This window comes from Oncorhynchus mykiss, chromosome 24, assembly GCF_057628025.1.
Source record: "Oncorhynchus mykiss isolate SJ-2025 chromosome 24, ASM5762802v1, whole genome shotgun sequence".
Lineage (NCBI taxonomy): Eukaryota > Metazoa > Chordata > Actinopteri > Salmoniformes > Salmonidae > Oncorhynchus > Oncorhynchus mykiss.
This window is the reverse complement of record NC_143045.1, coordinates 16,160,159-16,232,247: the sequence shown is the minus strand read 5'-3', so window position 1 is coordinate 16,232,247 and position 72,089 is coordinate 16,160,159. Positions and strand designations below refer to the sequence as shown.

At 43.2% G+C, this 72,089-nt stretch overlaps 1 protein-coding gene and 1 long non-coding RNA gene across 2 annotated transcripts; both read right to left on the bottom strand.

Annotated features, from left to right (window-relative positions):
• Positions 1 to 18,772: 18,772 nt before the first annotated feature.
• On the bottom strand, positions 18,773 to 34,537 carry LOC110503455 (uncharacterized). The gene is made up of 4 exons (XR_002470469.3): positions 34,446 to 34,537; positions 32,712 to 32,948; positions 31,710 to 31,848; positions 18,773 to 22,115 (listed from the first exon to the last, which is right to left on the bottom strand). It is a non-coding gene; the product is annotated as an uncharacterized LOC110503455 (long non-coding RNA).
• A 1,544-nt stretch (positions 34,538 to 36,081) lies between these two features.
• Positions 36,082 to 59,129, bottom strand: LOC110503350 (Fanconi anemia group J protein homolog). The gene is given in 22 exon segments (XM_090218069.1): positions 36,082 to 37,011; positions 37,014 to 37,141; positions 37,144 to 37,204; positions 37,206 to 37,341; positions 37,343 to 37,476; positions 37,478 to 37,664; positions 37,666 to 37,753; positions 39,068 to 39,221; positions 39,224 to 39,320; positions 39,322 to 39,469; positions 39,717 to 39,799; positions 39,972 to 40,084; positions 47,439 to 47,614; positions 47,768 to 47,897; positions 57,061 to 57,186; positions 57,392 to 57,470; positions 57,664 to 57,784; positions 57,787 to 57,814; positions 58,003 to 58,049; positions 58,052 to 58,128; positions 58,481 to 58,752; positions 59,058 to 59,129. Coding segments are annotated over 22 exon segments (2,532 nt in total). The 3' UTR covers positions 36,082 to 36,936.
• Between the last annotated feature and the right edge of the window lie 12,960 nt (positions 59,130 to 72,089).

Sequence of the window (72,089 nt, the reverse complement as noted above, 5' to 3'; positions counted from 1 at the left end):
AGACAGTTAAGAACAATTTCTTATTTACAATGACGGCCTCCTGCGGAGAAGGGGGCTGGGATTAAAAATACAAATATAGGACAAAACACACATTACGACGAGAGACACCACAATACTGCATAAAGAGAGACCTAAGACCTAAGACCTGAGACCTAACTACATAGCATGGCAGAAACACATGACAACTCAGTATGGTAGCAACACAACATGACAACAACATGGTAGCAACACCTAACATGGTACAAACATTATTGGGCACAGACAACAGCACAAAGGGCAAGAAGGTAGAGACAACAATACATCACATGTAGCAGCCACACCAGTCAGTAAGAGTGTCCTTGATTGAGTCTTTGAATGAAGAGATGGAGTGTTTTTTGTAGCTCATTCCTTTCGCTAGCTGCAGCGAACTGAAAAGAGGAGCGACCCAGGGATGTGTTTGCGTTGGTGACCTTTAACAGAATGTGACTGGCAGAACGGGTGTTGTATGTGTAGGATGAAGGCTGCAGTAGGTATCTCAGATAGGGGGGAGTGAAGCCTAAGAGGGTTTCATAAATAGGCATCAACCAAGGTCTTGCGACGGGTATACAGAGATGACAAGTTTACAGAGCAGTATAGAGTGCATTGATGTGTCCTATTAGAAGCATTGGCGGAAAATCTGATTGCTGAATGGTAAAGAACATCTAGCCGCTCGAGAGCACCCTTACCTGCCGATCTATAAATTACGTATCCATAATTTAGCATGGGTAGGAAGGTCATCTTAATCAGAGTTAGTTTGGCAGCTGGCTTGAAAGAGGAGCGATTACGATAGAGGAAACCAAGTCTAGATTTAACCTTAGCCTGCAGCTTTGATATGTGCTGAGAGAAGGACAGTGTACCGTCTAGCCATACTCCCAAATACTTGTATGAGGTGACAACCTCAAGCTCTTAACCCTCAGAGGTAGTAATCACACAGGTGGGGAGAAGGGAATTCTTCTTACCAAACCACATGACCTTGTTCTGAACACCTCCAAAACAAAGGTAAAGGGTAGAGGAAGCTTGTAGGACACTTAGAAAGCTTTGTTGTAGAGCGTTTAACACAAACTCCAGGGAGGGGCCAGCTGAGTATTACACTGTATCATCTGCATATAAATGGATGAGAGAGCTTCCTACTGCCTGACCTTACATTTAAAAGGAACACAGCTGCAGTAGTGATTTTAGCATGTAAATCTTGGTGTTGCAAACTCCCAAAACATTTTTTTTAGATGCATGCCAGCAAAGCCACAACACAACAGTACAGTAATTACACTATGATGGTGACAAACGGCGCCCACAAACTGTTAGGGCCTACATAAAGCTGTCCCAACAGCAGAGCTTTCTTTTCAGCACCATGGAGTGAATCCTTACTGCTACACCTGGTTATCAGGGAAGCCTTGTCTGGCAGAGAAACAGTTAATTCAGACTCATTTACTGCCTTTTATAAAAACATACCTGATATGGTTGACTTGCTTAAACAAATGTGGTTTCTGCTGACAATTGAGATGTACAAACTATGGCATAAGGGGATGACTAGCAGATAAAAGACATTAATGAGAGAACTAGGACGGACGTAGTCAATAGAACTATTTGTTCAGCACTTTTGAAATGTACAGCGACAGAATTCAAAACATGGGCCGTTCTTACAGTATTCTCCCTGTACACCAAGTCAGAACTGTAGGATAAATAACATGGGCATATAAGCAGACAATGAAAGCACAGTGGAATGGGTGTGTGGTCCAAGTCTGGGTTTAAGGGTCTCTTTTACAAGCTTAAAGGGATAAACATTCAGCACCATGGGCCAGAAAAGGTTGAACACAATGCAGCATGACTTCTGCCGCGTTCAAAACAATTGGAAACTCGGAACTGGGAAATCTCAGACTTCAGTGAGTTCAAGACATCTGGGAACTCTGAAAAGAATTAGCTCCGACAGTGAAAATAGGTTTTGAACGTTCTTCCAACTCGGAGTTCCAAGTCAGGAACTCAGGTGTCCTTCTAGAGCTCTGACCTGAAGATCACTGACATCATGATTCTACTTTGTTTTTTTTACGGGTTCCCAGATGTCTTGAAAGCACCATAAATCCAGAGAATGCCAGACTTTGATGACAAAATTTGCCCACAAGGACCACCGCGACATCTTCCTGTTCAAGTGAGCACAATACAAGGTGAGTCCAAAAATGTATTGTATGCTGCTGCATAAATTATGCAATATGCCAGGGAGATATGTATACTGTAGCTAAGAAATTAATACTAAGTGTATGTTGTGTGTTAAGCTGTTAGTAGCCCATGTGCCTCACACTAATAATTTGGTCTATTTCCCCCCCAATAACTTAACATACCTTTCTGACTTTGTGGTGCAGATGTAGCCTATAGCCTGTTTTAGAGAAATGTAATCATTGAATATTGTAACTACCAACTAATCTGCCCCACCTTCCCTGAATGACAGGTCGCCACTGTACAGCTGAAACTGGGAGTCAATGCTGCTCTTTGGAAAGGGACTGGGTCTTCTTTGAATTAAAAACTGCAAAGCACTCTTCCTTGGGGCACATTAGCGTGTGATAATGGTGTTACCATCAGTTCTAAACTATTCTTATCAGATAAACACATCACATTAAACAGGGACCCACTTACACACCCATTCAACCCAATGCCACATGGAAGGATGGAGCAGAGTAGTGATGGGGAAAGAAAATAGATAGTTCCATATAAAGATATTATTGTTGACGATATATCATATTGTTTTGACAATTTCCTATTATATTATTTTTGCCCTAGTTTTCCTTCATATCTTGTTCGCCATCTTATTTTTAAATAGGGAGCACATTTGTTATATTTGATTTTCATGACTGTTCAAAACATGGCTCTCTCTTTGTCCCTTTGCAGCAGACATATGGTGAGCAATATATTTGGAACAACGAATCACAATAAAATTACAGTATCGAATCGTAATACATATCTTATCGGCACCAAAGAAGCCTGACAATATCGTATCGTGAGGTCCCTGGCATTCCCAGCCCTAGTGCAGAGTGGTGTCAGTTTTCACACACACAATAAGAATCCTACCCGAGGCCCTTTCAAACACACTCCCTACAAAAGGCAGACACACACACTTCCTGAGGCTGCCTCTTTCATGGTGCTGGCCACAACAAAATCAAACACAGCTGTTTCTCTAATTCTCAGACTGGGACAATCACCCAGCCGCCCGAGCCCAATCCAACCACAAAGGGTTCTGCTAAGGCAAATTCGGAGCGAGACAAGGTACGTCGGGGGACACAATGCATCAGCGGTTCACCTTCATGTGACACCTGTTAACGAGCTCCCAGAAACCTTTGTGTCTGTTCCCCCGGTGAGGGACAAGACAAGGAGTGGAGGGATAGGAGGGGAGCTCGCAAAGCACTTTGCTGCTTTTGTTGAGAAGCGGGTGGCCCTGTTTGCTTTAGAGGTGTTCTCCCGGTTGCCCCGGGGGCTATGCATTGTGAGAATTCGGCTGTGTATTGTGAGGACATATTGGTATATTGGTTGTGTATTTTGGGGACGCCCATGGCCATTGTCTGTTGACACGGAAGGCTTAGTGAGGGGTATACACCACACCGATAGATGCGTGTGGGAGTCTGATTGGACTGATGCCAGCGGGCGCGGCTCTCTTTAAGGATGACACCTGCAATGTCATCCCTCACACCTCCCACCAGAACACACATACACACCTAACACCAAGGACAAATACATACACACCTAACTAAGACCCCAAGCTCTTTCAAAATCTCTGACATGGCAAATGGGAGCATTACCCTCTTTCCACCAGGTAAATAACGTACCTTTCATCCCCTCTACTATGATTGATCGAGATGAATAAAGACAATGTTCACTTTCATCTGTAACATATAACACCCCATTAGAAAAGGGCAAGCAAAAGTATTCAGTCTTATTGTACTAGGACAGGGGTGGGAAATCATTTTCACTTGAGGGCCACATCGGGATATCAAAATTCAAAAAAGCCATTTTCAGGCCAAAAAAAGGGCAGTTATTTGAAAATATATACTGTTCATTCGGAAGTATTCAGACCCCTTTACTTTTCCCACATCTTGTTACATTACAGCCTTATTCTAAAATAGATTTTTTTGAAATCCCTCAATCTACACATAATACCCCATAATGACAAAGCAAAAACAGGTACGTTTCAGACCCTTTACTCATCACTTTGTTGAAGCACCTTTGGCAGCGATTACAGCCTCAAGTCTTCTTGGGTATGACGCTACTAGCTTAGCACACCTGTATTTGGGGAGTTTCTCCCATTCTTCTCTGCAGATCCTCTCAAGCTCTGTCAGGTTGGATGGGGAGCATTGCTGCACAGCTATTTTCAGTTTTCTCCAGAGATGATTGATCGGGTTCATGTCCGGGCTCTGGCTGGCTCACTCAAGGACATTCAGAGGCTTGTCCCGAAGCTTTGTGATTAGGGTTGTTGTCCTGGTGGAAGGTGAACCATCGCTCCAGTTTGAGGTCCTGAGAGCTCTGGAGTAGGTTTTCATCATGGATCTCTCTGTACTCTGCTCCGTTCATCTTTCCTTCAGTCCTGAGTAGTCTCCCAGTCCTTGACGCTGAAAAACATCCCCACAGCATGATGCTGCCACCACCATGCTTCACCGTAGGGATGGTTTGAAAAGTTTGAAATATCCAATAAATGTCGTTCCACTTCATGATTGTGTCCCACTTGTTGTTGATTCTTCACAAAAAAATACAGTTTTATATATTTATGTTTGAAGCCTGAAATGTGGCAAAAGGTCGCAAAGTTCAAGGGGGCCGAATACTTTCGCAAGGCACTGTAGACAGGTGTGTGCCTTTCCAAATCATGTCCAATCAATTGAATTTACCACAGGTGGGACTCCAATTAAGCTGTAGAAACATCAAGGATGATCAATGGAAACACGATCTGAGCTCAATTTCGAGTCTCATAGCAAAGGGTCTGAATACGGGAAGGTATTTCTGTTTTTTAATTTTTAATACATTGCAAACATTTCTGAAAACCTGTTTTCACTTTTGTTATTATGGGGTATTGTGTGTAGATTGATGAGGAAAACAATTAATTAATTAATTTTAGAATACGTCTAAAGTAACAAAATTTGTATAAAGTCAAGGGGTCTGAATACTCTCTGAATGCACTGTAGGTCCAATATAATGTCAACATACTTTATATGTCGTTTTAGATGTTCAAGAGTGGCCTGGAGTGTTGTTTATTACCCCAAGTAAAAATTCTCCCTCCTACCCCCCAAAATGTTTTATTACATTTTTATACTCAAACCTCCCACGGATTTGAATTCAGCCGGCAGGCCGTATTTTTCCCATTCCTGTACTAACGGCTAAATTCACACCCAACCAGTCAACGTCATTACAGGGTTGTGATATGAACTGATCGAATTCTGTGTCAACTGTAAATGGTCAAATTTAGGCGCTCAGTGGGCGAGAGAGGTATGTGGGCCCAGAGTGTGAGACCCAGCACATGCTGACAGACAGTGACAGACAGACTGACAAGGTCTGGGTAAAGTAGCCCTCATCAGTTCTTTCAGGCTAACACCCATCTCTCCACACCTCCACTGAGTTCAGGTTTCTCAACAGCTACCAACTGCAGGCCCAGGCCATGTCTCACATGTAGGCCTGTTTACTTGTTCCCTCTACGCACACACACACACACACACACATACTGAAATGTGTGCGTTAACCATCAGCTTTAGATAAAAGCCAAATAACTATCATCAATCATACACTACTATCATCATACAGCACTACTGCTTGGTAGCCCTCTTTGAAGTTGGGCTCAGTGTGAAGAAGCCATTCCTGTAGGATGCATCCCAAATTGCACCCTATTTCCTAGATAGGGCACTACTTTTGACCAGGACCAATATGGTTCTGGTCAAAAGTAGTGCACTAAGTAGGGAATATAGTGCCATTTGGGACGCAACAATGATGAAAAGGGAAAGCTGTTGACTGTAGAGAGCAGAGCAATGCAAAGGGGGAATCAACTTGTTCAAACAGTCATGGGTGAAGAACTGCCCTTCCCATGACCAAGGTGTGTCTACCTGCCAGGGTGCTACTTGACTGTATGCGTGTAGCTGTTTGATTCTCTGAGCTTCCAGTCTTAAATACAGCATACAGCTGTAAAATAAGGCTCCATTTGTAAAGGGTTTATTTTTTATTTTACATTTTTTTCTCCCCAATTTCGTAGTATCCAATTGTTAGTAGTTACTGTCTTGTCTCATCGCTACAACTCCCGTACGGGCTCGGGAGAGACAAAGGTCGAGAGTCATGCGTCCTCCGAAACGCAACCCAACCACACTGCTTCTTAACACAGCGCGCATCCAACCTGGAAGCCAGCCACACCAATGTGTCGGAGGAAACACCGTGCACCTAGCGACCTGGTCAGCATGCTCTGTGCCCAGCCCGCCACAGGAGTCGCTAGTGCGCGATGAGACAAGGATATCCCTACTGGCCAAACCCTCCCTAACCTGGACGACGCTGGGCCAATTGTGTCTCCAGGCTCTCTCACAGCCTGGGCTCGAACCCAGAGTCTCTGGTGTCACAGCCTTAGACCACTGCGTCACCGGGAGGCCCCAGTAAAGGGTTTATAATGACGTTATTAATGGTTATTGAATAATTTGTAAATGCATTATAAACCATTAATAAATGGGTTAACAAATTGGTCAAAATTGTGAGATAGCCAGTCAGTGCTTGTCAAATAGTGTGCCACTATTTACCTCCAGCTATCAACCATTTATAAATGCACTTAGAAATGTGCATAATATTGAACCCTTATGTATCATCATGCAACCTTATTTTCAATGGTTTCACAGTTAAACATTAGATATTTTCTCACTTTTGTGTGCGATGCGTCATTGCTCTGTTCCAGGAACAGAAATTGTTGGTTTTCAGACCAATGGTCAACTCCCATGATGTGTCTCGCCCCACGTTTGAAACCCTGGTGATGCATTGGTACACTTATTTATTCCAGTAATGAAGGCCTCATCTGAAGCTCTTGAGACATATTATTGGTGTGGTTCGCTGGTTTCTGAGAAATGCCCCTGACTTTGTGAGATCTGCCCATCTCTGAAACACGCTTGAAATAAAGACGACCTGGAACGTGACGAGAATTTTGTGTTGACACTGACATCACGGGACAGTGCGTCCTGAAGAATCAGGATGGACGTATCTATGAGAGTGTGCAAAAGAGTGAGTGGAAGAAATGTTCACAATAAAATAACATTTTACAGAGGGTAAATACTCTATGCAATTTGTTTCACTTTTGGACACAGAAGTTAGCTCAGTAGCTAGCTAGTGTTTGCTAGCATCTCTGTCCAATCTAGCTAGCTAGGAAACATTAGCTAGCTAGCATTAGGTAAAACCTAAAATGTATTTTTGAAAATAGAAATTCTGCTACACGATTTAAAGTTAGGATTTACACAATTTCATGTGTGTTGGTATTTCAGGTATTTTATTAGGATCCCCATTAGCTGTTGCAAAAGCAGCAGCTACTCTTCCTGGGGTTCACACAAAACATGAAACATGACATACAGTAATACCAAACATTTATAGACAAGAACAGGTCAAGGACAGACATACATGTTTTTTTTGTGTGTATTGTTTTTAAAGGCACACGTAGCCTACATAATAATACATACACAAACTATCTAGGTCAAATAGGGGAGAGGCGTTGTGCCGTGAGGTGTTGCTTTATCTGTTTTTTGATACCATGTTTGCTGTTTATTTGGGCAATACTAGATGGAACAGAGTTCCATGCAATAATGGCTCTATATAATACTGTACGTGTCCTTGAATTTGTTCTGGATTTGGGGACTGTGAAAAGACCCCTGGTGGCATGTCTGGTGGGGTAAGTGTGTGTGTCAGAGCTGTGTGTAAGTTGACTATGCAAACAATTTGGGATTTAACACATTGATTCTTATAAAAAGAAGTGATGCAGTCAGTCTCTCCTCAAGACTGGCATGCATAGTATTTATATCAGCCCTCTGATTACAATGAAGAGCAAGATGTGTCGCTCTGTTCTGGGCCATCTGCAGCTTAACTAGGTCTTTCTTTGCAGCACTCGACCACACAACTGGACAATAATCAAGATAAGACAAAACTAGAGCCTGCAGGACTTGCTTTGTGGAGTGTGGTGTCAAAAACGCAGAGCATTTATTTATTACAGACAGACCTCTCCCCATCTTTACAACCATTGAATCTATATGTTTTGACCATGACAGTATACAATCTAAGCTAACACTAGGTAATTTAGTCTCCTCAACTTGTTCAACAGCCACACCATTCATTACTAGATTCAGCTGAATCTAGAACTTAGGGAATGATTTGTACCAAATATAATGCTCTTAGTTTTAGAGACGTTCAGGACCAGTTTATTACTGGCCACCCATTCCAAAACAGACTGCAACTCTTTGTTACGGGTTTGAATGAATTCATTTGCTGTGGTTGCTAATGTGTATATGGTTGAATCATCAGCATACATGGACACACATGCTTTGTTTAATGCCAGTGGCAGGTCATTGGTACAAATAGAAAACAGTAGAGGGCCTACACCACACTTTACATGTTTGACATTAGAGAAGCTTCCATTAAACAAAACCCTTTGAGTTCTATTTGATAGATAGCTCTGAATCCACGATATGGCAGAGGTTGAAAAGCCATAACACATAGTTATTGTCAATAAAATCAAAGGCTGCACTGAAATCTAACAGTACAGCTCCCAATCTTCTTACTTTCAATTTATTTCAACCAATCATCATTAATTTGTGTCAGTGCAGTACATGTTCAGTTCCCCCCTTCTCTATAAGCATGCTGAAAGTCTTAATTTGTTTACAGAGAAATAGCATTGTATTTGGTCAAACACATTTTTTTCCAAAGGTTTGCTAAGAGCTGGCTGCAAGCTTATAGTTCTGCTGTTAGAACCAGTAAAGTGGAATTACTTTGGCTTCCCTCAAGGCCTGAGGACAAATACTTTCCTCTGCGCTCAGATGACCATCCTCAGTAGCTTTCCATATAATTCTGCCAATGGCAGATGGCAGTCAATGGCAGAATCACTACATACTTTATTCTGGTATTGCCTTTTTTATAATAATAATAATAAAAAAGGTCAATGCCAGGGGGTTTGTCATTAATGATCAATAACAATAATTGTTCCTGTGCTCCATCTTCAATTTCTCAGAGATCGTTTCCCTCACTATGTCCTCCGTCCAGGTCTCATGTGGAGAATCTGCAATTCGGTCCACAACCATATTGTTCCGCCTTGATTGTCCCTTGAGTCTGATTTATCTATCATTGTTATCATGGATTCACACACATAATTGATGTCCTCTCTCAATGACTTACAGATTGCTGTCATCTTGCCGTTCTCCTGTTTCAACTCATCGAGCTGACCCTGGGAGAACTGCAAACTGTTCTTCAGGTCCTGGACCTGCCTTGTCAGATCGTCCATTCGTTTATTAGTTGAATCCACCAGTATTTGTACAAAAAATTTGAAGCTATTTTCTTGTTGTTGTAACAACTGCTTGTAAAACAATTTTTGTTCATTTAAAAGATCCTTCACGTGTGATAGAGAGACACCACTGTCTTCAACAGTACTCCCACCGGCTTTGGTCTTTGTCATGGTAGCAACGTCATGGTAGCAACGTAGGTTACACTGTTACTCCTCACAATTCCAGACGGCAGGTCACAGGAAAGATTGAAAACAACAAATAGCAGGGATCTAGACAGCCACAAACCCGGGACAATTTGCGGTCTAAGCAACAATGGCTAATCGTGTTGAGGGCTGCGTTCAAGCCTTACAGAAAACCATGCTAGCTTGATAGACAGTTAGGCTGCTGCTATTCAAATAGCTCCTCCTCAGCGTCCTTGGTCGGCAGGATCCCTAGACAGTACCAATACACTTTCAAAACAACAAACTTTTCAAAACAACAAAACCTAGCTCTCCTTCGTTTTAGAGGAAGTGACGTGTGTTTAAACAGTGTACAACATTTGAAGACCTGCATCACTATACAGAGAGCTTTGCCGTTTCTAAATGTACTTATTTGTGTGATTGAGGGGCTCCCATACTACACAACAAGGATGCAAAGTGATTTGCTATTTGGTGTAAGTTTCTCAAAAACATGTGAAATCACAAAAAAGTTGTCTGGACCCCAACATCAAAAATAGAGACTTGGTTGTAAAAAAAAATATGTCTTTAAAAAAAATTCCTCTGTGGGTACTTCACATGCTGACTCCATTCATTAGCGTCCCTCTTGAAGCTTGACCGTGTTTTGACACAATGCACTTCTAATATTTACATTAGCCTGGACCACCAACATCAGAGTCTGTGTATGTTTAAATTAAGCCTTGAATTCTCAATTAGGTTCTATAGAAGAGAAAGGAGAGGAATTTGTGCATATGGAACATTTCTGGGATCTTTTATATCACCTCATGAAACATGGGAGCAACATTTTGCATGTTGCGTTTATATCTTTTGCACAAGTGAACTCATACCAGTTCATATTAGCAGAGATCTCACAGCACAGCTACCTACGGCCTCCTTCAGAATTATTCTACAGGTATAACCAGCAATACATTAGAAAGGAAATAAAGTGATCTGGAAGGTCACTTTTTCGATGGTCCAAGGGCATTGAGTTGTCAGCAAATCACGCCAACTCCACCCTTCTCCCAGACAGACAGGTACATAGAAGTAGTGCACTATATCCGGGAGTAGGGCGCCATTTGGGACGCAATGATACTCTAATGGTTCTGATTTACAGACAGGCTCAGGTCTGAGATCCTCTGAAGCAGAGACGTAAATTCACCTGTGATATCTGCTGGGACTCCTGCATCTTCACCACCAAGCCAGACCTTTTGGCACCTGGTAATTTACCACCTTACAGGGAGCAGGGAAGGATGTGTGTGTGTTTGCCATCAAAATGCCTTCACTGTTCTCCCTCCCTCCTAAAACACAGGAGTCAGAGCCCAGGCTTATAGGGGGACTAGCAGAGAGCTTTCTGGGTACTTATATTTCAATGCATCCTAGCAACAGTGGTAACATACTCTATCCCTGAATGAAATCGAAGTACATAGGGTCTTACGCCCAAAAACCAAACCTTAAATCGAACCCAAAACCCTTCGTCTTCTAATCAAAAGCAAATGTTTTGGAGAAATGGGTTTAGAGAGACTGGTTTACGAGAACCCATAATTTTGGATAATGGGAAATATCCAGCTAAGAAGAAATAATGAAGAAGAGAGAGGAGAGGCATTTTGGTGCTTTGGTCGAGCATAGCCTAAGAAGAATATAGGCCTAGCTGTCTTATTACAAATGAGTTCGAGTTCTAATCTAGAATGAGTTCTATCAATTCAAGCACTCAATCAAGTCAATGTGTGTTAAGTTAATGCAGCCTTTCTCCCAGGGAGTCAACTAATCGATTACACAAATACTGTTTATTAACAGCTAATAATAATTACATAATTTATGTAATCTAGATTCTAGAAAATGACAGAGATTAAATAATGAGGTTCATAGTATGAATTCCTCATTAAAGAGCAAATTCATAAAGCATGATAAACTGAATGTAAACTGAAAGCACACTTTGCTGGTGAAATACCTTTTACCAAGACAAATATGATTATTCTTGTTCTAAATTGTTCAGTGGGGTCTTTCTTCAACATATCATAAACATTATAGCAAAAATGTCAGATTTCATAACTTAATACATCCGATAATAAGCACCGTTCTCTGTTGTCATAGCGGTGCAGGTTTCTCCTAACAATATTTTAGGATTTTATTTTAGGATTTGTGGTTGTTGTCGTCAAAGTTCTTTACGAGGGTCATAAAAAGAAAAATTTGCATGACACGAGCTGAATGTAAAAGGCTTTGAAAATAAAAAGCTTGGTATACTCTCAGTGCTCCATTGACATTTCACAAAGATACACTTGTATTTTTGAGAAATCTTAGAAAAATAACAGACATTTCAAATGAATATGAACATTGTATACTAAAATCTGAAAATACGTACATGTCATGTCTCAAAATCGATATATCCATTTTACATCTATTGTTTTATGTCTTGCGGATTTGAGATGACAATTTCAACGGAAATGTTAGCCGGTAGCCTTAATTCTTGAACAGAATCCAGCCAAGCTGATGCGATTTTACAGATTTTTTACCACTTTCTTTCTCTGGCCTCCATGGATTTAGTCACCCTAATTCTGGTCATCCTACAAGGGTAAATACTCCAGTAACCTTTGAACAGATTATGACAGATTATGACAGAGACATGCGGTTCGGACCATTGTTTTTTTTTTTGAGAATTATGAGATTTTTTTTTATTTGACACCCTACTGCATAGCTGGCATCATGTATTCAAAGCTTCCTGCTATTTGCTTGAATCTGATTCTATTCACCAAGATCAAATTCACCCTCACATACACATCCATATACTCAGTGGCATCATGCCCATAGGGGGCCAAAAGGCACATGCCCTCTCAGATCTTCCTCGTTATAAACTTTTTGTGTAATTCATGTGACCGACCAATACATTTCATAACATGTGACAGACCAACACCTCACGAGTCTTCTCATCTCTAAGCTGAGACATCTTTAGTTTGTTCTCAAAACAAGGTCTGGGCATACTGCCAAATAGCAGCTACTGATAAGTGAGGATTTGTGTAGTCAGCCACTTGCATGAAAACAGAAATTGGTTACAAAGACAACCAGGTTTTTGGATAGGATTTTGCATGTGCTTGGCTCCATTCTGTTTATTTTTTATCCTGAAAAACTACCCAGTCCTTAATGATTACAAGCATACCTATAACATGACACAGCCTCCACTATCCTTGAAAATATGAAGAGTGGTAACTCAGTACTTTGCCCCAAAGATAAGTCTTTGTATTCAGGTCAAAAAGTTAATTGCAAACAGGATGCATATTTTATTCTGTACAGGTTTCCTTCTTTCCCTCTTTCAATTAGGTTAGTATTGTGGAGTAACTACAATGTTGATCCATCCTCAGTTTTCTCCTATCACAGCCATTAAACTCTGTAATTGTTTTAAAGTCACCCACAAACCCCAACACCAAACAGGCTACCTAAATATGGTTCCCAATCAGAGACAATGACTAACACCTGCCTCTGATTGAGAACCATATCAGGCCAAACACAGAAACAGACAAACTAGACACACAACATAGAATGCCCACTCAGATCACACCCTGACCAAACAAAACATACAAAGCAAACTGTGGTCAGGGTGTGACAGTGTCAGACTTAAACGATTGCATTTCAACAAAGGTGTTATTGGAGGGTTTTTGGCTTCAAATTTGGATAAAAAGAAGATCTGGAATTTGTGAAAACATAGTTGTTTCACGTTGTTAAATATGTCTAATTATAGGTGGCTGATACACTGTCTAATCTGTCTGTTATACTGGCTGTCTGTAATCTTTCTGTTATACTGACATATTGACATGGCGTGGATCCAGGTTTTTACTCACCATAGAACAGAATAAAAACGCTTATTGGCTGAAAAAGATTTAGACTGGAATTAGACTGATAACCTTCAATCAATCGTCAAATCTGCAACTAAATTCTGTTTTCTGCTGCTAGAGAAAATGTTGAGTCTACTTTTAATTTAGAAAATTAGTTTGATACAAAAATAGGCTAACTTTGAATTGTAACTGCTGGTCCTTAGTGTGGAAAAAACTCATACATTTGCTTTCCCTAACTAATTGGGAAAATTCTCAAAACATGTCTGGTGTTTCACATTGTCCTGGTCTGCCAATGAAAATGGTGTAATTTATAATAAGTGGCTGATCTGGATAGCTGGGTCTGTGGGGGTGGATCATCATCATCTCTAAGTTGTTAAGGGCCTTTTGCAATCTGTCTGCATGCACAGCTGCCAGAGCCGCCAGATCTTGGCTTGGGTCATAGGTTTGAAGCCCATGGGCCAATAAACCCTAATAATCCCAAGATTTATATTAGAGATTCCATGGAATTAGACACCTAATCTGCCTATGCCATTTCATAAGTAGCCTGATCTTGGTATAGAAATCCTCTGTTTGGGCTCCTCTTAGGGTGTTTACTCCGTAAGCTCACTAATAAGATAAGTGTGATTGCGACTACCATTTTTCAGCTAAGGAGGATCCTTAATCTAAAAAAACTTGATGCATAGTTTGTTTCCTGAGACAGCAGGAGAGCAATATGAACGGGCATTAATCCATCCTCAGCCACCTCACTCCTGTATGGTAGGGTTATCCAGGGGCATTCACACAGACAAGGTCCACAATTATCCAATAAACTACTTAACTGTTTTGTCTGTTATTTTATTAGATATTCTATTTATTCTACAATATGCTCTATTTAATGTCAATAAAACAGGAAAGCTCTGAATTTTCTCTGACACGAAAAAAACTGTCTGTGGTTAGTTCTACAATACTGTTGTTTTTTACCAAGCAAACAAATACAAAATGGAGCATTGAATCCAACCAACCATATTCTTTATCCCATCTTATCTTTTGTCTTTGGTCACAAGACCATTGATAGAAGATTACCAGTCTAAATCCCCAATCTTATTTTCTACAGCCGATAAGCTTTTTTCTTCTGTTTTCTGGCTGTAAAAACCTGGATGCAGGCCACGCCATGTCAAGTAGCTATAACAGACAGATTACATGGATTAGCCACCTTTAATCACAGATTATTCCACACCCGGGGCCTCATTTATCAAAGGTGCGTACGCACAAAAAAAGTCAACCTTGTGTGCTCCAGTTTTCCTCCAAAGGTTGGGATTGATCAAATTTGAACTTGATGGGAATTTGGGCGTATTTCCACAAACACCTCAAACCATGAGTACGCACAACTTCTAGTGGTTGAAGAATTGTATTGCAAGTAAATACTGTTATTTTGGGGAAATGTAGGTCTTTGTTGACACGCATGGAAGAAATTAAATGGTAATAAAAAATACAACTTATATTTAAAAATATATGCATTTGCTGTTGGCAAGGAGATCCCATCACTGGGCTTGTAGGCCTAAGCTAATATGTTTATTTCATTATATAAATCATAATCATACTTCCGGATAAGTCTCCCCTTTTCTAACATTGTTTTATTCCCGCTACTATACAACAAATATGACCATTTATTCATTCAAGCCTGATTGAAAGTAAATAGACCAGTATCCTATTAAAAATATTTGACAATAGGTAGGTTACAGTACTGCTGTGCGATAGGAGCGTTACATCAGCATATTACATCTCAGAGCCTGTACCAAAGCAGGAGACAGAAAAACAATCATATATCGAAAAATGTAACATTGAGCAATAGTTTGTTTTTGCATAGAGGTGTGGGCTGTAGCATTTAATTGCAGAATGCATGACCAGTGTTTGGCATACGCATGTTTAGTTTGAAAAAGTCACCGTTCAACATCAAAACATTCTCCCTACACCTCTACACAGAAATGAGATCAAATTTACCATTGTGCTTTCTTTTAGAAACTGTCATCGTGGCCAAGTTCCAACATTTCCAAATCATACAGAGTCTGTATTTATCAAGTCAATAACGGCGCAAAACCATAATATTCTAGCACTGAGATGCAGTGCCTTAGACCGCTGCATCCATGTGTGTGTGTTAACTATTTAACTGTACTTAGAATGCTTAAAAGGCCGCTAAAATGTTAAATATTGGCCTAGCGTCGTCCGGGTTAGGGAGGGTTTGGCCGGTAAGGATATCCTTGTCTCATCGTGCACAGCGACTCCTGTGGCGGGCCGGGCGCAGTGCAGTGTTTCCTCTGACACATTGGTGCTGCTGGCTTCCGGGTTGGATGCGCTGTGTTAAGAAGCAGTACGGCTTGGTTGGACGCATGGCTTTCGACCTTCGTCTCTCCCGAGCCCGTATGGGAGTTGAAATTGGAGAGAAAAAGGGGGTAAAAAAATAATATTTTATTTAAACTCAGCAAAAAAAATACATTTTTCAGGACACTGTCTTACAAAGATAATTTGTTTTAAAAAATCCAAATAACTTCAGATCCTCATTGGATAGGGTTTAAACACCGTTTCCCATGCTTGTTCAATAAACCATAATCAATTAATGAACATGCACCTGTGGAACGGTCGTTAAGACACTAACAGATTACAGACGGTAGGCAATTAAGGTCACAGTTTTGAAAACTTAGGACACTAAGAGGACTTTCTACTGACTCTGAAAAACACCAAAAGAAAGATGCCCAGGGTCCCTGCTCATCTGCGTGAATGTGCCTTAGACATGCCGCAATAAATTGCTATGTCTGTACTGTGTATAAAAACACCTACACAGGATCGGTACATCCGAACATCACACCTGCGGGACAGGTACAGGATGGCAACAACAACTGCCCGAGTTACACCAGGAACGCACAATCCCTTCATCAGTGCTCAGACTGTCCGCAATAGGCTGAGAGCGGCTGGACTGAGGGCTTGTAGGCCTGTTGTAAGGCAGGTCCTCAACCAGACATCACCGGCAACAAGGTCGCCTATGGGCACAAACCCACAGTCGCTGTGGGCAGTGTGTCACAGCATCATCGGACTGAGCTTGTTGTCATTGCAGGCAATCTCAACGCTGTGCGTTACAGGGAAGACATCCTCCTCCCTCATGTGGTACTCTTCCTGCAGGCTCATCCTGACATGACCCTCCAGCATGACAATGCCTCCATCCATACTGTTCGTTCTGTGCGTGATTTCCTGCAAGACAGGAATGTCAGTGTTCTGCCATGGCCAGCGAAGAGCCCGGATCTCAATCCCATTGAGCACGCCTGGGACCTGTTGGATCGGAGGGTGAGGGCTAGGGACATTCCCCCCCAGAAATGTCCGGGAACTTGCAGGTGCCTTGGTGGAAAAGTGGGGTATCATCTCACAGCAAGAACTGGCAAATCTGGTGCAGTCCATGAGGAGGAGATGCACTGCAGTACTTAATGCAGCTGGTGGCCACACCAGATACTGACTGTTGCTTTTGATTTTGACCCCCCCCCCCCCCTTTGTTCAAGGACACATTATTCCATTCCTGTTTGTCACATGTCTGTGGAACTTGTTCATTTTATGTCTCAGTGGTTGAATCTTGTGTAAATATTTGTATGAACATATGTTAAATTTGCTGAAAATAAACACAGTTGACAGTGAGTGGATGCTTCTTTTTTTGTTGAGTTTATATGCCATTATATTTATCAGTGGGAATACTTGGGGACAGATTTCCTTAATTAAAATCACTTTGAGATTTCCTGGTGATTTTACGTCCAAGATTGAAAATTATATATAAATAAAGCCTATTGGGTTTGCCCTGACAGCAAATAGAGTGGCGTTTAGGACCTGGGTCTTTTATTAGGACTGAGAAATGATCCTACCTGGTCGTTGCAACTGAATCACCACCAGTGGCAAGCTGCCAGTCTCTCATCTCTGCTGAAACAAAGCACATTAAGAAAACACACTTGGCATGTTCGAGCCCTGTTAATTACTGCGAAGTAATGAGTCATTATTTAATGTGTATGTCACACAGCAGCTACACCAGTTCTGATTTGGCGTGGGGCAGCTACTGGGAGGTGTCATTGGTGTGAAGATGAAAACAACGCAACAGATGCCAATCATCACACCAATGACAGGAATAAAACAGATACACGCACTCAGTCGCCATATGGAGTAACTCCTACTTAACTTGGTAAAACTGATTAACATGTCAAAATGACAAGAGGTTGCCGATTCCAAGCAAACATGAACATGCTGGGTGGAGTGTGTTGAGGTCATATGAATAGAAGATTTTATTACTCTGCCATTTTCAGCGATGTCCCCCGTCCTTGACTTTCCCTAAATACAGTGCATTCGGGAAAGTATTCAGACCCCTTGACTTTTTCCTAATTTTGTTACATTACAGCCTTATTCTAAAATTGATTAAAAAATATATTTCTCAATCTACACACAATACCCAATAATGACAAAGCAAAGACAGGTTTTTAGAAAGGTCTGCAAATGTATTACAAATAAAAAACTGAAATATTACATTTACATAAGTATTCAGACCCTTTACTTAGTACTTTGTTGAAGTACCTTTGGGAGCGATTACAGCCTTCAGTCTTCTTGGGTATGACACTACAAGTTTGGCACACCTGTAGGTGTTTCTCCCATTCTTCTCTGCAGAACCTCTCAAGCTCTGTCAGGTTGGATGGGGAGCGTTGCTGCACAGCTATTTTCAGGTCTCTCAAGAGATGTTTGATCGGGTTCAAGACCGGGCTCTGGCTGGGCCACTCAAGGACATTCATATAGACTTCTCCCAAAGCCACTCCTGCATCGCCTTGGTTGTGTGCTTAGGGTCATTGTCCTGTTGGAAGGTGAACCTTCTCCCTAGTCTAAGGTCCTGAGTGCTCTGGAGCAGGTTTTCATCAAGGATCTCTGTACTTTGCTCCGTTCATCTTTCTCTCGATCCTGACTAGTCTCCCAGTCCCTGCCGCTGAAAAACATCCCCACAGCATGATGCTGCCACCACCATGCTTCACTGTAGGGGTGGTGCCAGGTTTCCTCCAGACGTGACTCTTGGCTTTCAGGCCAAAGACTTCAATCTTGGTTTCATCAGGCAAGGGAATCTTGTTTCTCATGGTCTGAGAGTCCTTTAGGTGCCTTTTGGCAAACTCCAAAACATTTTTATCTGGACACTTTCGGTCTTTGATATTGCCACTATGCAAGTACTATTTACACCTTCTGTATCCTGTTCATATGACAAATAAACTTAGATTTTATTTGCTATAGCACGTGTTTACCACAACGCCTCACATTTGAATCCTTAAAGGGATGTGTGGGACTAAGGCTTAAGAGGGTGTGAATGATGCTGCAAGGGTGTAGACAAGAGCTCTCCAGTAGGTGTACCAAAACATTCAAGGGCCATTCTCTCAAAAGTGGGGGTTACACGTTTATTACCATACAAAGCAGAAATACTTTCCCATTGTTCCTCAACTGCAGTGTACGATATACAATTTTATAGCTCTGAGTCTCTACTTTTATCCAATGTAAAAAACACAATTTCAAATTTTGCTACACAAGACCAAATCGAAGCAGTTGGTCACATATGCATCTTAAGAAACAAGGTTCATTAAATCAATAATTTGCTAGTAACAGATGACATTCATATTATGATAGTCTCTGAAAAGCACTTAGATAATACCTTTGATGATAGTGGTAGCAATACTTGGTTATAAGATCTACAGAAAAGACAAATGCCAAAGGTGGAGGTGTGGCTGTTTATATTCAGAACCACATTCATGTAAAGCTTAGATAGGATCTCATGGTAAATACCGTTGAAGTAATATGGCTACAGGTTCATCTGCCTCACCTAAAGCCCATTCTGGTGGGAAGATGCTATAGACCACCAAGTGCTAACAGTCAGTACCTGGATAATGTGTGAAACGCTTGATAATGTGATATCAAGATAGGTATATTATCTGGGTCATTTAAATATTGACTGGCTTTCATCAGGCTCATCACTCAAGAGAAAGCTTTAAACTGCAACTAGTGCCTGTAACCTGGTTCAGGTTATCGGTCAACCTACTGGGGTAGTTAGAAACAGCACAGGAATTAACTCCTCAACATGTATTGATCACATCTTTACTAACGCTGCAGAAATGTGTTTAAAAGCAGTATCCAGATCTATCGGATGTAGTGATCACAATACAGTAGCCATATCAAGGAAAACCAAAGTTCCAAAGGCTGGGCCTAATATAGTGTATAAGAGGTCAAAGAAGAAGTTTTGTAGTGATTCCTATGTTGTGGATGTAAAGAATCTTTGTTGGTCCGTGGTGTGTAATGAGGAACAACCAGATGCTGCACTTGACACATCTATGAAATTGCTTAACCTAGTTACTAATAAGCATGGACCCATGAATAAAATGACTAGAGGGATGAGGCAAAAAAAAATGCTAAATAGGTCTGGCTGTACAAGCGATTGGCAAACGTACTGCAAATTGAGAAATCATGTGACTAAAATGAATCAAAAGAAACACCATAAAACAAAGAATGATAGTAAAAAGCTTTGTAGCACCTTCAATGGCATTCTGGGCAAAAAGGCTCCTTTCGCTCCATCATTCAATCAGGTGGCTCATTCATCACAAAACCCACTGATATTGCCAACTTCTTTAATGATTTTTTTCTTAGGTTTGACATGCCAGCAACAAATGCTGACACTGTACATCCAAGTATCGGACCAAATTCTGAAAGACAAGCATTTTAATTTAGAATTCCATGAAGTGTGGAAGAACTGGAAAAAATTGTCTATCAATGACAAGTCACCGGGGTATGACAACTTGCAACGAAAATGACTTAATTAATTAAGATAATAGCGTACGATATTGCCACATCTTTCATTTAAGCCTCCTAGAAAGTGTGTTCACTCAGGCCTGGAGGGAAGTAAAAGTTATTCTCCTACCTAAGGATAGTAAAGACCCCTTTACTGGCTCAAATAGCCAACCAATCAGCTTGTGGGGCTTCCGAGTGGCGCAGCGATCTAAGGCACTGTAGCTCAGCGCAAGAGGTGTCACTACAGTCCCTGGTTCGAATCCAGGCTGCATCACATCCGGCCATGATTGGGAGTCCCATAGGGCAGCGCAAAATTGGCCCAGTATAGTCCGGGGTAGGCCGTCATTGTAAATAAGAATTTGACTTGTCTAGTTAAACAACAGTTCAATTTAAAAAACTAAATCTAGTTACCAACCCTTTGTAAACATCTGGAATAATGTGTGTTTGACCAGATACAATGCTATTTTACAGTAAACAAATTGTCAACAGACAATCAGCACGCTTATAGGGAAGGACATTCAACAAGCACAGCACTGATGGTGATACTGAGGACCCTCTCCGAGACCCTGAAGGAGAGACTGACTTGCATAGTTAAAGAAAATGATTGAGCGAAATTGATAAAAAGATTGTGAGGGCTGTTTTGTTAGACTTCAGTGCGGCTTTGACATTATCAATCATAGTCTGTTGCTGTAAAATTGTACGCGTTATGGCTTTACACCCCCTGCTATACTGTGGATAAAGAGTTACATGTCTAAGGGTGGGTGTTCTTTAATGGAAGCCTCTCCAACAAAATCCAGGTAGAATCAGGATTTCCCCGGGGCCCTCATTTATCAATGTTGCATAGAAAAGCTTCTAAAGGAACTCAAAGAAAATGTAGAATGGTCGCAAGTACAAAAAAGTTGGTATTTATCAATTGCTCGTACGCTTGACTAACACACACCTGTAAGTATTTTGCCTTGACAAATCAGACATTCTAAAACACTGTGCTAGTGCACGTACAGTCTCATTTACATAAAGAACCTCCCTAAATGACCATTTATGCTCACAAACCTTCCCTTTAAAGCTGCAAGAAATGTCACAAATTTCTGTCAGCCAACATGGAGAAATCAAAGAAGAGAACTTTTCGGACACAGAAATATAACTTTTGATCACCGAAGTGGAAGCAAAACAAGCCATACGTTTGAGCCCTCAGCAATGCTTGGGAGCAAGTTAGAGCTGTGGTAAAATCTGCCTCACTTGAGTGAAGAACAGTTAATGAAATTAAAAATGGTTTGATTTAAAATCATATTCAACAACAAAAACATGATCCACAAAAGGGATATAAGTGCAACCGTAGGAGGGCAGAGTGACTCTCCACTGTCTGCTATGGACCTGTGCATTGGCAGCATAATTGGAGAGACCTCAGTGTCTGGCATCATTTGTGATGGTGATACTGAGGACCCTCTCCCAGACCCTGAAGGAATACCAGACACACCAACTGATGGTGATACTGAGGACCCTCTCCCAGACCCTGAAGGACTACCAGACACACCAACTGATGGTGATACTGAGGACCCTCTCCCAGACCCTGAAGGACTACCAGACACACCAACTGATGGTGATACTGAGGACCCTCTCCGAGACCCTGAAGGAGAGACTGACTTGCATAGTTAAATAAAAGCTAAAAAACAAGAAATAACAAAAAAAATGAAATCTTGACAGACGTGGGTGATTTGCCTGACCCCTCATTCCCAGGCCTACCAGAAGGGGAGCTTCTGGTAGGTGCTTCAGCTGCACCGCATGTTTTGACTAACGCAGTCCTGAAACAACAAGAAGAGATCAACACATCAATTCTTGGACTCAATCAGCAGCTGGAGGATGTATGTAACGGCCTGAGAAATCAATCATTGAAAGAACTTGTTGACTGTGTCAAACATGAGACAAATTCTGGTGCAATGTAAATGTGTTTTGTCGACTTGATTACAACATTTGGAAGAACAGATACCGAAAACCGTTGTATGATATTGACTCTTGTCCTCAGTGCCAGGGCTATGGGTAGTGGGAAACACTCCCTGTCAGGCATGGGCTCATCAGGTCTCAAATCAAATTTTATTTGTCACATACACATGGTTAGCAGATGTTAATGCGAGTGTAGCGAAATGCTTGTGCTTCTAGTTCCGACAATGCAGTAATAACCAACAAGTAATCTAGCTAACAATTCCAAAACTACTACCTTATAGACACAAGTGTAAGGGGATAAAGAATATGTACATAAAGATATATGAGTGAGTGATGGTACAGAGCGGCATAGGCAAGATACAGTAGATGGTATTGAGTACAGTATATACATATGAGATGAGTATGTAAACAAAGTGGCATAGTTAGTGGCTAGTGATACATGTATTACATAAAGATGCAGTAGATGATATAGAGTACAGTATATACACATATGAGATGAATAATGTAGGGTATGTAAACATTATATTAGGTAGCATTGTTTAAAGTGGCTAGTGATATATTTGACATCATTTCCCATCAATTCCCATTATTAAAGTGGCTGGAGTTGAGTCAGTGTGTTGGCAGCAGCCACTCAATGTTAGTGGTAGCTGTTTAACAGTCTGATGGCCTTGAGATAGAAGCTGTTTTTCAGTCTCTCGGTCCCAGCTTTGATGCACCTGTACTGACCTCGCCTTCTGGATGATAGCGGGGTGAACAGGCAGTGGCTCGGGTGGTTGTTGTCCTTGATGATCTTTATGGCCTTCCTGTGACATCGGGTGGTGTAGGTGTCCTGGAGGGCAGGTAGTTTGCCCCCTGTGATGCGTTGTGCTGACCTCACTACCCTCTGGAGAGCCTTACGGTTGTGGGCGGAGCAGTTGCCGTACCAGGCGGTGATACAGCTTGTGAGTGCTTTTGGTGACAAGCCAAATTTCTTCAGCCTCCTGAGGTTGAAGAGGTGCTGCTGCGACTTCTTCACGATGCTGTCTGTGTGGGTGGACCAATTCAGTTTGTCTGTGATGTGTACGCCGAGGAACTTAAAACGTACTACCCTCTCCACTACTGTTCCATTGATGTGGATAGGGGGGTGTTCCCTCTGCTGTTTCCTGAGGTCCACAATCATCTCCTTAGTTTTGTTGACGTTGAGTGCGAGGTTATTTTCCTGACACCACACTCCGAGGGCCCTCACCTCCTCCCTGTAGGCCGTCTCGTCGTTGTTGGTAATCAAGCCTACCACTGTTGTGTCGTCCGCAAACTTGATGATTGAGTTGGAGGCGTGCGTGGCCACGCAGTCGTGGGTGAACAGGGAGTACAGGAGAGGGCTCAGAACGCACCCTTGTGGAGCCCCAGTGTTGACGATCAGCGGGGTGGAAATGTTGTTGCCTACCCTCACCACCTGGGGGCGGCCCGTCAGGAAGTCCAGTACCCAGTTGTACAGGTCTGGGTGGATCATTCAGTGGAATGCCATTTTTGATTGCAATGTTTTGAAGCACACTGCCAGCATTGACAATGTAGCAAACCTAAAAAGGAATTTGCACATTGTACTACATTCACATAATGGCAATTGAAAGAATGTCATTTCAGAAGCAACCTTGCTAGGCTGGTATTGCAGTGTGCCTCCTGTCCCAGACAAGCACAGCCAACGCCCTTTCAGCAGGCCTATGGTGCGCTCCACTGTTGTTCTTGTGCGTGGGCTTGGTGGTACCTTGACTCTTGTTGGTTTGAGGGGTTTGTGAGGGGAGTCATCAGCCATGTTCAAAACGGGTAGCCCCGGTCTCATGCAGTTATGAACACAACATTCAGATGTTGTTTCCCAGTACAGGTCTAACATGGCAAATCAAGCCATCCATCCTCAACAGCTCCTTCCTGGAGGTTAAGGCCAACTGAACTGTTCTGTACAATGAATCAATCATGTGTCCCACCTGGCCACTACATTCAACAAACCAAATGTGAATCAGATGACCTGCACATTGACAGAATGGAAACCTTTTCTGTTGACGAAGTTGAATTCGTTTCATTGCGATGTGGGTGCAGTCAACTGCTGCAATGACATTGTGAAATCCAGCTATGGTATGGAAATCCCTTTTCCCTCTGTCCTGTTGCACAGCAGTGTACAGAAACTGGATGTATTGTGGGGTCAATTAATAATGCCATGAAGGACTGCAGGCAATAGTCGGCTTATGGTTGGTTGTGAAATGCCAGATCGATCCGCAATCTCCCGTTGGAATGTTCCAGTGGCCAAAAATCCCAGGGTGGAGAGGACTTGGGTTTGCACTGGGATGGTATTGGTGCGATTTCTCTCCCTTTCTAATACTGGAGAGAGTTGGATGCAGAGACAATAAAATATGCCTTGGAGAACAAAATCTACTAATAAGCCAAGCGTCGCTCTCAGCAAAAACATCTGCAAGCTCATTGAAAACACTCTCCCTGCGTAATGCAGCTTGTGCCAGGTCCTCCAGCAATGACAGATTTGTCATTTTGGACAAGTCACAGTGCCTCAGTGTAGCCTTCTATATTATTTAACTGGTTTAACTAAATTGCCTCCAACCTTACATTCCACTCTCTTCCTAATTGACTTTATTATTCAATTAAGCTTAAATGGTTTCATGTTTATGAATTCGATAGCATCCTGAGAAAACTATTAGTAGCTTAAGTGTTTATAAAATAAATGAATAAACTATTAATGTATGATATTTTTACTTCATGGTTTATGATTTGATCCAGTATGTCAATCCTTTCTCCATTTGGTGGATGGTCATTAGCAGTTTGACTTTTATACCACAAGGTGCTGTGCATACGCATGGTCTGAGGTGTGCTTAAGTTTAGACACATTCTCAAGTATAAGTACAAATGGATAAATCCCACACTTTGCTTAGAAATGATCGCACGCATGGTTTACCATCATTTGTTCGTTCGCAACATTGAGAAATTAGGGCCCAGGGCAGCTGTCTAGGCCCATTACATTTTTCAATCTTTACTAACGACATGCCACTGGCTTTTCAGTGTGCATCTAAGAGGATGATTCAATACTATACACGTCTGCTACCACAGTGACTGAAATGACTGCAACACTTAGAGCCGCAGTTAGGTTTAGAATGGGTGGCAAGGAATAAGTTAGTCCTAAATATTTCCAAAACTAAAAGCATTGTATTTGGGACAAATAATTCACTAAACCCTAAACCTCAACTAAATCTTATATTGAATAATGTGGTATTGAGCAAGTTGAGGAGACTAAACTGCTTGGAGTAACCCTGGATTATAAACTTTCACAGTCAAAACATAGTGATACAACAGTAGCTAAATTGTGGAGAAGTCTGTCCATAAAAAAGTGCTACTCTACCTTCTTAACACTGTCAACAAGGCAGGTCCTACAGGCTCTAGTTTTGTCGCACCTGGACTACTGTTCAGTAGTGTGATCAGGTGCCACAGAGGGATTTAGGAAAATTGCAATTGGCTCAGAACAGGGCAGCACGGCTGGCCCTTTGATGTACACAGAGAGCTAACATTAAGACTATGCATGTCAATCTCTCCTGGCTCAAAGTGGAGGAGAGATTGACTTCATCACTACTTTTATTTATGAGCTATCTGTTTGAACTACTGGCACACAGCTCGGACACCCATGCATACCCCACAAGACATTCCATAAGAGGTCTCTTCACAGTCCCCAAGTCCAGAACAGACTATGGGAGGCACACAGTACTACATAGAACCATGACAACATGGAACTCTATTTCACATCAAGTAACACATGCAAGCAGTAAAATGTGATTTTAAACAGATTTAAAAAAATACTTTATGGAACAGTTGGGACTGTGAAGCAACAAACATAGGCATAGACACACACATACAAACACTATACACACGTACACATGGATTGTGTCCAATAGATATGTGGTAGTAGAGTAGGGGCCTGAGGGCACACACTTAATATGTTGTGAAATCTGTTGTCTATGTATTATAATGTATAACTGATCAAGGATGATTAATGGAAACAGGATACACAAGCTCAATTTTGAGTCTCATAGCAAAGGGTCTGAATACTTATGTAAATAAGGTATCTGTTTTTTATTTTTAATAAATTAGCAAAAATGTCTAAACCTGTTTTCGCTTTGTCATTATGCGGTATTGTGTGTAGATTGATAAGTAAAAACAAAGATTTAATACATTTTAGAATAAGGCTGTAACGTAACAAAATGTGGAAAAAGTCAAGGGTTCTGAATACGTTTAGAATCCACTGTAAATCTATTCAACACACTGTCGTTCTTAGAATTACGATTTTACAAAGAGAGTTTGTGTTATAAGAAGTTTTAGGAAGACTTGCCATTTGGCTGTAACTTAACAAAATGGGGGAAAAGTCAAGGGGTCTGAATACTTTCCAAAGGCACTGTATATGTGATCATAGCCAAATGTAAGCTAGGTTTGAAATGATGTTTTAGTCAAATATTATATATGTGTGGTTTCTTGCGGTCAATTTGAAGTCTACAAATTATTTGGAATTATGTTTCGGCCCCTGACCATCCTCCAGAAAAAAAATTGGCCCGTTGAATCTGAATTTGAATCTGATTCCTGACCTGAAGACAATTTCAATGGGGGAACCGGAGTCCTGACATTTTGACCTTGCAAGGGCACGCACCATTTTTGACCAGGGTGCTAAAAGTAGAGAATACAGTGCAAGGAGGGAGATGAAGATAGGCTAAGTGAGGACATTTAATGTTGACAATGTTTGCTAAAGTTAAAACCAGTTTGCTTATTTGTTACATTGTAGTTAAAATGATGAATGTAAATCATACTCCTAATGAATTAATCAGATGCATTTCGTGAGCTTGTCATTTTTCCAACGCATCTATAACGTTCGAAATTCATCAAAACTGTCAAGTACAAGCATATTGAGGCTATAATAAAGTTCAGATGAATGATTGGATTATAAGGACATGGGGTAAAGAAAACATTTCACCCTCTTGAACTGACCCACATTTTCCTGCATTCTAGAACACTTAGTGGACTAGTATTTATTGTCTGTTTAATTAGAATGTAGGTGAAATCTATTAAAAAGCAGATAAAAAAAATAAAAAAAATTATGGCCTTTTAAAGCTAACTGGAAAGGCCTGTAACACGGAACCCAAACCAGCTGTGTGTGTGTACCATCGTGCATACATGTTGTCCCCCCACACCAAACGTGATCACGACACGCAGGTTAAAATATCAAAACAAACTCTGAACCAATTATATTCATTTGGTGACAGGTCGAAGAGCATTAAACCTTTATGGCAATTTAGCTAGCTAGCTTGCACTTGCTAGCTAATTTGTCCTATTTAGTTAGCTTGCTGTTGCTAGCTAATTTGTCCTGGGATATAAACATGGAGTTATTTTACCTGAAATGCACAAGGTCCTCTACTCCGACAATTAATCCACACAAACGGTCAACCCGAAGCGTTTCTAGTCATCTCTCCTCCTTCTAGGCTTTTTCTTTTCTTGACTTCATATTGCGATAGGCAACTTTCATAAATTAGGTGCATTACCGCCACTGACTTTCATCTTTTCATCTTTCAGTCATCTTTCAGTCACCGACCTTCAGTCTTTCAGTCACCATATAACCAATGAGGCGATGGCACGTGGGTACCTGCTTCTATAAACCAATAAGGAAATGGGAGAGGCTGGACTTGCAGTGCGATCTGCGTCAGAAATAGAACTGACTTCTATTTTAGCCCTTGGCAACGCAGACGCTCATTGGCGCGCACGAGCAGTGTGGGTGGAATAATTGAATAATATAGATTACAAAATGTATTTTGCAACACGACGCGAGCGGTTTAGTCAGCCTGTAAGAAATGTGCTTTACGTGTAGACACACTGAACAACAAACCGAGCTGAAACACATGTGTATAGATCGACAGGGATGTATCGAGCGACTAAATATCGATGTAACATACACAAAAAAATGTTTTGCTGGTCATAGCGTTTTGCTGGTATTCACACTAGCGATTAGTATTTTGTGTATCTATGCGCTCTCTTACGAAACTTTCGGTACGGTGTTTAACTACATTTTCTTTAAATCAATTAGTCATCATGTTAGAGAAGAATTGTGGGCATAGCGGGAAATGTTTATACATTATTCACATATGAGAAAATCAAACTTTCATTTCTAATTTTCTACTACTAGCCTACCATCCCAGTTATAATCAGAGTTATTGTTTGGTCAATTCAGGACAGAACTTTCCGAGACACTGCAGCGAATTTGTTCTGACCTGAGTTGACCAGTCAATCAAGGCCAAGCCTTTCGATCAGAAAGAGGAAAGCTGGAGAGTACAGCCTGGTCTTACCTCTAGCCCAGGGGTGTCAAACTCATTTTCCCCACAGGCTGCATTCACTCTTCACCAAGGTCAGGAGGGCCATACTTAATATGGATTATTTCCTTTGTGTCAAAATGTGCAAATCATAGTCCTCTATCCATCGCTTTTGGAATTTGATGCTCCCTGAGTATCTAGATGGACAGAGTGAAGAGACTATAAATGTAGGTCTATCATTTCTACACAGTTTTGATTTTGTTTTAGTAATTTCAATGTGATTTTAATTTAATTTTTTTAAATGGATTATTGTTATTTATTTTATTTTTCCTAACCACCCGTGGGATGGATTGAATTGGCTAGCGGGCCTTGAGTTTGACACATGTGCTCTAGCCTATATAATTAGCATAACAGGTAATAAACCAGAAATAATATAAGCTATAACCTCTCAGTTTACACCAAAACAAGTCATTAAAATCCTGTTCTAAAAACAGTATTGTTAATGACAAATGTGCTAGCCTTCACCTCCAAGCTTTTGCAGAGGGGCATCTCTGTAATCTCTTCTCTCAATTGAACCATTAAAAAAAGCAGTTTAGGAGTGATTAAGCCATCGCAATCGATTAAGACCTGGCAGCAGCCGCATCTACCGACGGGTCAATAAAGGCTTGTTAACTCAGTCACAGGGAGAAGCGTGACAACTTGGAAGAAGTTTTCAGTCCGTCATCAACATCAGACAGATTATGGGAGATATAATTAAATAATTATCCTGCCACTGTTGTGTTGTTGGTATTGATTTATTCGACCAAATGTCTCGCCACTCTACCCCATGCATAGCGTAGCATAGCATATGGACGCTTGGCAGGAGACAGAGTCCCAAATTGCGCCCTATATACACCTAATGGGCCCTAAAGCAGTGCACTATATAAGGAAAAGGGTGCCATTTGGGATGTGTACACAGAGGCACAAGTGACAAACACCAATGGAAACGGACTGCCCTAAAAAAACAACAAAAACAGTAGTAGCCCTTTGTCTAGCACATGTACTGGAGTGTGAGGACATCAAACATATGGCCTGTTATTAAACCTCTTAAATGTAACTGCATGTGATCCCCCAAATTAATTATTTATCATGACAGGGTCATAAACAATAAATAGTAATGCTGCATAATCTAAGAAAGGTTAAAATATCACCTTTCTGGTAAAATATGTTACTTTTGAGGACAAGCTCAAGTACATGAAAATAATGTGAAAATATTACTTATTTTATATGATGCATTTCCTAACAAAACTACATAAGGCTTGAAATCAGTTATATGTTTTCTAAATATAGTATAATCCATTTATAAAATGACTGACTAAGATTTCACCTTCCTTATAACTGTAGAAAAGATTTGTATATTTAGAGTTGAGAAAAATGCATATTTTCTAAAGTTCTCTCTTGATCAAAACATCCATCTCATTGCTGTGAACTTCTCAGAGCTCTAGCTTGGCTTCCTGAACTTGTTAGAAATTCACCATTCATCTCATTAAATCTTGTCCATCTATGACAAAGTGTTTGTTTAAAATCTATGCTGAACAAAAATATAAATACATGTAAAGTGTTGGTCCCATGTTTCATGAGGTGAAATAACAGATCCCAGAATTTTTCCACATGCAAAAAAGCGTATTTCTCAAAAATGTTGTTTGCAAATTGCTTACATCCCTGTTAGTGAACGTTTCTTATTTGTCAATATGATCCACCCACCCATGACAGATGTGGCATATCAAGAAGCTTATTAAACAGAATGAAACAGGTGCACCTTGTGCTGGGGACAAACGGAAGAGTATTTGTCTGTAATAAAGGGGCTGGATCGTATCCCCGAGCTGACAAGGTAAAATTCTGTCGTTCTGCACCTGAACAAGGCAGTTAATCCACTGTTCTCCGGTAGGCCATCATTGTAAATAAGAATTTGTTCTTATCCGACTTGCCTAGTTAAATATATTAAATAAAGGCCTTTTGTGGTAAAAAAATACTCCTGATTGACTGGGCCTGGCACCCCAGTTGGTGGGCCTGGCTCCCAAGTGGGTTGGCCCATGCCCTCACAGGCCCACCCATGGCTGCACCCCTGCTCAGTCATGTGAAATCCATAGATTAGGACCTAATAAAATGTACTTCAATTGACTTATTTCCTTATATGAACTGTTGCTCAGTAAAATAAAAAAATCAATTGTTGAATGTTGCGTACATATTTGTTCAGTATACCAATAATGTTAAATTACTGGGTATAAATCAACAGCGATAAAACCACACTCTCCTGATGCGTCGACAAGTGCCGTAAGCTTCAGCCAGGAGTTGATGGACATCCCAGTAGAGACATACGCCTGTGTCCATGAGAATCAGGGCAACCCCTCAATGCAAGACATTTCCATCTATAGTGTCCACATATTGATTTATAAACAAACCGGTACCATAACGGTAATTTTATCATAAAGTTAAATATTTACAGCATATTTCTGAACACAAAAGAGAGGGACAGATATTGGTTACAATGCCACCCCCATCTGTCACACTTCAAACCCACAGTAACATATGAAGATAGTACATTGTTATTTTCTAAGTGCAGAACAAAATATATGTCATTACATATGTTATACCTCTCATTCCTAGAACCGATTAGACCTGTTATGGTCAGCTTTACGTTACTGTCCTGATTATGATGCAAACATTTGGGGCACATTGACTTCAATTGGTTTTTGGTTAGAAATTGCTGATATTAATGGTTGGTGCAAACTTTGGGAACAGAATAATGGCACAAACACACTTGGCATCTGCACTGTTCAAGAAAATGTGTTTTTGTAGAATGTTCTGTGGAAATTGTTAAAAGTACTCCTTGTGTATATAATTGTATGATTTGATTAACTTTGCCGTCATTGGTTTTTGTTTGACATACATTTTAAAGTGAAACATTCTCAGCATCATTCTGTTACCATGTAATTGCCCCAAGCAAACCCAAATAGTGGATTTTAGTCTCTCCTTGTGCATAAACTGCTTTCAAGGAATCAACAATTGTTTGTATGTGTGTATATGGGGAGCACCAGCTAGAGGCCAACCAGACCTAGTACAAGGTGCTGTGTCCCTCCCTGTAAGGTTGAGGCTTACCTGGTCCAGGGTGGGGTCCCGTGGGTGCTGGATCTCAGCTTCCACCACAGCAGCAGACGAGGAAGAGGGGTTCTGGAAGGCACAACCTCTACACTGTAGTAGCCTCGTCACAGAGCACGCCACTGGGTCCCAGATAGCACTGTAGGCGGTATGTGTGTGTGTTTTAGAGAAAGAGAAAGTAAAGTAAAAAACAACTATAAGCTCCATTTCACCCACGTAAAGTAACCCACAGAAAAGCCTGCAAGGAGAAAGCATCAAAGGCCTCTGAGCAGCTAGCCACTCATTAACCCACTCCTCAGCACAGGAAGGCATACATCATAATCCCGGGGAAAGTGAATTTTTACAAACGCTTTTTGGCTGGTGACACTGATTGCTGTTTTATAATGACAGATAGTTTTAATGGATCATTACATTGAAGGGACTGTAAATACATATACCAATGGAACTATAGAATGCTGTTGAGGAAGTGTGTACTGTATGTATGGATGAAAGGTGCTTGGATCAGAGAAATAGAATGATTCATTCTTATTCTTCAGCTTGGATAGCAACACTGTCAAAGGGAAAAGTGACTAGGGGATTCTAGCAGGCACCATGGCTTCTTTTGTCCTGACTAATCTACCGAGTCAGTGATTTGGATGGATCCAGGTTCGAGCCTTTCAGAGTTGGGACATCGTTCAGACAGGTTGGTTTCGCTCACCCCCACTTCAAAGAAAGAGGAGCTCCCCAGCATAGACTTATGGCATCAATGAAGCAGGGGTTTTGTGACTATGGAAACATCTTGCTGACTGCAGTGTTTAGCTCCTAAGACAGCTTCCCTCTCTTTTTCGGCATCCCCAAAGAGGTACTAAAACAAGCCTGAACAAGGAAAGTTTGTAATAGCAGGTTCTTCATATGTGGCTGTATTATTCCAAACCCCTACAGTGAAATCACAAATGAACTAATTCCTGTAGGTTAGGCCACAATGTAAAGATGAAAGACAAAGTCAGATGTAGTGTTGTCTACCTGTAGTGTTGTTGTCCCTGTAAGGCTGAAGACTGCTTCGGGGGGCCTGTATGGCCACGATTCCCCGGACCATCAGCAGGGTAGGGGGTACATGGGTGCCTGGGTGGGAGATGGACACTGGGCTGGGCCTGTGGTCCCCCACCCTCTGGTGCATTTAAGCCTGGCTATCTTCTCCAGATCACAGAGTGCTCTGCAGCTCACCTAAGGTACACGGTCCAGTCCTCTGGAACAGGGTCTCTGATAATTAGTAATGTGGAAGTCAAGACTTGAGTTGGCATGATGTGCATCGTATCACCTGTTACGCACATTGTTTGTGTGTAACAGGTGATACGATGCACATCACTACCTCCGATATCTAGGCTCCAACCATGGTCTATGCAGTGGCCTCTAACTCGCCTTTCTCCTCCGAGAGGCCCCGTTGGCCCCTCTATCCTGCTTACAGCTCCTATGCCTAGAGGGAGCAAGCAACGGATGGATGGTTTTGTTTTCATTTCCAAATGAGAACTGATAAATTCACTGACAAAAACAGGACACCCTGACAAAATTACTCTGTGACACGTACGGGCTGTTACTTTTTCTCCCCAATTGGTAGTTACAGTCTCGTCCCATCGCTGTAACTCCCGTACGGACGCGAGAGAGGCGAAGGTCGAGAGCCACACGTCCTCCAAAACACGACCCTGCCAAGCCGCACTGCTTCTTGACATAGTGCTCGCTTAACCCGGCCGTACCAATGTGTTGGAGGAAACACTGTACAACTGGCAACCATGTCAGCAGGCATGCGCCAGGCCACCCGCAGGAGTCGCTAGAGCGCGATGGGAGAAGGACATCCTGGCAGGCCAAACCCTTCCCTAACCCGATTGTGCGCCGTCTCCCGGTCGCAGCCGGCTGCAACACAGACCGGGATCGAAGCCGGGTCTGTAGTGACGCCTGCAGTGCCTTAGACCGCTGTGCCACTCGGGATGTCTGTAACCTTTCTGACTACCAGGCCCTTCCTTTGTTAGACCAGTGGGGCTACGCTCAGTCTCAGGTTCACCTCCAGGACTTCCTGAGGGACACACTTTGCACTCACATTTAGGGCTTTGGCCCTAATACTAGTCCCAGGCTTGGTAGAGGCCTGGTCCTTCCATCCTGTGATGGCTTGCTCTCCCTCAGTCTCCTCAGCCTTGGACCTGAACCAGCCACACTAGCAGATCTGACTCTGGCTGTCCTGCCATGGACCTATAGGCCCTGGTCTTTGGTCTGGGACACTGGAGGTGGGTGCTAAGGGCACCCCTGCCTTGGTCCTGCCTCTGCCCCTCTGACTGCACCTGACTTGGGTCTGGGCCTGGTTCTTAGCTTGGGTCTAGGAAAGAACTCTCCCTTTCCATGGCTGGGTCTTGCCACAGCACCTTAACCTGCCAATTAAAGCAAATTATGTCAATATGCCAGTCGCCTTATACTGCTTAGTGGAAAAATCTCAAACAAGCTGAAACAACGGAAACAAACTTACTTTCCAATTATCATAAACTTGGGACCAAAACAAATGCAATTCCAATTAGCCTACTGCATGAATAAACACACTCATTGATTTAATTTGTTCAAACTCGTAAGAATATATAAAGCCCGATTTAGGCTAATCAATGGCGAGATATTAAAGGGACTTAGGGAAGCCACAGTAAATACTCCAATAACCGTACAGTGCTACAGAACAACAGAATAACCGCCTATTAGGATGCTTTTAGGACATCTGCTTACCCTCTCCCATGGCACGCTTGTTGATACTGATGTTAACGAGGTGCCCAGTCACGTTCAGCCATGCAATTACATTAACTAATGATGCTAAGGCACTGTCGTACAGTGAGGCTGATGAGCAGAGAGGAGAGCTTTAATTTAATGGGCTCCTCTGTCAACCAATCACAGGTTAGGGATCGTTAGGGAGGTTTGTGTTCTAACGAGACAACATCCTGTCAAGCTAATGGGGCTTAATTTGCCAGACATCACTGTTCCCGCCTCCCTCCATCAAAAGTTTAGCTTCTTTAACCAATGGCATGATTGCTCATTTTCGGTAAACCCCAATAATCCAAACAAGGCCCTTAAAACCATGATCACAACTAATCCTCCTAACACTGTAAATGACCTTTTACTCTTCACAACATCGTCAAAACATTTTCCCCATTAAGAGGAACGGTTAGCATGTATGTGACAATATATGCCATTTGCTTTAACTGTTCGTAAACATAGATTACAGGCGTATATGTGAGGCAATAAATACATATTTACCAAGGTTTAATGGAAGCCATAATATCACATCAAACACAATACTACCTCGCTTTGGCAAAGAGGGCTGCAAGCCAGAAATTAAGAAAATAACCGCCACCATAGCAAAGACAGACAGGTAGAACTAATAAAATATAAACATAAAAACAGGTAATCGCAGTGCTAGAGGCATCACTACAGACTTGGGTTTGATCCTGGGCTGTATCACAACCGGCTGTGATAGGGAGTCCCATAGGGTGGCACACAATTGGCCCAGCATCGTCCGGGTTAGGGGAGGGTCTGGCCGGGGGGGCTTTACTTGGCTCATCGAGCTCTAGCGCCTCCTTGTGGCGGTCCGAGCGCCTGCAGGCTGAGCTCAGTCGTCAGTGGTGTACTGGCTTCAGGGTTAAGCGGGTGGGTATTAAGAAGCGTGGTTTGGCGGGTTATGTTTCGGAGGACGCATGACTCGACCTTTGCCTCCTGAGCCTGTTGGGGAGTTGCAGCGATGAGACAAGATCGAAATTGGGGAGAAAAAGGGGGTAAAATACAAAAAAATAACAATAATACAAATTATAAACAAAATAAATAAAAAATATATTATTTAAACTAGGCAGTCAATTAGTTTCATAACAGAAAAAAAATACAGCATTTATAATTTTAAATTACGTTTTTGAATGTCCTTGAGTGGCTCAGCCAGAGCCCGGACTTGAACCCAATCAAACATCTCTGGAGAGACCTGAAAATAGCTGTGCAGCGACGCTCCCCATCCAACCTGACAGAGCTTGAGAGGATCTGCAGAGAAGAAAGGGAGAAACTCCCCAAACACAGGTGTGCCAAGCTTGTTCCGTCATACCCAAAAAGACTCAAAGGCTGTAATCACTGCTAAAGGTGCTTCAACAAACTACTGAGTAAATTATCTGAATACTTATGTAAAATGTGATATTTCCATTTTTATTTTGTAATACTTTTGCAAACATTTCTAAAAAACAGTTTTTGCTTTGTCATTATTGGGTATTGTGTGTAGATAGATCAGGGGGGAAACAAAGCACTGTACACCTTGCCAATACAAGGTGCTTTATTGACAGTGCAATCTACCATCTGCACTCTTCCACACCAACTTGACAACACAAACCAAAACCAGCAAACATGATTTTATTAATCCATTTTCTATATCACAATTATTTATATTTACTGGTATATAGTCACCCTGGAGCTGTTCTCAAAATGGATGATGGGGTTTCTGAGGTTTCTTGTGTTGCTGAAGGCCTTTGTGTGTTTCCCCAAGTCATTAAACACACGATACACATCCCACACCACACCTCCCCCTTCTAGTTTACATCAGACAATTACTTTATCATAGGATTGTACAGTCATTTTGGGGGTAAAAACAGAAGAGTTCTATCTGTGTGAAGTCAGACATGCTGCCTCACCCCCCACTCCTCTCCTCACTCCAAATAACACATCTCATTAAAACACATAACGGGACAATGCTTCCATCGCGTTTACAGGAAAATAAAGACGCATTTCTTCTTGCATTTTAATGATGTGTAAATATAAGACAAAAATATAAGACTGCACGTTAACATCGCAATTTGTGCAACGTTCGTTAGCTCCAGACTGTTTAAACAGATAATGTCGGTCAGACGAGACGACCCAGCCCTGCTGTCACGCTAGATAATGAAACATGATGATCTGAGAACTGGCTTTACTGAGCGTCTTGGTGTCTGTCTAATTGTCTATAGTCTATGGTTATAACCTGGAACCTGGGCCCGTGTTTATAAAGAGTTTCAGTTTGAATGCTGATCTAGGATCATGTCTCCCCTGTCCATATCATTTTAATAATGATTTAAAAAGAAGCACTGATTCTAGATCAGCACTCCTAGTGAGCCTCTGAATACAGGCCCTTGTGCCTAGTCATCTACAGTTATAAACTGGTGTCTAGTCATCTATGGATATAACCTGAGGGACAACAGAGAATTAGCTGGTTAGTTTAGGATGCTTTCTGTCTGGACCTGGACAGCCTGCGTGTCCTGCTGCCTATCTGCCTGTTCTGGCCCTGGGTCCCCCCTGGGTCTGACCCTGCGCCTGGGTCTGGTTCACCTCCTGTCCTTCTCCCTGACCTTGGTCCTCCTGTCTCTGGGTCTCTTGCTGTTGGGCCTTGTCACCACTTTCGCTGCCTGTCCTGTTCCCATCTCACACTGACAGTCTCTACTAGCTGAGGGAGCAAGAGCGCCGCCCCTCTGGGTATCAGTGGTAATGACCGTTCCTGTGCCCCTGCTCTGGGCCAAACAGGTCCTCAGACACAGCCTGGGCTGTTCCGGTAGATAGAGCAAGGCTGGCAGCAAGCACAGTTCCCTCCCCTTTCATCGTCCAATGCAATGTCCTGGGGAGAGGCTTGGTCCACATCCTCTTCATCATCAAACATCTCAGGTGTGAAGATGCTCTGGTCTTCCTCTAGCAGGGTGGGATCGTCTGGGCTCTGGTCTTGGCTGGGAGGGGTAGCTGACGGTCCATCCGTCCCCTTACGGGCCTTCCTTCCTGGGCAGGGGATCCAGACTTACATTCTCCTGGTTCTCCTTCTCCCCCTCCACAGAGTCAGGCCGCGGCGGGACGACCAGAGGACCACAACGCCGGCCTGGGTCCCGGAAGATGGGGGGGTCTTGAAGTGGGTGGAGCTCACAGGGGTGGAGGTGGTGCAGGGGCCGTGGGTGGTGGAGACAGTGGGGGAAGGGCCTTGGGATCACTCTTCAGATGAGTGGAGGGGTGTTGCTGTGTCTGCTTCTGGTCACGTGCACACAGAGAATACACACGTTATGGGAAACCATAGAAAGGAAAGACAACACAGTTGTATGAAGACTTATAATATATTTAGACATTCAGATGAGCTGATTGGAGCAGTCATCAGGTGTTGACAGTAAAGGTGAGAAAATAACAGGGGAAGTACATTGACAATGCCAACATTGGCCTCAAGGATCCTATATGCTGGGCCCGTAACAGCTAGGTTAGTGTACAGTACACTGCACATGTTTAGTGGTTTAGGGGTGTGGGCAAAGGATGTCTTTCTGACTCTTATCCAGAACAGTGCAGTGGAGAAGAAATCACCACCACTGTCTCACGCTCAATATAACACAAACAATGGTCAATGTGATTTATTTAAAGCAACAGTCTAACATCTGCTCATCAAGCTGCTTGCTTCAGACCAACCCAGCATCACTCAGCCATGTATAAGGTCTCGTAGTAATGAGACAGATTGGTGCACATACAAACTCCCCCCACCTGATCCAGCTCCTGACACCCCCACCCACCCCTCAAAACGCAATTGACCAAACAGCTCAGCCTTACAGCGACCCAAGTAACGAGACAGACAATAGGCTAGAGCTCTAGAACGGAGTGTATCCACTTAATTTATAAACCCAGTGACCTCATAGTACTATCATTCCGTTAGGTTCAGACCCCATGTTTTTCTATGGATCCATCCTCAGTGAGGTCCAAGGTACCATATGAAGCCTGATATCGCGCTGCATTTACACTCACTTAGCTTGACACCTATAAGAGGTTCTGCTGTAACAAACAGCGGAGGGTAGGATCAGAAGCAAAACGGACCTAAAACATATATACACAGCATTTTGTACATCAACATGTCTTAAGATTCCTAAAGAGGAAGAAATGTAAAATGATTTGACTAAAACCGAAGCTAAGAATCCTGAACATTGATCAAATGAAACCCTTGCAGGAGGAAACGGCATGAGCATTGCTCCTCTACACCCCTAACATCCTTGTTCCATTACATTTATTTATCAGAGAAGTAGATCCAAAAAGCCTCACACATTGTTCCCCTGTTCCCATCCACTTTACTGGGACAGGACTGTTCATATAATACCATCCCATCATGAATAACAAGAGAGAGGAACACACCAGATGTTGGTCTGCAGTTAGGTCATGCAGTCGAGGTAGTGGGAGACCTTTGTGGAAGACTGACTGATGCAATGGACTCATTAGGAACCACTTATACAAGGAGTTAACGCAAAGAGCTCTGGATGAAGCTTTCGTATGTTTTTATGCACCAATCAAACCTCTGATAATCTACCAACTTCCCTGAAATAACTTATTTATCTAATGTAATACATCTCTATACATCTCATCTGTGTTTCCATGGCTGATGGTGGACAGAGGCCACAGAGCAGGTGGGACAGAGACCATAGGGGTAACCCAGGACCTGACCCCCTGTAGCTGGGTGTGGGGCTCTGGGACCTGAGAGGTGGTAGTATGGTAGTGTGGTGCATCGTGGCCCAGAGAAGGCTGTCTGAGCTGGGGCTAGGACTGGGCCGACAGTGGGACAGATCTTCCACAGTCACTAGAGATTGACTGGCTGAACAGGATGGTGGTGCTGTTGAACATCTGGCTCCCTGCTCCATGGGTCTCTCCTGCTCCCTGTTGGCACCTGAAGAAGGTCATCAGCGACTGCATAGCACAGATGAAGGCGTTGTTGTGCCTGAAAAGGTTAAGCACCCACTTGTACAGACCTGGTGTAAACAGAGACCAATCTTGTTAGTGGAAAATAAAATATAAAAACAAAATTATTCCTACTTTTCTAATAACACTTAATTTATCAATCCTTAAAACCACAACACACCTCTATCTTGTGGACAAGCATCACCACCAAGTGCCCAAGATAAGAAACTACACATTGTGTCAGGCAACGGAGACAGAGGGTTTGTTTGAGTAATTCAAGCTCGAGTGGCTGCAACCTGCGATCATTAATTTCAGTACCTGAAATGTATTTGTTGGGGTTGTTCCCAAACCGGTCGTCTACCAGAATGAGGGCTCCACAGTCATTCTTGTGTCTAATACACCTGTGGTAGTGAAAACATGTTCAAGTTCAGGTAGTAACCTCCTGGTTTTCAAAATGATCAAACATTTTTATGCTTACTGATCATGAGCCTGATTTGTGAGCTAGGAAGAAGCCTCCTGTGAAAGGATGAGTCGAGGACAGAGAAACAAACAAGAACACAAAGAGACCCGTACCTGACCAGGGCTTGGTTGATGGCTCTGTAGGCCTGGATCTCATACCAGCGGGAGCCTGACAGCAGACCCCTGGCTTTACAGTGCTGGTCATTATACTTCATCTTCAGCTCCACCTGAAAACACAGCAGGAATGTTAGATGGAGACACGTCACAGGACAGGTTATCAGGACACCGCCATACTGCCACCAGACGAAATGAAAGCTGAAACAGAGCAGAACAGACAACGGGAGACAGACAGGTATGCTGCTTACAAAGACATTGAAAGATTAATAGTAGAAAACATTTGTCCCGTTTATAAATCTGGTTATCTGAAGTCACTAGTCTGTTTCATATGGCAAGGATTTAGCATATCTCTGGCAGATCCATCACATTCGATAAGATATGGCAACCCTTTCTGTTTTATCTATCATGTGATGGGCAACATGACACAGAGTCTGCAATCCACCCTGATCCATAGTAGCATACTTATTTATGACTTTTGTGTCCAATTTCAATTTTAAAAAATGGTGCAGATTATTTCCCACTCAGTCAAGGCACTGTTTTTGTTTTTCCTGTCTTCTTCCAGAGGGTGGGGGTGTTATTGTTGTATTGTTTGCTGTTATCTGTCTGCTTGTAAAAATGAACATGTATAAATAATGTACTTTTATTATGTTACAGCCTTATTTTAAAATGACATGTTTTCCTCATCAATATACACACACACACACACAATACCCCATAACGACAAAGCTGAAACAGGTTCAGACCCTTTGCTATGAGACTCTACATTGAGCTCAGGTGCATCCTGTTTCCACTGATCATCCTTGAGATGTTTCTTCAACTTGATTGCAGTCCACCTGTGGTAAATTCAATTGAACGTGAACAATGTATAAAAATATTTCCCGCTATGCGCACAATTCTTCTCTAACATGATGACTAATTGATTTAAAGAAAATGTAGTTCAACACCGTACCGAAAGTTTCGTAAGAGAGCGCATAGATACAAAATACTAATCGCTAGTGTGAATACCGGCAACACGCTACGACCTGCAAAACATTTAATCGATATTTAGTCGATCGATACACCCCAGACTTTTGGCCATCTGTTTCAGCTCGGTTTGTTTTCCAGTTATGTAGTTCACTGTCTACACGTAAGGCACATTTCTTACAGACCTTTCCCGTTAGCATTAAAAGGTCAACATTTAAAAATAGATTTAATAGGTTTCACCTACATTCTAATTAAACAGACAAATACTAGTCCACGAAGTGTTCTAGAATGCAGGGAAATGTGGGTCAGTTCAAGACGCCGATAGGGTAAACAAAACAGTTTTCATTATAATCAAATCCAATCATTCATCTGAACTTTATTATAGCCTCAATATGCTTGTACTTGACAGTTTTGATGAATTTCGAACGTTATAGATGCGTTGGAAAAAATGACAAGCTCACGAAATGCATCTGATTAATTCATTAGGAGTATGATTTACATTCATAATTTTAACTACAATGTAACAAATAAGCAAACTGGTTTTAACTTTAGCAAACATTGTCAACATTAAATGTCCTCACTTAGCCTATCTTCATCTCCCTCCTTGCACTGTATTCTCTACTTTTAGCACCCTGGTCAAAAATGGTGCGTGCCCTTGCAAGGTCAAAATGTCAGGACTCCGGTTCCCCCATTGAAATTGTCTTCAGGTCAGGAATCAGATTCAAATTCAGATTCAACGGGCCAATTTTTTTTCTGGAGGATGGTCAGGGGCCGAAACATAATTCCAAATAATTTGTAGACTTCAAATTGACCGGAAAAAACCACACATATATAATATTTGACTAAAACATCATTTCAAACCTAGCTTACATTTGGATATGATCACATATACAGTGCCTTTGGAAAGTATTCAGACCCCTTGACTTTTCCCACATTTTGTTACGTTACAGCCAAATGGCAAGTCTTCCTAAAATGTCTTACAACACAAACTCTCTTTGTAAAATCGAAATTCTAAGAACGACAGTGTGTTGAATAGATTTACAGTGGATTCTAAACGCATTCAGACCCCTTGACGTTTTACACCATTTGTTACATTACAGCCTTATTCTAAAATTAATTTATGATTTTTTTTACTCATCAATCTACACACAATACCGCATAATGACAAATCGAAAAACAGGTTTTTAGACATTTTGGATAATTTATTAAAAACAGATACCTTATTTACATAAGTATTCAGACCCTTTGCTATGAGACTCAATTGAGCTCAGGTGCATCCAGTTTCCATTGATCATCCTTGATGTTTCTACAACTTGGAGTCCACCTGTCTATATATAGAGCAAAAACCAAGCCATGGGGTCGAAGGAATTGTCTGTAGAGCTCCGAGACCGGATTGTGTAGAGGCACAGATCTGGGGAAGAGTACCAAAACATTTATGTAGCATTGAAGGTCCCCAAGAACACAGTGGCCTCCATCATTCTTAAATGGAAGAAGTTTGGAACCACCAAGACTCCAAGACTAAGACTTCCTAGAGCTGGCCGCCCGGCCAAACTGAGCAATTGGGGGAGAAGGGCCTTGGTCAGGGAGGTGACCAAAAACCCGACGGTCACTCTGACTGAACTCCAGAGTTCCTCTGTGGAGATGGGAGAAACTTCCAGAAGGACAACCATCTCTGCAGCACTCCACCAATCAGGTCTTCATGGTAGAGTGGCCAGACGGAATGGAGAAGCATGGTGGTCATCATGGGGTGTTCTGTGTAGATTGCTGAGGATTTTTTGTAATTTAATCAATTTAAAAAAAAGCTGTAACGTAACAAAATGTGGGAAAAGTGCCTTCGGGAAGTATTCAGACCCCTTGAGTTTATCCACATTTTGTTACATTACAGCCTTAAAATAAAATGGATTAAATAAAAAAAATCCTCAGCAATCTACACAAAATCATAAAATTTGACTGAATCTTGTGTAGCCCAGAGCATTATCTTTGACATGAAGTGAGAAGGACAAATCGCTACTTGTCAGACACCCCAAAACCACGAAATGTGCTCCAGTGGCTGACAGGCTAGCCATAGCTGTGGGCCATCACCTGTGCTCGGACCTGCCATCCAGCACCTTTCAGGCATCAGGCAGGGCACATCCATTGAGAACTAATGTGATTCATGTGGGCTGTGGAGTGGGAAGGTGAGGGGCAGATCGGAATCTCAGGGGGAGACGCCAACCCCCTGTAAAAAAAAAAAAAAAAAGAGCCTGAAGAGGTTTATTGCCTGCCCAGAATTCCCCCTCAGACAGATCTGCTGTGAAAGGGGGAATAAAGGGGGCATACAGAGGAGATGAAGAAGAGCAGAGACAGGAGGTCGGAGGGGATCTAGGCAACACAAGTGATGAAGTTGATCTGGAAAACAGATCTGCTGTGAAAGATGGGAGGATAGAGCAAAAGGCAAAGAGATGGTGAGACAAGAGGTGGGGGGCAGAAAAGGTGGTCCAGTCAACACAAGACGAGCAACAAGCCATGCCACAAAAAGACCACGAAAGCATCCATCTCCATCAATTTGCATCCATCCATCAATTAATCTCTCCTGGATTTTCAGCGCTAACCTTTTGGGATTGACAAGTGAAAAGTTCATGTGGCGTCTGACGGGGGGGACATATGGGACATGCCAGCGAACAACAGGAACTGACAGGCAGGTGCCGTGTGTTCACAGCCCAGAGCACCATGTCCCCTAACGACACGGGCATGTACACACTGTTCCCCTCTCTGCTTTCTGTCCTGGCAGAGAGGTGTGTCATTACTGGACGTCATCATGGTCTGGGATGAGTCCGTCCATATTTGGTCTGAGCCAAATAAAGAACAGGAATTAGATTCATTTAAAAAATAAAGAAAGAAACGCCTCACTAGACCATGTCAAAATGGACCTGCAGAAACCACTCCATTTTCTTCCTGGCCAGATGTATACCACTCATGTCATGGGGGCTCACGAGGCGCAGGTTTAATGGCTGTATGGTGAGATGAGATGTCTCCTCCTGTCTGTTAAACACCAGAGGGCTTGATGCATCTGCTTCTGAGACCATGAACGGAAATGGCCAGTATCCCCGAGCAGCCAATGTCATCGAAGTCCAATGGGAGTCCATTTCAGCGTCCCACCCCAAGTGAAAACCATATCTGACATGACAGGATGCATATGTGAAAAAGCCAATTCTAGCTTCTAGCGAATCTCCTCCTAAATGTGAAAGAAACTGCCAGATAGAAGAGATTAGTTAAAATGTCAGGAGATCGCTAGTCGCTCGTTCACTTTGGCCCAGTCCTCCCACCGCTACCTGTTCATGCTTAAAAACATACATTTGACCAGCAAGCATGATTTGCAGCTGAGCGGACCGGTTTGCGTGTGCCCCCCTGGCAGTCCACCATCTTGTGCCTGTCAGTGAGATTGTGGAGCGCTCCATCTGCCTAATGTGGCAGAGCTGACAGCTGGGTGCCTCGTCCTCAGTGTGTCCCTGTAAGACGTGAACACAACCAGCACACACACACATTCTTACACACACCCCCCCCCCCCTAAACTGTCTGGTCCTCCTCCTCCATAAAGTATCAAAGCAGAGACACGAGGTCTCTATAAAACTATGTTTGTGTCTTAAAATGTCTGCTGTACTCCTCATTAAGAAAACAGAGATGCCGTATCAGTGGCCTTTCATTGCCTGTTGAACCAGAGGATTGTTTCTCTCCCTCACACACACGACTGTGTATTGTAAGACATGCCTGTTGTGGAAAAAACAACTCTACATGTGTATAATGTAACATTGTGTGCGTCCCAAATGGCACCCTATTCCTTATATAGTGCAGGGCTCTGGTCAAAATAGTGCACTAAATAGGGAATAGGGTAACATTTGGGATGCACATTAAAATGTAATAGTAGCTTAGCAGAGCTGTCGGTGTGGAGGACTGTTTACAGTTCACCTTTGATCTCAGGCACGATAGCAGGCTAGTAAACGCAGGGCTGCTCTGTGCTTTGGTTAAAACCTTAAAGTTTTGCTGAGAGTTGGGTCTGGGAAAAGCAGTCTAGGCATGAAGGTAGGCGTCCACAATACATGAGGGCTCTACATAAGCTATAGGGGGTGCATGTTTGAAATGTGGGACAGGGTCAGTGAGTCCAAGTTAACATGTACTGAGAAGGGAATGTCTATGTGCTTCCATAAAGGCATAAATGTTAAACAGCTGGGAGAGTAAGAATATATGTACTTTTGTGGCTGTGGGCATGTGAGCGAGACCATTTGAGTGTAGTATAAGTGTAGTTGTGAGAGAAAGTGTGCACTACATGTGTGATATGAACATGTGTGCATGTGAGTGTGTATCTGACCCCTCTAAGATCCCCGTCATAGCCGAGGCAGCGTTGTGTTGCTGTGTACCTGTGGCTTCCTGCCTGCCCGGCGCCTGCTTGGTTGTTTTAGCGTAGCTGTCAGAGGGGCTGTGGGGACAAACAGTCACAATGACCTGGACCTGACAGTCATTAGTGTCATGTCCTGTTCCCTCTTCTGGTAATGGGGGTCAGCTAGCAGACTTTACCACCCCCTCAGGGCTCCTCTGGGGCCAGGACCGGCAGCTGACACACCAGGAGAAGAAAAAAATAAAAAGGAGAGAGCAAGAGAGCTGACATGCGGACTGCCATTTACACCATAGATGAGAGGAAAGAGAACTTTTCAGAAAATATCTGCTGTGCTGTTGGGTGAACCTGTTTCTCAGCATGAGTATCCCCCAGAAGCCCATAGCTCACGCTGTCTCTCTCTCCCCCCGCCCCCTCTTTCCTTTGGCCACATCTAGCCCACTCATCTCCCATCCCTCCAAGGCTACTCAAAATGTAGCCTGCAAAAAGGGAGCATGCGATCGGGCTACACGATAAGGCTAAATGCTGATGCTGGGCCTCGCGACCCTGACCTTAATTTGAATTTACTCTACCTATCGTCTTCTGATTTCGTCCTTATTCGGGTGTAAATATGAGACAAAAAATGCACAGAAAGGTGTTATTAACCCTCCTGCCTCTGTATGTGGCTATCACGATTTGCTCATCATCACCTAAGGCACGCTCACAATAAAGACAGTAACCGCACGCGATGCATGCATACTAACCAGTCTTACAGGGGTTTACATGGTTTTGTGTACAAGGTGATAGAAATCTCCACGGCAGTACCAGTGTTTGAAAAGTCGGTTTAATAATACATTCCAATGGATATTTTTTCGACCCAAAGGACCAACCGCACAGACAACCGGTAGAGCAAGTTCAAACGTTACATTATTCAACATTCTGGCTTGTAAGGAAACTTTCCAAGTGTTTGCAGTGCTTTCATTCAGACTGTGTACACAGAAAGCTGGCATCACAGTCAGATTTATTAGGCAACACTGGGCCATGACAAAAAGGTAAGGAAGAATGGAGGGAGGGAGGAGGGATGGATGGAGGGAGGGTGAGAGGAAGACAACGGTAGAAACTATCTGCTCAGGACAGACAGAACAATCACTTTGGGATGATTTTTTATTCATCCGTTATTTTACCAGGTAAATTGACTGAGAACACATTCTCATTTGCAGCAACGACCTGGGGAATAGTTACAGGGGAGAGGAGGGGGATGAATGAGCCAATTGTAAACTGGGGATTATTAGGTGACCGTGATGGTTTGAGGGCCAGATTGGGAATTTAGCCAGGACACCGGGGTTAACACCCCTACTCTTACGATAAGTGCCATGGGATCTTTAATGACCTCAGAGAGTCAGGACACCCGTTTAACGTCCCATCCGAAAGACGGCACCCTACACAGGGCAGTGTCCCCAATCACTGCCCTGGGGCATTGGGATATTTTTTTAGACCAGAGTCAAGAGTGCCTCCTACTGGCCCTCCAACACCACTTCCAGCAGCATCTGGTCTCCCATTCAGGGACTGACCAGGACCAACCCTGCTTAGCATCAGAAGCAAGCCAGCAGTGGTAGGCAGGGTGGTATGCTGCTGGCAAATTATATTACAGAGCACCAGAAAAAGAAGAGGATGGAGGATGCACTTTGTATGTGTGTCCCAGTGTGTGTGTCCCAGTGTGTGTGTGTGTGTGTCCCAGTGTGTGTGTGTGTGTGTGTCCCAGTGTGTGTGTGTGTCCCAGTGTGTGTGTGTGTGTCCCAGTGTGTGTGTGTGTCCCAGTGTGTGTGTGTGTGTCCCAGTGTGTGTGTGTGTGTCCCAGTGTGTGTGTGTGTGTGTGTCCCTGTGTGTGTGTGTGTGTGTGTCCGTGTGTCCCAGTGTGTGTATGTGTGTGTGTCCCAGTGTGTGTGTGTCCCAGTGTGTGTATGTGTGTTCAGAACTTTTTCAGTGTGGAGGTCTGTAGGAAAACACATTGGTAGCCAGCAGATTCTGTGAAGCGCTTACACCTGTATGTGACTGACTGGACACAACGGTAAACAGGGGTTTTTCTCTCTGGGTCCTCTTCTGTGAAACAGACCTGATGGGCTCACCACCAAGAACTTGTCTCTGGTTCTTACCTGCAGGTCCTTGATGTTGGGGAAGGGGATGCCGACGTTGACCACTGTTCTGGCGTTGTTGTCTGTGAAGTCCAGTCCTTCACTCACCTTCCCTCTATACACAGCCATCAGCAGAGCTCCATTTGGGGGGGGGGGGGGGGACAGAAACAACCCCAATATCAACCCAGTCACCTGTCCTAAACAGATATGACTAGAATTCTTCCACATTTAAAAGGGTACCCAACACCAAACCAATTGGTGCTCAATCCCTTGCACAAGAGAGATACAGACAGACTGGCAAAGATAGACACAGAGAGTGAAGAAGAGAGAGTGAGACAGCCCAGTCTCACCTCTGTCCCATGCAAACTCTCCACTGATTCTGATGGCATCATAGTTCTCTCCTCCTCTAGGCTCTGTGATCACCGTCTTCCTGTCCCCCAGCCCTGTGTTGGTCAAGCAGTCACACAGCTTGTCAAGCATCTAAGAAAACAGAACACCAGCAAACAGAGCAGGGCTTCATGGATGCATCAATAAAAATAATAAACCGTGTGATTTGTTCATATCTTTTTCAATTCATCTTTTTCTTAACATTGGCTGGTAGACATTGCATACTTTTCAAAACTCAGCTATCAGCAGATTCCTGAAGAATACACCACATAGCCTTCCAATAAATAAATAACTATCAATTGGGCCTAACATGAATCAGGCTTGGCACCACTATGGGATGGAAGCTATTCTTCACATGGGTCTTAATGGCCTAATGAAGCAACAGAGCAGGAGTTGAGACTACAGTAAACAGGAGAAAAACTATGGCCATATTACACCAAGAAATGTGGTCCACATTAGAGCCCCCTGAGAAAACCTTTCACATAGCAGCATAAATACTGAGGTTTGTCTGCCAGCCAAAAGCAGCAACCTCTCCCCTCACAAGACATACAGAGAAACAGGTTTCCAGGAAGTTAGAGGGGGCACAATCCTTTCAGGGCTAAACAGTCCAGTACACTGTCCTAACAGCTTGGCATCCAGACACTGCAGGTGTGTGTGTGTCTTATAGTCTGAAACAAAGTTCACATCATGATGGCACTGGAAGCTCCTCTGCCCCCCAGCATGTCGTTCTCCCTCCTGTGGCTCAGTTTCCCCCTCGCCTTCCTCCACAAAGTTGATGCGTTTAAACCCCCCCACTCTTCCTCCATCCATGATAAAATCACTGTTGCTGCTGTTGCTGTTAGTGCAAAAAGTCACAGTCTCTCCAGGGAGGAACATTGATCTAAAAGCCCTCTCCTCGTCAGCTCCTAGCAGAGATCTAGCCATGTCTCCACCGTAGCGGATTATTTGCATGGCTTCACAATCAAAGAGCATCTTCATTGGTTTGGAAATGTGTTTGAAGGGTCAAGTAGAAGTTATTCTTGTAGTCAGCAGAACAACTTCTCACATCAGAGCTGGGACAAAGAAGTAGTGGTATTAAAACACTGTTTGCAGTTAGTCGGTTACTCCAACACAGGGACAGATAGGGAAATGAAACATTACGACGTGTGGATGGATGGATGGTTCCTCTAGTTCCTGGCACACCAAGATGACTGACTAGCTACAGCCTGCCTGTGATTGTGAAATGAAGCAGAGGCGTATTTAATCAGGTCGCCTCACTCAGTGCCACAAAACAACCGGGAGGGCCGGGAAACAGGAACATTTGCATCAATAAAACACAACATTTTCACAAAGGCCAAAGCGTTACATTGACAAGGGCCTTCCGCTTCATTCGTCAACCACCACCACAACTCCTCCACAAAACTGGTTGTCCCAACAATTGCTTTCCGATCCAATCCTGACTGACAATGGGTGAATTATTCATGTTATATACTTTAGGATGGGAAACAAAACAGCCATTATCTGCCACACTGCACTTGAGGAAGACCAGAGGAGAGGCCGATTCAAGGAGGAAGGGAAGAGGAAGCTCAGTCTCTCACTGATCTAATTGATGGACTGGGTCACTGTAGTCAGCATCTTGGATTGTTGAGATTGTCCTTTATGCAGCCGACGTAAAACTTCTGCTAGGGAACAGCGAGTAACCTGATAACAAGGGAAGAGTAACCCGATAATAAAACGCCAGCCAGGGCTCTTAAAACACAGAGTGTAAGTCACAAATAGCACCCTATTCCCTATATAGTGCACTACTTTTGACCAGAGCTCTTTAGGCCCCCCCCTATGGGACATGGTCAAAAGTAGTGGACTATAAAGGGAGTAGGGTGCCATTTGAGACACAGGAAGAGACACATGCACTTGAGCAGCACAAACAGTCTTTGTGCAGAGCTTGTCGTTTATATTCCCCGAGTTGTAATTTGTAAAGCCCTTATAAAAGCGGGGGGCGAAATACAATCCAGTCAGTGCCACTCCAAGCAGGAGCCCCTTGGCTTGCAGCAGGGCCCAGGGTAATGGTCCCTAATGCTTTTATCTCTCAGACACTAAGAGTAAACATCACTCTGACTGCATTCCAAATAGCACACTACTCCATACATAGTGCAGTGCTTTTGACCATTAAAGTAGTGTACTTTAAAAGGGAATAGGGTGCCATTTAGGATGAACCTTCTGTCTCGTTGCTCCAACTGATGCTGCCATTTAATTACGAGCACATTTTCCTTAATCTTGACTGAGTAGAGCTGGGTTCAAAGGCGACGAGGCGAGGCAGGGCAGACAATAGGCAGGGAGCATAAATATTAAAATCAGTAGATGGTGATAGTGCTGACGTCATCCAAGTATTCCTATGCAAGCTCCCGATTGTTCATGAACTATTTGAAATGTGCCATATTGCTGAATCTTATACCTCAGTGGGTTGAATGGCAACAAACAATTGTTAAGGATCATGGTGAAAGTGGCCACAACTAGCAAAGGATTATAGTCGATGAGGTTGTTTTCATTCTGCCTGAGAGTCAACCGGGAGCCTCCTCGTAGCCTGCCTGTGTCAGCACGTGGTCCTGTGTGACAACAAATCTAGTAGTCACTATTTCATTTAAGCTTTTGGGGCATTCTGACAAAATTCACATAGAAATGTGAGTTATAGATCCGTCACTCTCATTGAAAGCAAGTCTAAGAAGCGACAGATTTGTTCTATCTGCGTTATTTCTAAGCTTCCTGTTTTTAAGTTTTGTATCTTTTACTTTAAGTTTTGTACACCAGGTTCAAACATACTAAATTTTGAGTTGTTGAAAACATAATTCACATCGGTTTAGACGGTAGAATGATTCTCTACACTATACTTGCTAGTTTTGTCACAAACTGAAATTAGGCAAACTATTCCAATTTCAGCAGTCAGGAAATGGGAGGAGCGATTTCTGCCTAGTGCAATTTTAATTAAATGTAATTCAACTTGAAAGAATTCACAGTGGGGTTCGAACTTGATCATAATAAACTAATTTTAAAGCCTAAAACGACCGCAATAAAAAAAACACACATTTTGGCCGGTCTGGTGATCATACATAGGGTTTCTAGGGCAGACCAGGGCTTTTGGCACCGCCAGGTTGCTACGCAGTAGCCGACCAGCAGCGCTTCTGACTTCACGCTCCAGACTGGACACTTGGGGCCTGGCAGGGAGACGAGACAAGGAGGAGGGCTGGCTAGGTCTAGGAGACGGTGCTACACTACTCTATGGAGAGACAGGCAGACACATGACAGTCACCTAGCTACTCATCAAGGCTAGTCTCCTCTGCCAGACAGCTCACCTTGACCTCTAACTGATCTGACCAAACTAATGACAGCTAATATAATTTTGCAAGAACTATGCACAAGCAATCGGTGCACACCAAAGTGAGGACCTGTGTAGAGTTTATGTGGCCGAGTCCACACGTAGTACACAGTGTATGACTGGAAGGATGCCGTTATGTACTATGGTGTGAGTGTGTGTGTAACTTGGCCTTCATGACTAATTTTATCTGACGGGTAGGTGGCGTATCCACAGGGTCTGCTGAAGCGCTACAGTAAATGTCAATCTGCACACTCGGCTGGCGCCCAGGTGCAAACACAACAGGAACGACCCACAGAGGGGAAAACCACCACACACAGACATTTTAAAGTAAAATGTCTCCTTCTGAATTTACTGGTTGTGTACTTCATTTAAACAAATATGAAGGAAATAGATGAAGACGAAACAAACTGAAGGTGGGAAACGTGTGACTCAAACCCCCGCCCCTAGTGGCAATGTGTAGTCCACAACCACTGGATCGGCAGCAGGCCAGTGCTAGCATGGCCCCTCATTCTACAAGGCACACAATAAGGGTCCAGGCAACATGACATGAGGAGGACTACAGCATTTAGCCAGTCTCAGAGTAACCAACAGGCACAACTAACAGTGAATAATTCATGGTGATTTCTGGGTATGGTGTGTGTGTGTGTGTGCGTGCGTGTATGCAACGCTCAGGGTCTGGCAATAAACAACTTCTGGAGGGACGAATGCCACTCTTAGGCACTGAACTCTACACCTCTCTCTTGTGCACGTCTTCCCTCCCTCCCTCCATGGACCCACAATCTCCATATTTCACCTCTTTCCTCTCCACTCCCTCTGTCTGCCCCCCCCCCCCCCCCCCCATCCCTGGTGTCGGTGGGCTGTGTTGCGACACGTCACTGTTCTGGTAGCGCCCGTTAAATTATGGAAGGGGTCTTGGGCGACTGTAGCATTAATGAAAGATGCAGGCCCGCCTGCTCCTACGCTGCTTTGTGGGTGAGAGCGGGAAATGTGTTGCAGCCTTAAATGATTCCGTTTAAATATGACTGCAATCATCACGCCAAGGGCGGTGCCAACCAAGTGACCACCTGCCTTCCCAACCCCTCCCCTGGTGTCCACATCTCGAGAGTGAAGCTTGGGCTGTCAAAGTTAAGCATGGAAGAAGATCTTCTTGGTTTCTACTTGTAGTCTTTCTCTCCAGAAGGGTTAGCTGTTAGTGAGCACAGACAAGGGTCATCATGATGTGGTCGGTGACACTTTGCTTCTTGAAAGTCCAATATCTTGAAAACTTGACTGCTGACATTTAAAACATTTTGGGATTGTATCAATAATGAAAAACCCCCACCAAAATATCGTTTGAGTGGAATTCCCCTTTAAAGCTTTGCCTCCTCAAAGCTGTAGCTTAGCAAACATTTAGCCTACAACAGCAGCAGCAGTGCACCTCAGGTTTCCACTGTAAAAGGCCATATAAAACATCTCAGCTGGAACAGTAAAGATGGATAAATCCCCGTCTGAGCAAGGTGACCCATAAACCCAGAGATAGAGGAGAGACACAGCCTGTAGAGATGACAGCACACCTTACACTGAGTAATAATGTTGGAGCGTGGCTGGAAGACAGCAGGGCAAACGTGTGTGTCCAGCCTCCTCCTCAGCCCCCAGCCTCCTCCTCAGCCCCCAGCCTCCTCCAGGCGCCAGCGTGGATGCCTTTTCACACATACAGCTAGGTGACATCACCCCTAATGGCCCTTATCTCAGTCTGCTTTAAAAGCATCTTGCGTTTCCTTTTGATCTTTTCACCTCTGGAAAACACTTTTTAATAAGCCCACCTCTCCTCTCCAACCCCCAGCGCTGAGTTTTGTCCCTTTCCTCTTGCGGTGCGGCCAGACTGTGAGGCGCGGGCAGAGGGGTACCGTGGTTTTAATGGGCATTAACTGGGGGGCTGTTGAGGCTCAAGTGCTACAAAACCACAGCTCCAGGAGGGCTCTGGGAGATGTCTGAGTGTGTAATGTCTGCAAGTAGTGTGTGTGCATGGCCACACACACACACACGCCTGTGTGCGTGCATGCGTGAGAGAGTACCTTTAACTGTGTGTTCTTGAGTTGTACTGTATGTTCAGTGTGCGTATGCACCCTCACTGTGTCTGCCAGAAGTGTGTGTGTGTCTGTCAGAGGGCGACTGACAGAGCCGGAAGGAAAGCAGGACGCCTCTGTGGCCTTGCTGTGTGATCTTAGTACTGTGTGACTGTGGCCTCTGTGTCCTTCATACCGCTGCCTCTCAGATAGGCATCATCCAGACATACTGGACAGGGGCACCTGGAGACGACCCATCCTCTGTCTCACTCACACACACGGCTCACCGGCTCCAGAGGGCCTCAACAGACTCTACAATTAATACCCCTCATCTCTTCATCATCTTTAAGAGACGTCTGTCTGCACATTAAATATTAATGCACAGAGGGCATAGAGCTCCTACACTAGTCATCAATAATACCCACCTAGAGTTGCTCTGTGGCTGTCTCTGCCTGCCTGGCGTCATGGCTGGGGGGAAAGAGACAAAACTGGATCCTAATAGGAGACTTTAATCATTCATATTCTGATAGCACTGATGTAGTCTCAACTGGATAGTAAACTAGAGGGAAAACCTTGAGCTTTGACATCATCAAAGGGTCAAATACAAAACATAGGCCTATGGTAAATAAGCATTAAGAATGTGTGCATTGTAAGACACTAAACAGGAACACAAGAAGACACACAAAAAAGGTATGCAGCACTATGCAAAAACACAGACAAACCTTCACATGTAACACTCGCGTATCTGTGCACGTGCGAGCACTAACACACAGCCACAGTGACATGAGAGAGCCAGCTGGTCCCTAAGTGGACTGGTGGTGGTGATGTGACAGAGACACAGAGCCTGAATGGAAATCTATTATTCATGGAGGGAAGCATAACAAACAAAGGAGGACAAAGTATTTATCAACGGGCCCTTAGAAGTGTCTGGTTAACTGAAAGAGAATACCAGGTTTTATGTAAGGTATTTGTCAGCCTACAGCTATTTAAGAGACACCTATTAGGTCTACATAGACATACAGTGCCTTACGAAAGTATTCGGCCCCCTTGAACTTTGCGACCTTTTGCCACATTTCAGGCTTCAAACATAAAGATATAAAACTGTATTTTTTTGTGAAGAATCAACAACAAGTGGGACACAATCATGAAGTGGAACGACATTTATTGGATATTTCAAACTTTTTTAACAAATCAAAAATGAAAAATTGGGCGTGCAAAATTATTCAGCCCCTTTACTTTCAGTGCAGCAAACTCTCTCCAGAAGTTCAGTGAGGATCTCTGAATGATCCAATGTTGACCTAAATGACTAATGAGGATAAATACAATCCACCTGTGTGTAATCAAGTCTCCGTATAAATGCACCTGCACTGTGATAGTCTCAGAGGTCTGTTAAAAGCGCAGAGAGCATCATGAAGAACAAGGAACACACCAGGCAGGTCCGAGATACTGTTGTGAAGAAGTTTAAAGCCGGATTTGGATACAAAAAGATTTCCCAAGCTTTAAACATCCCAAGGAACACTGTGCCAGCGATAATATTGAAATGGAAGGAGTATCAGACCACTGCAAATCTACCAAGACCTGGCCGTCCCTCTAAACTTTCAGCTCATACAAGGAGAAGACTGATCAGAGATGCAGCCAAGAGGCCCATGATCACTCTGGATGAACTGCAGAGATCTACAGCTGAGGTGGGAGACTCTGTCCATAGGACAACAATCAGTCGTATATTGCACAAATCTGGCCTTTATGGAAGAGTGGCAAGAAGAAAGCCATTTCTTAAAGATATCCATAAAAAGTGTTGTTTAAAGTTTGCCACAAGCCACCTGGGAGACACACCAAACATGTGGAAGAAGGTGCTCTGGTCAGATGAAACCAAAATCGAACTTTTTGGCAACAATGCAAGACGTTATGTTTGGCGTAAAAGCAACACAGCTCATCACCCTGAACACACCATCCACACTGTCAAACATGGTGGTGGCAGCATCATGGTTTGGGCCTGTTTTTCTTCAGCAGGGACAGGGAAGATGGTTAAAATTGATGGGAAGATGGATGGAGCCAAATACAGGACCATTCTGGAAGAAAACCTGATGGAGTCTGCAAAAGAACTGAGACTGGGACGGAGATTTGTCTTCCAACAAGACAATGATCCAAAACATAAAGCAAAATCTACAATGGAATGGTTCAAAAATAAACATATCCAGATGTTAGAATGGCCAAGTCAAAGTCCAGACCTGAATCCAATCGAGAATCTGTGGAAAGAACTGAAAACTGCTGTTCACAAACGCTCTCAATCCAACCTCACTGAGCTCGAGCTGTTTTACAAGGAGGAATGGGAAAAAAATTCAGTCTCTCGATGTGCAAAACTGATAGAGACATACCCCAAGCGACTTACAGCTGTAATCGCAGCAAAAGGTGGCGCTACAAAGTATTAACTTAAGGGGGCTGAATAATTTTGCACGCCCAATTTTTCAGTTTTTGATTTGTTAAAAAAGTTTGAAATATCCAATAAATGTCGTTCCACTTCATGATTGTGTCCCACTTGTTGTTGATTCTTCACAAAAAAAAACAGTTTTATATCTTTATGTTTGAAGCCTGAAATGTGGCAAAAGGTCGCAAAGTTAAGGGGGCCGAATACTTTCGCAAGGCACTGTACACTACCGTTCAAAAGTTTGGGGTCATTTAGAAATGTCCTTGTTTTTGAAAGAAAATCACATTTTTCATCAAATTGATCAGAAATACAGTGTAGACATTGTTAATGTTGTAAATGACCTTTGTAGCTGGAAACAGCAGATTTTTTAATGGAATATCTACATAGGCCCATTATCAGTAACCATCACTCCTGTGTTCCAATGGCACGTTGTGTTAGCTAATCCAAGTTTATCATTTTAAAAGGCTAATTGATCATTATAAAACCCTTTTGCAATTATGTTAGCACAGCTAAAAACTGTTGTGCTTATTAAAGAAGTAATGAAACTGGCCTTCTTTAGACTAGTTGAGTATCTGGAGTGTCAGCATTTGTGGGTTCGATTAAAGGCTCAAAATGGCTAGAAACATGAACTTTCTTCTGAAACTCGTCAGTCTATTCTTGTACTGAGAAATGAAGGCTATTCCATGCAAGAAATTGCCAAGAAACTGAAGATATCGTACAAAGCGGTGTACTACTCCCTTCACAGAACAGCAGAAACGGCCTCTAACCAGAAAATAAAGAGGAGTGGGAGGCCCCGGTGCACAATTGAGCAAGAAAAATAAAAACTAATTTATTTATTTTTTAAATAAAAAATCTGCCGTTTCCAGCTACAACAGTTATTTACAACATTAACAATGTCGACACTGTATTTCTGATCAATTTGATATTTTAATGGACAAAAACAAGGACATTTCTAAGTGATCCCAAACTTTTGAAAGGTAGTGTATATATACAGCTGGACTCTTAGGACCTCTTCCTTTGGCATTCTGTTGAAATCAAACAAAACGTCTTTACTCTCTACTTATCTCAACCTCATACCAGTTGCGCCAAACTTGCTTACACACAGCAAGGATATCATGGGTACATTAAAACACTCAACCTCAATATGTGGTCTCTAGCCCATCCTGGTGGTAAATGGTAGGAACTGAAGATGATTTAAAGGAGAAATGGTCGTATTCACTATGGCACTCTGAAGCAAACGTTTTGCAACGGCAAAAGAAAATCTATTGAACTTTTTCAAAACGCACTATGCTTGACTACATAGTCCAATTCCTTTCTGAGCATCGTTAACCATCAGATTGTTTCTGGATACTATGAAAAAAATCATGAAATATAACATCAGTGGTGAGGCTGAAATTAAGGTAGGAGGTTTCTTCTGATCTGTGACTTGCTGATGACATGGCTGCCAGCCTCCAGCTGGATAGAGAACTTGACCCCCAGCTCTGAGGAGAAGGATCCCATAGGAGACAATGTGCCTGAGGTCAGCACGATGCTGTGAACACTGTCCGAGATGTCTGAGAACGCCTGCCACCACACACACACCACCACACCCCTTAGGACAGGCAGCGCTCCACGTAATGTAATAATACGCTATGAGTAACATGTACTTTTGTCCCCCAGTATAAAAGTTGTATACACAGCATTTACACTCCAGTACATCCTCCCCTGCTACTCACCACGGCTGAGCTGAGGCACCAGAAGCTGAGTGTGTGTACAAGGGTCTTGGCACTGTGGCGTCAGCGGTTAGGCCTGGCGAAGAAGCCCTGAGCATCTGGCACGTCTGGAGCAGTGGTCCAGGTGTAGGACTGCTGCAGCACCACGACCAGGACAGAAGTCTTCGTCAGTGATTGAAAGTGTTAGTATAATGTATTTTGTAGTATGTCGTTATGTTGATCTTGTTTTCCACCCTGACTACAATGCACATTTCCCAATTAGGACAATACAAATACTGACTGATTGTTAAAGACTGGTTCACAGACTGGTTGACAGACTGGTTCTGACCTGCTCTTCTCCCTGTAGAGGAAGTCTAGCACAATGAAGAGACTCTTGAGGACAGAGGAGCTGACTGAGCTGATGGTGGGGACCTCCAATGTGTCCTCTCTCCCATTCACCAGCCCAACCCCTCTTTCTCCAACACCGCTGCTAGGTGCTTCTATACAGGGGGAGAGATGAGGGAGGGAAGGAGAAATGTGGAGAGAAAAGAGAGATGCTGTAGGCCTCCCTTCTAAACACACAAGTCTTGCAACAAAAAAAGGGGGTGAATGTGAGAGATCAAAAGACAGGGACTGAGACAGAGACAGAGGTGAGAGGAGACCTAGGTGGTCAACAACATTATCTGACCTGCAGCATCGCAAAGGTGTCAGTGGTGATGACCTTGGTATGGAAGAAACCTCCTTGCCATTCCACACCTGACAGGACATCTCATACTCCCTCTCAGCCAGAACACTGCAGCTCTCCTGCATCCAACTACACCACAGGAGGAACAGACAAACAGACAGAGAGAGCGTGAGAGTGGCCATCTTAGAACTACTGTTTGATATTGAGGAAAGCAAGGCTAGTGAAGACATTCTTTACAAGTATTGATTACATTTAATTGTTAACCAAGATGGGTTGATTAGTAGACCAGTTGTGCTTGTGCTGGCCTAGAAAGAATGTATCAGGAATAGATAGGTTGAGAAACACTACTGTAGTTTCAGTCGGGGAGGTGATGATGAGGGAGCTCTTACTTGAGCAGGTTGCAGCAGAAGGCCCAGAGGGGTTAGGGTCTACCTAGATGGGTTAAGGTCTAACTCACTCCAGGAATTTAGGGTATATTTACTTGAGCAGGGAACAGCAGAAGGCCAGCAGCGGTTCGTGGTTGGAGCACCTGATGTTATCCAGCTTCTCCCTGGCAGACAGCAGCTGGGGTTTGTTCAGGGTGTAGCTGGCACAGTCCTCTATGTTGTGGGCCTCATCCAGAACCCCAATCTGACCCTTCAGGTTGATGTGAATCTGCAGGGGAGGAGAGGGAAGGAGATAGCCTCCCCTCCCACTGCACCCTAGTAGACATGCAGTGGGTTTGACCAGGTAGTTGTCAAGGAATATGTTCAGCTAAAAGTAAAAGGACACATCTATTCTTTAATGTGTGAAAACACCTTTTCTTCAGGCCTACATCCTCATCACTCACTCCTTCTCTAACTCCAACAACAATTCCCTGCATCCCTCGTTCTGCCAGACTCATGCTCTCCCTGATAATGGGGTCCAGTAGGTCATTTTAGGGATAGAAGACTACACCCATCTCTCACTCCTCCTTATCCTTCTCTCTGCTCCCCTCACCATGCCTGCCCTTCCCACCTGACCCAAGCTCTCCCTGATGATGGGGTCCAGTAGATAGTTGTGGGGACAGAATAGGATACAGGCATGATGTCCCTGGCAGCGTAGTAGGAGCAGGCCCTCAGCCTCCCCCCCAGCCGACTGATGGAGACCATGGACCCAGTGCAGTGTTCTGGTCCTGCATCTTGTGCACGCCGTTTTTGAAGCGGTATAACACGCCCTGCACATATTCCTTGACCACTACCTGGTCAAGCCCGACACTCCCTGCGTGTGGTACGTAAGAGAGAGAGGAGGAAGAGTTGTTTTCATCCTTGACAATACACACATGAAAACTAATTAAGTTCAGCTTACTTGTGACCTTGAGGACCTCTCAGAACCAACACTGATCAATACCTTCATCATGGTTTATACACATAGGACATGTACAAACACACACTCAATATAGCGCAGTACCAACAACAAGTCTTCTGGCATTACCAATAGCTCGGGGTAATTCCCAAGTGGCAGTCTCCAGTCTCATGTACTAAGGCTCATTACCCGGTCATCAGAGGCGCCTCATCTACCACCATGTCACAACCAGCCGGCTCCCCGGTGACACACACACGTGACGACTATACTCCGTTACCGCCAAAGGCATGGAAAGAAAGGCAGCTATCAAAGGGGTGGATGGGTGCTCACTTTCTGCAACACATCATGGATAAACTTTTGCACTTAAAACGGTTTTGCTTCAAACGGTTCAGTGTGTGTGCGCGAGCACGCGTGTGGCGAAGGTTAAAGGATTAGCGTCCACTCAAGTAATTCTTATATTGGCTCAATGGCAGCTTAGGGGTGTGATTTGACTTCATGACTCCACAAAAAGAGAAAACACAACAGGGGAGTCTTTACCCAACGAAGCTCAGTCAGAGCCAGGTGTATGTAACAAGAGACTGGCTATAGACAGGGCCTAGAGGACTGGAGAGTGGAGGGATAAACAGGGCTGATGGAAGAATGAGTGTGATGGAGCTGTGGCCATTCTATCCTCTGGGGTTATCGCGGGGACATCTATTCTCTGTAACAGATCAGGATGTAACACTGTCACCGTGGCGACTGTAGGCTGAGGTGGACAGGACAGATAGACACCTCTGGTGACAGCGAAATAGGGGCTTATTATACGATCAGGCTGACCCATGTGTGTTTGTATGTGTGTGCTCATTACACTAGCCCCCTCACCTTGAGGAGAACAGGAGTTAGGACTGTAACAGTAACACTGGCTATAAAGTCTCCCATCCGACACAAAACCTGTCTGAAGCCTCGTGACACGTCATCGTGCTAGAGAGACTGACCAATTGGGGATATTATGGGGTGTAATTGTCACCTGGGGCGACAGTGATGGGGGCTGTCTGCCTGTCCTTTAACTGTGGGGTTGGGTTACGAAGCCTTTCTTTCTAGAGCTCAGAGGCAGCTCAAATTCACTCCCTTTAAGTGTCTGTCACTGGGATCAGAAACACCACTCAAACTCATGATCGGAGGTGTGTTTCCATGTCTGAAGAGGTCATGGTTTTCACAGCTGGATTGGGGTGAATCTCAGTTCAAAATAATTAAATTCAGGCCCAGTAATAGTCAACGACCTCCAATGAGAGGTAAGAGGGCAACACAGAGAGCGTACGATTCATCTCGTGGCCCATCTGAGTGATCTGTTTGTGGGAGCGAGTGCCGAAGATTATCTTGGGAACTTGTTTCTTCTTGCTCTCTTTGGCCTTCCCCTTAGAAGACTTTCCCTCGGCTACTTTCCGGCCGCCTTTGGACGAGGCACAGGGACAGAGAGAGCAGAACACCACGGACGACTGGTGGACACATGGGGGGATATCAAGAGTGTTCTCTTCAGAAAATTGTGAAATTTTTTTTTTAATTTTACATTGCTCACTATAAAAATATTGAGACCAAACAAAAATCACCAATACCAGACAACTGGTGAACTTTATATGCTCCATTAGTGAACATTTAATAAAGTATAGCAAGAATGTGTATATGCACACAATACTGCCTGTCAGTCATGATTAGATTACATTACCTGACTGCTGAAAGCTGATAGGTTACCATTGTTGGGGATGTGAAAGTGTAGCTGCTTTTTAATTGGCTGTTAGTAACCACAGGGGATGTGTGGCGTCACCTTCTCTTGACACACAGGTGAAGCGTAGCCAGCAGCGCTGCTGAAACCAATACCAGTCAGGTGCTGAGCTCTTTAAAGTAGGACACTTTCCATCCCTTTCACTAACGCAAATAATTGCCATTGGTGTTAGTGAAAGGGGTATCAAACCATGAAGACTAAACAAGCCAACCTCAAATAGTACTGTTCACCGCAAAGTTCTAAGCTAACCACATAGTGTCCTTCAGCTGTTTCCATCAGAGGAAGTCAAATGTTCTCTTATGACACTGTTGAAGTAACCCTGAATCTAAACCTTGAGCTTATTGACTGCACAAGTCTTAAATTCTCAGAAATTCTTCTCTTCATCTCTTCCATCTTTTACAATCTGGCACCAACCGGTTGATATGCCTCCATATAAGGGAACGCTCAGGGTGTGGGTTACAACTCAAGCAAGCTGAGCCTGTGGTGCTTCAGTGGAGACTAGAAGGACCAGGCGTTTCAGGTTACCCTCCTTTCCGCTCTTTTTCCAAAAGTGTTTGCCATTAAATATTACAATGTGTGTTAGGGGGCCCGAAAGGAGCTCAGCCACTTTTCCCTTGATTGAACAGGTATTCACTCTGGGTGGTAGACCGATTTCCTCGCTCTCAGCGGCACTGGGTGGAATTGTCCAGTGTTGAATGAGCCGGTATGTGTCTGTTGCAGAGGGCAGCCAACACCATCAGGCCCCCTGTTAGTTATCTACATTCCATTCCAGGGGGGTGTCTGCTCGCTCCTATGAGCCCAGCAGAGCCCCAAACCGTGTCGGTCTGCATCTCAGACGGGGACGGGCACGTAAAGGGATACTCTTGTCAGAGGTTTCCTGCTCCTGCCTCTTGACAAGGGCCTCTATACAGCAGTGCCCCCCCTTCCATCCTCCCACCTGTCTATGAATAAGTAATTATTTGCCATGATTTCGCAGTAGGAGGGATATGTGGAGGGGTCTATTTAAACATGGCAGCAGCAGTTAAGGTGATCGGGCTCTGTTGCACAGGCGAGGAGCGGATCCGCAGAGCTGAGCAGTATAACTGGTCTGTTCCAACGATGTGGCCCTTCTGTAACCTGATCCTACTAGGTGCCCCTCTGTTTATTCATCATGTCAGCTCAGGGCTCTTTATACCCTTAACCCACAGGAGCTGCCTCCTAAATGATAACCTATTATGTTGCTTCTGCCTATAGTGTTCATAAGAAAACCCCTCTTTAAAGAGATCACCCGGTGTGTTCCAAACAGTACTAGTCTCATCCTTATTGTCTGGGCATAGTGACAGTCAGAACCATGCCCTGGATGTGGTGGTAGTGTGGTTCTCAGTCACTCAGTATACTCTTGGCCAGGTAGACCTAGCTGGATCCAGCCCTGTGTGCCTTGAGTTTCAGCATTGCACAGCTGACACTTGAGGAGTCTTACACTCCGGGTGGGCCAGGTGATGGTGGTGGGGATTGACGGGGACAGGCTGGCTCGCTGGATGCCAATTCGCTCCTCAGTCCTCAAGGTTCCGAATACACATGAAAATGTGCGCACACACACAGGGGGTGGGCTGGCTGAGTCGCAAGTAGATGACTGCAGTGCCATCCTGATCAAATACCTTAGGAGCATGACACAAACTAGGCATCACCCCTCTCCTCTGGTATGTCCCCAAAATGGCACCCTATTCCCTATATAATACATTATTTTTTGAACAGGGCCCATAGGGCTGTAGTCAAAAGTAGTGGACTATGTTGGAAATAGGGCACCATTTGGGATGCACATTGCTCTGCCCCGAATGGCCACCCAGCCCTCCCTCCTCATAAAGCAGCGGTTTATCCCTCTAGGTCCCAGGGCTCAGTAACCAGCGGGTGACCCCCATTCAATATTTATGCCTGGCTTTCACAGATCAGCGGCGAGGCAAACCCTCTTAATTAAAAAGTGGAGCTCTGTCCATTCAAAGAGCCCCATTCAGGACGTCAGTCAGCAGCTCACAGCAGAGTGCAGCCGGTCAGGTATCAGACGGGGAAACCCAAGACGAACAGCGGGAGGGGACTTTCTCCTCCTAACTATTCCTTTTTCCCACTCCTCTTCCTGCCGTATGCAGCCTAAACACAACCTATATCACATGACACATTCACTTGGCACACAAGAAATATGAGAACAATGTCAAAGGTATGTGATGGAACAGAGCCACAGATTAAGTGGGCTATGCTGCCACCAAGTGGACAAAGTAGTATTTGGGTGGCTGTACAACACAAATACTTATCTTCATGGATTCTAATGGTTGGCGTTAAGGTGGTAGTCAGTTGAGCTGTTCCTAGATCAGCATTAAAAAGCAACATATCCTTAGTTTAGAATAGATGTACTCACACAGTACTGTGCCTCAGAGGGCAGGTCCATCGGTCAGGGCTGGCCGATATTGCCAAAATATCATATCAGAATATTTTTCAAATGTTTGACTGTACAACAGTACTTGACTGTATTTTGTTTCTGAATAATACAAGTTCTAAATATGTTTTATGAGTAGTGCATGACCCTAGGATGGCAGAAAATTAATTATAAGTGATTTGAATGGGCTTTCTACATTCTGATGGTTTTATGCTCAACCAAACTAAATCAAATCAAAGTTTAGCAGATGTTGTAGCGGGTGCAGCAAAATGCTTATGTTACTAGCTCCTAACAATGCAGCAAAATGTCAAAGAGTACACAATAATAAAAATAATTAAAAATACTAAACAAAATTCAAGAAATGTCAGAACGAGGACACAACTGCATTTGAAAGTAGTCCAATTTCTAGAATGTTTCATTAAATTTAGCACGGTATAAAATATATTTGTAGACTAAAATTCCCTACCGGTATGAGTATCCGTACCGGTATACTGTGCACAAAATATTTCCCCGCCCAGTTGAGCTGATCCTAGATCAGCACTAAAAAAAAACATATCCTAAGTTTAGACTAGAAATTCTCACACAGTAGTGAGCCTCAGGAGGGGAAGGTTCATCAATTTAGCTGATCCTAGATCAGCACTTCCCAGCAAGTGGCAACATATCCTTAGTTTAGATAGATGTACTCACACAGCAGTGTGTCTCAGGGGGTAGGTTTATAGTCTGTGCCTGGGTATTCAGCTCCACTTTCCATGTCTGTGCTCCAGGCACTGGTCTCTCTCCTTCTGGCTCATCATCTATAAACACCACTCACTGCTCCAAGCACCTCCTCTTACAACCACAAGGGGAACAGAGAGTAAGGGTTTTGTTATTGAGTGAATTTTGTACATTGTCCTATAAAAAAAGGAATAGAACATTTTTATAAAAGAATAAGGGTGTCAAAGGCCTGCGTAGATTATAAGATCATAATATCTTGTTTATGCAGTTCCTTAGATGTCAAATACTTTAGACAGTCAAGGCAGTAAAGAGCTGATAACCTGCACAGACAAACATCTTTTGTATACCTTGGAACAAGGCTACGCAACTTGAAACAGGGACAAATCAGAATGGTTAGACTTATTGGTCCGTCTGTGAAAGCATTGTTAATATGGCTACCCATAAAAATACATAACATTCTATTGAATTCTATAAGGCTACCGAACTTCTGTTCCATGGTTGGGGTGTGGATGCACTTCCTATCAGGCTGGAAGTCATCATCCTTCTCCTGGTCGGAGGTGAGGGAGGTCTGGAACTTGTCAGACAGACGAGAGGCTAGAGACTTGGGCTTGTACTCCTCTGGTGGAGGGGGCACTGAATAGACACAGACAAGTATCAGCACTTGTACTGAATTGAAAAATGTCAAACCTGAGCTGAGCTAGAGGATTGGGAGTGTGACTTAAACTGCAGTTAAGTGCATCTACAGTACAGATAGTTTTTTTTCTCAATCCATTTCTCAGAGGATCCTGACAGGGTGGACATCTTTGTTCTAGCCCAAGGGAACTGCATCTTCACCTCTGCTATGGTGTAATCCACAGGGTGAGACTGCCTTGACCAAATGGTATACACACTGGAAAGAAATGTTGCTGCAAATGACAATGTAATTCACATCGATTGGTCACATCCCCCTCACATGTGGCTCTGGGTAGGGGTGGGTATAATTTGTGGTACGTTCCAACAGGAATCTGTTCCAAAAACTTCGTAAATAACAAGGATGTCAACAAACAACGCATACAAAATTGTATAGCGGCAGATACCAGGTAGGGAGTGGGCTATTTAATTTCGTTTTTCACTCACCACGTTTATTCCGGAAAATGTCTGTCCTCACTCTGGTGGCCTATGGTCAAACATTAAGAATAAGCTACGTGGTGAGTTGATGCCTATTCGTCAACTAGTTGAATTGATCATGCTACTTTGTATGCGTTGTTAGTTGGCAACCTTGTACTTTACGCAGTTTTTGGAACAGATTCCTGTTGGAACGTTCCACAAATGATGCCCACCCTCTGAGTAGAGCTAACTACATCAAAACTAACATCAAGCGCTAAAATGTGACGTTTGCAACTGGAAAGAGACTGTTTGCTTCTTTAGCTAGCTTAGTAACATAGCTAACTAGCCCATTTCACTTGTATCTGTTTGAGTTGCCAAGTCAGTACCAGATAACGTTATCCTTGCTACTAGCGAACTATGTAGCTAGCTTGTATATTCTCCAACTAACACACCTTTTAGCAAGCATAAACGAACGAGCTATTTAAAATATCAATACACTTCATGTTTGAATGGGGTTACGTTTCTAGCTAAAAAAAAAAGGAGGAGACGTACACGGCTCGTTAGCTAACTGTAAACATACCTGACTAACGAGCTAGAAGTTCCCGCCGTGGAAGAGAAGTCCCACAAACCAATCATATGGGATAACATTTTTGCGTCACGCAAAATGACAGTAGCCAATCACCACAGAGCATTTGCTGGGGGTCTCCCATGTGCTAGCAAAATATGCACAACCAGTGGATAGTTGTGTACATTACAAAAGGGTTCTTATTACCATATACATTATCATGCTAAACGCTGTTTTTTTTCCACGGTGGACCAAACCTGCCATAATTATGAATAAATAAATGTACATATAATTGTTTGAATGAATGCACACGTATTGATAAATCATTATTCCCACTTTCATTCATTTTATTAATTTATATAATGAATTTATTTTTTCCTCCAATCCGATAATAAGGGGGTGTCAACAAATGTATGTAGGTTGTATCTAACACGCCCAATGCATCACCGGGGGCATACTGCCTACCCTCCAGGACATCTACAGCACCCAATGTCACAGAAAGGCCAAGCAGATCACCAAGGACCTCATACAACTACTGCTGTGTACAAACCTTTCACATTCATACACTGTCCAGGCTGCATCACATCAGGTGAATGTGAGTCCCATAGGGCGGCGCACAACTGGCCCCGCATCGTACGGGTTTGGCCAGCGTAGGCCGTCATTGTAAATAATAATTTGTTCTTAAATGACTTGCCTAGTTAAATAAATGTACAAAATCAACAACAGAAAAAGATCCTGTCCATACTGTCGATACACACCATTATGTTCATGCTGTATATTTACAGTGCCTTGCGAAAGTATTTGGCCCCCTTGAACTTTGCGACCTTTTGCCACATTTCAGGCTTCAAACATAAAGATATAAAACTGTATTTTTTTGTGAAGAATCAACAACAAGTGGGACACAATCATGAAGTGGAACGACATTTATTGGATATTTCAAACTTTTTTAACAAATCAAAAACTGAAAAATTGGGCGTGCAAAATGATTCAGCCCCTTTACTTTCAGTGCAGCAAACTCTCTCCAGAAGTTCAGTGAGGATCTCTGAATGATCCAATGTTGACCTAAATGACTAATGATGATAAATACAATCCACCTGTGTGTAATCAAGTCTCCGTATAAATGCACCTGCACTGTGATAGTCTCAGAGGTCCGTTAAAAGCGCATAGAGCATCATGAAGAACAAGGAACACACCAGGCAGGTCCGAGATACTGTTGTGAAGAAGTTTAAAGCCGGATTTGCAGACAAAAATATTTCCCAAGCTTTAAACATCCCAAGGAGCACTGTGCAAGTGATAACTTTCAGCTCATACAAGGAGAAGACTGATCAGAGATGCAGCCAAGAGGCCCATGATCACTCTGGATGAACTGCAGAGATCTACAGCTGAGGTGGGAGACTCTGTCCATAGGACAACAATCAGTCGTATATTGCACAAATCTGGCCTTTATGGAAGAGTGGCAAGAAGAAAGCCATTTCTTAAAGATATCCATAAAAAGTGTCGTTCAAAGTTTGCCACAAGCCCCCTGGGAGACACACCAAACATGTGGAAGAAGGTGCTCTGGTCAGATGAAACCAAAAGTGAACTTTTTGGCAACAATGCAAAACGTTATGTTTGGTGTAAAAGCAACACAGCTGAACACACCATCCCCACTGTCAAACATGGTGGTGGCAGCATCATGGTTTGGGCCTGCTTTTCTTCAGCAGGGACAGGGAAGATGGTTAAAATTGATGGGAAGATGGATGGAGCCAAATACAGGACCATTCTGGAAGAAAACCTGATGCAGTCTGCAAAAGACCTGAGACTGGGACGGAGATTTGTCTTCCAACAAGACAATGATCCAAAGCAAAATCTACAATGGAATGGTTCAAAAATAAACATATCCAGGTGTTAGAATGGCCAAGTCAAAGTCCAGACCTGAATCCAATCGAGAATCTGTGGAAAGAACTGAAAACTGCTGTTCACAAATGCTCTCCATCCAACCTCACTGAGCTCGAGCTGTTTTGCAAGGAGGAATGGGAAAACATTTGTCTCTCGATGTGCAAAACTGATAGAGACATACCCCAAGCGACTTACAGCTGTAATCGCAGCAAAAGGTGGCGCTACAAAGTATTAACTTAAGGGGGCTGAATAATTTTGCACGCCTAATTTTTCAGTTTTTGATTTGTTAAAAAAGTTTGAAATATCCAATAAATGTCGTTCCACTTCATGATTGTGTCCCACTTGTTGTTGATTCTTCACAAAAAAAAAAAATGTTTTATATATTTATGTTTGAAGCCTGAAATGTGGCAAAAGGTCACAAAGTTCAAGGGGACTGAATACTTTCGCAAGGCACTGTATAGTCCAGACACTGACATTGCTCGTTCTGATATTTCTTTATGTGTAATGTTTTGTATTGCAAGGGTACAGTATACGGCCTGTATTGCATATATCACCCATTTTCACGTTTCTGAGCTAGATAGCTGACTCACCACAAAACCATATTTGTTCATAACCGTGGCCCATATTTTTCCTTTAGTGCCTAAAATAGAGATTAGTACCAGAAGTCCTTATTTCTAGAGAAAGGATACAAAGCCACAAAACCACACACAAGACATTTTGGAAGCTCCTATGTGTGTTGCAAATGGCACCTTATTCCCCATAAAGTACTACAATGACACCCTAAAGTAATGCACTATATTAGGAAAAGGGTGCCATTTGGGAAGCATCCCTTGTCTTTCGAAGCATTATGTTTTGCTGCTGAGGTCAATTGAACATATCTGTGGTTTGACATTATATTTAAAGCAGCAGTCTAAAAAACAACAATCTAAGACCAGTTTGCTCGGCTCAGTTATTCTTTCAAGCAAATTGCTACTACTGCAGACACCAGGCTTGCCAACGAAATGGACATTCAACCTACCATTTCTCTATTTGCATTCTGAAGTGTGCTGATTTGAAAAACAGAAAATACAGATGTGGATAAAGTCAGCTGTTTTGTAGTTACACTCCATTTATAATCCTGATCAGTTAAAATTCAAGCCAATGGCCAGCGGATGTCAGTGTTGTCTATAATAAACATCATTGACAGGACATTGTGACCTCACTCAGCTTGGTGGTTGCAATATATAATATTGTGAGTACACACGCATAGTGTTAGTATATGGTTTGTCCAGCAAGGGTTGTTCCTCTTTCTGGGATGTCTGTGAGAGGGGGAAGTTTGAGTGAAAGAGGAGAAGGAAGAAACAGACTGAAGTTAGAGGTGCAGAAGAGAGGAGAGGGAGAAACAGAGAAGGATGATAAAAAGGAATAGTTGAACAGGGAATGTGGAGGATGATAGAAGACAGAGAAACATAGTGAACATGGAAGAAGAGGAGAGAGGGGAAACATAGGAAACTCGAGGTTAGGCGACAGAACCAGAGGCTGGACAGCAGATATCATCTTATCCTCCCGGCAACCCCCCAGCAACGTCCCGGCAACCCCGACGCACTGAAATAATTAGTATTGTCGCCCAGCGCCACGGCTCTCCATCTCCCCTGCTTCCCCCAGCCTGCCAGACCCCTCCACTCTGATTTATATTAGGCTTCTTATCTAATAACTCCGACTGCAGGAACCGTGGACCAAATGCTGTTTAACAGCAGCTGTAAAACACAAGTTGTAAAAAAACACAGCACACTACAGCCACAAACACACCCCAACTCCGTATTCCATCACACAGGCCTCAACCAACCACAACTCCTTATTCCATCACACTAACCAACACCAACTCCTTCCATCTTGAGAAAGAAAAAGAAAAGAAAGGATGAATGAAGTAAGTAAATGTAATGTCATTGTCTGGCTCTGTGCTCAGTGTTTAAGTAGGTGTGATGGGCTTTCTGTGAGTGTGACAGAGAAGTGCAGGTCCAGAGGCAGGTAGTCAGAGAGGAGAGAGCATGGTTTGTATAGAACTGCTAATGTGGACAGTCAGACTGCAGCAGTATGGTCCACATTGATTTGATTTGATACAGTAGAAGACAGACGGCAGCTCTGGTGCAGAGAATAGTGAACCCTTACAGCCTCTTAGCCCTGTATGTTTTAGTGTGGTGCCATACCCCCACCCGTCTTTATTTAATTTCCAAACGATCCCCACTCAGCTTTCTGTCACACCTGCGTTCTGCCTCCTGTTCCAGAACACAAGTCAGCAGAGGAAATGGCCTGCGGCACAAACAGCACTCTATTCCTTATTTAGTGCACTACTTTTAACCAGGGCCCATTGACCTCTTCATCACAGCTCTGGTCCAGGAGGGCTGCTGGGGCCAGGGTCTCTCTCTCTCTCTCCCTCTCTACCTCTCTCTCTCTCTCTCTCTCTCTCTCTCTCTCTCTCTCTTTCCCTCTCTCTCTCTCTCTCTCTCTCTCTCTGTGCTTTTTCTAATCTCATCACGAAGGGAAACAGGGATACCACTGGGCACACACAGGTTGAATCAACATTGTTTCCACGTCATTTCAAAATTACGTGGAACCAACGTGGAGTAGATGTTGAATTGACGTCTGTGCACAATGGGTTGTGTATTAGAAGAATGGGCATTGGTGGTATTTCCTGGCTTGGACAACCACACTGTCTTACTGAGGAGTTGGGATGCATTCTAAATCACTCCCTTATCCCTGTATAGTGCACTCCTTCTGACCAGAGCTATATGGGAATAGGATGCCATTTGGGACACATCCTTGGGTTGCAGTTTTTGAACAGGCCCTGCACAAACGTTGCACTAATAGGTTGTGTCTTGGTGCAGCTACAGTGAATTCTCATAAATGCTGTCATCAGCTATAAGTGCAGTAGGCTAGGCTGTGCTGTAAAGAGAAAAGACGGTGATTGCTCTGTAGTTGGCCAGTCTCACCTCTTCTCACTAAAACCTGGCTGCCAGCAGTAGACATACACTACCGTTCAAAAGTTTGGGGTCACTTAGAAATGTCCTTGTTTTCGAAAGAAAATCATTTTTTTGTCCATTAAAATAACATCACATTGATCAGAAATACAGTGTAGACATTGTTAATGTTGTAAATGACTATTGTAGCTGGAAACGGCTGATTTTTAAAGGAATATCTACATAGGCGTACAGAGGCCCATTATCAGCAACCAACCATTGTGTTAGCTAATCCAAGTTTATCATTTTAAAAGGCTAATTGATCATTAGAAAACCCTTTTGCAATTATGTTACACCTATGTACGCCGATGTAGATATTCCATAAAAAAATTCAGCTACAATAGTCATTTACAACATTAACAATGTCTACACTGTATTTCTGATCAATTTGATGTAATTTTAATGTACAAAAAAATGTGCTTTTCTTTCATAAACAAGGACATTTCTAAGTGACCCCAAACTTTTTTAGCATAGCTAGCTTCACAATGAAAACATTGTGCTCTCCCCACAGAGGCTCAGGGTGATACATCAATGTCAGGAGGTCTTGTTATAACGACAGTCCGGGGTTGATAAATCCAATTTTGGACAATATATATTCATGACGTATAGCCATTGATTCTCAAGGTATACAAGCTTGTTTGATGTATTTTATTGTTTATTGTTTGTAAACAAACACTCTACAGCTTCAAAACATAGTTGAAACTATCATTTTGATTATGAACTGTCATTGCCATCCCTCGCAAGTTGCGAATGCTGTTAATCGAATCGCAGAATGTAGATTTAAATCACCTCTGTTGAGTGGATCCCCTTCGAAAAGCTCTATTCATTAATGTGCCATCTCCCTTCCTGCTCGCACACACACACAGAAGACACAGTGCTGTCCACATGTCTCGGTGATAAGTGGTTCCTTTGTGTTTAAAATGATTTCCTTCTCAGGGGACAATAAATCTATTAGATGTTATTGTAAAGCTTCCTGGATTCAGGATACACCACATAGGGAATAGGGTGCCATTTGGGACAAAGCCAACATCTACATGTAAGACTGAAAACAAATGCCATAATTATCTAACTACTGCTGTCATCAGAACCCCACGACAGTAAGAGTTGTTTACAACTCTTCACCCACCCCTGCTTTAGCAGCAGGGTAAAACAGAACATGGCTTTTTGATCTAAATAATAAAGGCATGCATTTCCTTGGGAGGAAGGGAGGGAGGGGTCACAGTAAGGGTACTTTGCTTCCGATGTACCATTCAGTGAACCTGGCTTCGAGATGTTTTTTTAATGGTGCACAGAGAAAGAGTGAGAGAGAGAGACAGACAACAGAGAGAAAGAATAACAGGGTGTAATATCCACCAAAGTGTT